This window comes from Diplotaxodon limnothrissa, linkage group LG22 (assembly GCF_057381915.1).
Source record: "Diplotaxodon limnothrissa isolate DT_005_m linkage group LG22, D_limnothrissa_male_GT1.1, whole genome shotgun sequence".
NCBI classification, from domain to species: domain Eukaryota; kingdom Metazoa; phylum Chordata; class Actinopteri; order Cichliformes; family Cichlidae; genus Diplotaxodon; species Diplotaxodon limnothrissa.
The window spans coordinates 8,000,583-8,061,530 of record NC_140616.1 but is presented as its reverse complement, the minus strand read 5'-3'; the positions used below and the strand labels follow the sequence as shown (position 1 = coordinate 8,061,530).

The window sequence follows — 60,948 nt, the reverse complement described above, 5'->3', positions numbered from 1 at the left end:
AGATGGGGTGAGTTTACACCATAAGCTTAGTTTTTTATGTTCATTTTTTTTTTGTGGAAAACAAACTAATACTTTTATAGTAAGTTCACTTTATTGTGTTTATTTTGCTTTCAGATTGTTTTTAAATCATTAAGGGGTAAAAAATAAATAAATAATTCTACATCTTAAATGAATGTACGTGTTGAATTACGTTTGACTTATGTTTTGTTTTTGTTTTGTTTTTTTCTTCCTGGCACTGGGCTTTTATTTTTTAAACTCCGTCGTCCCAGGTACCGGAAGTCGCCTCGTTTCTTCCCTTTCTCTGATCGGTCTGGATCAAACCGTTTCCGGGCGACAGGGTACCAGCAGTAAACATGGCGGAGGAACTGCTGGAAACAGTGGAGAGACTTCAGTCCCGGCTCCAGGAGAACCAGGAGCCCCGAAAGGTAACGGCCCAGCAGGTCGACACGGACACATTTGGTGGTCAGCACCGATCGTTCCGCGAAACGTGACCGACAGACGTGAGGAAGCCGCGGTCACGGCGACGGCTCCCAGAAAGTCGTAACGTTTTTTAAATGCTGCGTTCACGGCTCGCTCTCCGACTCTGTCTTCTCACATTTCTCGGTTCAGACTGTGATGATGAAGCATCAGCAGTTTCCTGAAGTGGCAGCTTTATTTGCAACACAATGCTAATCTAATTCATTTGCAGAGTATTAAATTAGCATTGGGATAACTGTATGATAAAGAAAGTATTTAAAAAAGACATTAGGAGAATAAGATCAACAGTTCACATTTCTAATACTTCTCATCATTTCTACATGTTGAAATCATAATATAAACCATAGTTGTACTGTAAATATCTCCACTGTCTGTTGCTGTGTACAACAGATGTTTGGGATTATGATTTGGGTGTAATTTATTATAGGGATAATGAAAGTATACACCAGGGAAATCATACCTGCCACTAATCTGACACTGATTCTGGGCATTGATGTGTTTGGTATATAAACAGTTACTCTTGCCTCCTTAAACCAATATAGCTAATAGGATTTCCATTTCTCACTCATGTGTGAGGCTGCAGCTTCAGCTGTTAACTAGGCCACTGAGGAAGACTCACTCTATAGGTCCCTATAATGACAGTCCTCTGTAGATATTGGGGCAGGTGTCTGTCAGTCAGGAAATTCAACATGTTTTAACACTACAATGCTTATGACAGTTCGTCACTCATTCAAGTGAGTTCTTCAGTCACTCAGTGAAGCAGAGACTGAAAAAGTCACTTGAATGACAAAACATTTCTCCCACTGAAAACGCCACATCCAGATTAACAGAGTCAACTTTCAGGGATTTTATTACCTGGAAGATTGAGCATGCATCAGGTCATTTACTTGTTAACAGAAGCTGCATCTGTGCCAGTCGTACACATTTTCACATTTCTAAAATGCAACTTATTGAGTAATAGATTAACAAAAGCTTTTGGCATGGTGTCGTTCATATTTGTGATTTTTTTTTTTTTACTGTGTCATGCAGAAAACACCAAATTCCCTAAACAGCTCTGCATTTTTAAATCTTACCTCATCACAGTAAGAACAATTCACACAGCCTGTCGTCTCCCTGGATGTTTTAAAATCTGAATCTTTTTTTTTTTCAACCATTTATTTTCAGTTATAGCAAGTAATTGTAATATATTTATATATTGTAATATATATTGTAATATAATTAAACTTATTTAAATTAGTCATACACATTGATTATATAAACTGAAAATGTCATGACCCTCTGTAGCCCACAGAATTGTGGGATTTATTTCAGAGATAGGATACATTCAATTTAAAGTGTGAGTGATACCAATATCTGATTAGATAAAAATACAATATTCTTTTATATATCTAGATATTTCTAATCTTTAAAACACACAAAACATAAAGAAATTTCCCTGACATCAGCCACGTTTGATTATTTATTTACTTGTTTGTTGTATTTGTCTCCTGTTGCCAGCAGGGAAGCTGCAGAGCGCCCTCTGGTGGACAAACTATGGAACATCACAACTAATAATATGGTTGAATGGTGTTTCTCCCATCTCTTTACTTTCTTAACTTTCATTTATTGACCATTGTAAATTCAGACACCGATTCAAACACTGCAAATAGCTGATATTGGCTAAGGGATCGGCCAGGCTCTAGTTAAAATATATTAAAAATAAAAAGCTGATCATTTAGTAAATCATAATTATGTAGCAGTGTTTAAATTGATATTTCAGGGACCTTTAGGGACTTTAATTGAAATGCAAATGATTGAATAAAATGTAAATGCATGTTATTTGGCTGTTTAGCTGAATCGTTTGGCCAGTTTGGACAAGACAATATCTGGGTATTTCTTGCTAAATGACCATTATCTGTTATTGCATCAATTCAAATTGTAGAGAGGCATTTACCGTATTTATGTGATTTATTATTGTGTCTAACGTAATCTTCTTTTTTTTAAATTTATCTTAACAACAGTATTTCAGAAGGGCGTCACCACAAACACAGTCGTTTCTTAGTATCTCAGTGTGTTCCGACAGCCTGTGAAGGCACCGTGTGGGACGTCACAGTAATTAAGGGGTTTTAACTTGTTATAACGTAGTTGTTTAACCCTACATTTTCAGCTCAATGTAACGATTGTCAGCTCGTTGTTAGTACATATGGATTTATTATCTGCCTTTTATCGGAGCAGCTGCACCAAACACGACATATTTTACCCGAAAACCAAACTCGAAGCTAGAGCATTCGTTAGCCGTTCAGCTAGCTAACGTTAGAAAGTAGTGACAGCTCAGCGGCGACAGGCCTCTGAGATTTACCCGATTCTGGTTAACTGGAGCTGGGCTCCTACTCATGTCCAAACCCGGAGTCTATTGTTAAAGAAAACTGGAGATAAAAGCGTGTAAATGGTGACACACGGCCTCTTGGCTTCGCCTTTGTTTACTGCTGGTGTGTAACAAAGCAGCGTGGATGCGTGTGATGCGTTTGCTGAGCACAAACAAGCTGCACAAGTGAAGCTTTAACTGCAAAAGAAGACGCAAAAATCAGGAGGGAAAAGGTTTTCTAACAGCTCTGCCACGTTAGGCCACCTCATCCTTTAGCAGTGATGGCGCAGAGCTGAGCGCAGATAGTGTGAGTCAGGCAGCAGCTGCAAGTTTCATATGAAGCAGGTCCACGGAGCAGATGGAGCCTCTCTACCGAGAAAATCTCAGAGAGGAAATGCATGAAAATCTGCTTTAACGCCCTGTTTACTTTTCCAGTTTTAATATATAATGAATTGTGATGTACCAGTTGTTTAAGTGACTCGGACTTTGCAGGACAAACAAAAACACAAAGCCTTGCCACTGGGTCCCAAATAATGCAAACCTAATAATGCAATCATGTAATCAAGGCGCACTGAATCTTATCCCTGCCTTTATCTCATCATGCCTGACTGTAACAGACCGATTGCCTTTAAGACCCTCTGTAGTCGCCTTCAGCTACATCTCAGACTTTTTTTTGAACCATTTGCAGCAGTACCTTGAAATCCTCGGGCAGAGGACTTATGTCTTCTCCAGAGGCTCGGTTGAAACCTCAGAATCTGTTACTGAACATGGAAAAGGTTGAAAATGGAGAGTTAGTTTATTTCAGACATGGAAAAGTAATATTTTAAGAGGTTACCGATCCAAATACAAAGACTCAAAAGCAGTCAGCTCGTTACAGTCTGACTGGTCAGGAACCAGGCAAACTAAAGACAACAGAAGAATAAATATTGATGGGCGACAAAATGTTTTAAAAATTGATACATTAGAAAAATTGAGAATAATTATTTGAAAATAGCTTAGAGTCTCATTGCATTTCATTTTAGATTCTTTTGAACTGATTCCTGTGTTTTCCTTTACATAAAGGAAAAATCCTTTATGTAAAAAAAAAAAGGATTTTTCCTTTTTATTTTTCCTTCTAAACTGATCTTGGAAAAAGTGCAAATTGAGGCATGAAATGTAGGAAATTAATTGTTGAATGCTCAAAATTTCCTTGAGTTTACCCTAGCTTCCCCGGTTTATTGTTTTTTAATGTAATGTGTTTAATTTAAATGAAATGTTTTTGAGATGTTTTAGTTGGTTTTGCAGTCGTTGAATGGTTGTGTTCAGTGTTCAGACTGTTATTACAGCTGCCGTTCTATGGGATAACATCTTTGGGTTTCAGTAGGGATCCATCTGTAAATGTGTCGACCTTTATTTAAACTAGAAATAGTGCGGGACATTTTTAAGGCAAGCACAAAAGGGTAAATCATCTCGTGTTACTTGTGAAGACTCTGCAGACGTTAAAGAGAAAAGTTAAGAATAAATATTTCAAATTGGCACAGGAAATATACCCTGCTTCTTCATTTTATGTTTTTCTTATTCACTATGACAAAATAACAGGAAACCGCACAAATGTATGAATAAAAATTCATCACCCATGATTCTTTACTCATTATCCAGATGCACTCATTCCAGTGTATGTTATATTAAGGGTGACCGCATGTCCTACTTTTTACCTGGGCCTGTACAGCATATCAGCCCTCCACCCATCTAAGGTATTCAGACAGTGTCCCACATTTTAATTGGCTCTGCTGAGTCTCAAAAGGAGGTGTTGTGTGGATGCATCCCTGCTGAAACCTAAAGATGATTAGCATCTGAATCCTCTGTTTTTACTGGGAAATAAAATGAAAAGACAAAAGTGTACAAAGACAAAACCCCCACAAACTTTAGCTCTTGTATATGCTCATAAGAAATTCCTCACATGGTCAATGCCAAACCAGTGCCAAAGAATTTTAGACTGCTAGTAAATACATTATACATTAAAAAGCGACACAAGACGAGCAAATCTCTTCCAGTGTGGATGCAAATTTAGGCCTCTGAAGGTTCTTATCTGTATCATGCTACGATTACATTATGTTGCCTAGCAGTCACCTGTTAACAGGCCACAACAGTCCCAGCAAATTTACTGCTGTTGTTACAATTCCTTATAAGGATTGTTTTTATGAAACACTTGTGTATATGTTTAAACCACAGGTGTCAGGCGGGCCACACTACAGCTCAATTTAATATCACGTGGGTCAGACCACTTATACAGCTATATAAAAATCCGCCTTTATTTTAACGTAAAGAAGTTCTAAATACATTTAATTAGCTGTCTTATGTGTATTTTAGTACAAAATAATAAAGTTTGTGGTCTTTCCATTTTTAGTCCTCACACCTCACAGTGTTCACTGTCCAAAGCCATTCACTGGGCTAGTTGGGACCAGGTTAGTTGAGGATGAGCTCTCAAAGTTTTTGAAAATTTTAAAGCAGGTTTTATGTGTGAAAACAGTAACAGTGGGCTAATTAGAAGCTTTAGTAAAGTTAACAGTTGTAGCTGATAAACAGGCGCAGCGTGAGCTGGTGGAAATCCAGCCTGGGCTGCTGCTGTGTGTCATAGAAGCACCTCAGGTTCAAATGGATCTGCTGGACTTTTCCACTGCAAAGCATGAAGCACAGCAGCAGCCAAAGTCACAGCGATAATCATCATATCTTCACGTGTTCAGTATCAGGCTGAGCTCACGACCAGCAGAGCCCAACCCTCATGTAACGAGCACTAAATGCAGCATCAGGTTATTCCTTTAACTGTACAACACCAACACGCCAACTCTTCATGTGGATTAAAACAAAGGCAGGAATAATCTCCTCTGTCACCTTTCGGGGGCTCAACAGTAATATTTACCAAAACAGCAGCTTCAGTAACTGTTTTAGGAAAATAAATTTAAACAAACTCATTCTGCTTAATTTCAGCTCTATATTTTTATTGTTGGACTCAACCAGAGTAGCTTTTACACGGTTCTTGATTCAAAATAATTTATCTTACACTCTGTCTCCCTTAAGTCCAACTTTCTTGTGATTGACTGTATCTCACAAACAAAAGGTTTGAAGAACAGGTGGTCACGTCTGCAGTATTTGAGTCTTTGGCTTCGTCTAATATGAACAACCATCACTGTAACATAAAATAAGGAAAGGCTCTGTGGTGGAATCGGGACTCTTTCTCCAAATGATACATTTTTGTTTTTCCTTTCTTTTTATTTCAGCTGCTGAAGACTCTGAAAAGACTCGGGGAGCTTCCTATGACTGTGGACATATTGGTGGTAAGGATGTGTTGCTTCATCACCTCCAAACTGTCGATGCAAAAATCAGAGGGAAAATATTCTAGATAAATGAGTGGGACAGCAAGTTGACAGCTTCCCTCCTGAACTTGTTTCTGACCAGTTAAATCGCTTGCCTGGAGCTGCCAAAGCATGACTGTTAAATCTGGGAATTTCTCTCGTAGGAAACTGGAGTGGGAAAGGCTGTGAACTCCTTCAGGAAACACGAATTAGCTGGAGAGGTGGCAAAAAATCTCGTAGCCAAATGGAAGAAACTGGTTCCTCAGTCTGGAGACAGGTATCGGCTGCACACCTCTGCCTCGACATGCATGACTTTAGCTCTCATGTGTCTGTACGCTGTGTGCTCTCTTTCTGCAATGGTCGTATGTAACGATGACTTTTCAGGACAGAAGATCCAAACCTTCAAAATAAAACCCCAAAATTAAATGGCGTCATCTGCAAAAACTGAGTTCTGTCTCCATCTTTCTTCCTCAGACCCAACAGCCACGGCTCCAGATCTCACACACAGGCTCGAGGCCATGACGCGAGCGGCAGAGGAGACCATAAACGTCCCCGAGAGCCCTCGCCTGAGGAAGACCGCTCCTACGTAGAGGAGGAAGAGGAGGAAAGAGGTTACCACACCAACTATTCGCCCTCACCTCCTCAGCACGACCAGTACAGTCCCCCACAGCGAGGAGGGTATCACTCAGACGAATACGAAAGCCCTGAGCCCGAACCTGAACCCAGCCCGCCACCACCTCCTCCCCCTGTTTCCCGCAAAGACGTCCGCCACACCAAACCAAACAAGGAGCCGAGCAAGAACCACCACAGCGACCGAAACCGAGACGAGGAGCGGCGGCAACGCCACGCACAGACGAATAGCGATAGAGAAGGCGGAGGAAGTCAGGGGAAGAAGCGAAGCGGAGACCGAGAGAGACATCAGAGTCCGGTACAGAAGGCTGCCAAACACAGCAAGAAGTCAACCACGCATGACAGCAGGAAGGAGGAGAAGAAGAAAGGAGGAGATGAAGGTGAGTTCGATACTTGTTATTAATCTCGATCTCTCTTCCACAGCATGTCTTTTGTCCTGTCTTCCTACCGGTCGCAGCAGATGGCCGCCCCTCCCTGAGCTCGGTTCTCCTGGAGGGTTCTCTTCTGTTAAAAGGGAGTTTTTCCTTCCCCCTGTCATTAAAGTGTTTGCTCATAGGGGGTCATATGATTGTTGGCTTTTTCTCTGTATGTATTGTTGTAGGGTCCACCTTACAATATAAAGCGCCTTGAGGCGACTGTTTTTGTTATTTGGCGCTTTATTAATAAAATTCACAAGAGCTACAGCCCCTGCCTATGTAGGCAGCTGCCCCCAACCACTACAGGTAACAATAACCAGCTGCTCGAGTAACTGATAGCAGTGGTTAATCTAAAGATAACAGAAGAAAAAAACATCTGCAGAATTATGAGGACTTTAAAACAGTTTAAAATCAAAACATCTGCAGCTCGCTGAGACAACTTCCTGTTGCCTTGCTTGTGGGCGCATACAGGTGACTGCATCACTCGAGTCTCATTTGAATAACAAATTAACCTTTTAAAAGCAGTTGACCAGTCTTTTTAATCTTTAAAAGACTGCAGTCAAATATCAGGTTCACAGAAAAAAATTTTCATGTTCCACTCAAGATCCCAGTTTATCTAAAGATACCAAACATGTCAGAATTAATTTGTTACATGTAGCCTGAATAACAATTTAAACTATAACTACACCATCTTCTCCTCACTAAAAGCCCATAAATGTCTTACTGAAAGATAATCATCTTCTTGTTGTACTGTGTAATATTTTACTTTGCTATGAAGGAAATAAGCCGTGAGATTTAGGGGCACTTAAATAATCTTCTTTCTGTCATTTAACTCTTGATTTCTGGTACTTATACCACAGCCAAAACAATTACTATAGAAGGTTAAAGGCAATCATTGTGTGGTCATTTGTGCAGCTCTGTGCAACAGGAAGGTTGTGTGTGTTTTATCAGCTTGGATCAAGAAATATGGCCACAACACAGAGTGACTTCCTGTTCTGAGGAACTGAGCGATCGTAGAAACAGCACGAGAAACTCCTCTGACAGGAAGTGACAAAGTGAAATTTTCAAACTGTTTTCTTGTTTGGTTCATTAACCACAGCATGCATGTGTGAATCAGAAGAGGAGTGTGTGTTGTTTGGTGATTGAGTAATTAGTTAGTCACTAGTAATTAGGAGTTAACAATTTTTATAATGTAATAATAATTAAAACTTCACTTATGAGGAGGCTGTAACGGTCCGTTGTGCTGGAGGGAACGGAGTGTGTCGATTTATTGGTCAGTCTGCGTCCTCACCCTCACCTATAGTGATGATCGTTGATGCAATCAGCAGAAATGAGTTTCATCTAAAGGATGCCTGGGCTCTACGTTAGAGATCGGACAAGGAGACGCTGTTCCTCCACATCGACAGGAGCAAGATGAGGTGGTTTAGGCATCTGACTGGGACGCTTCCTGGACGCCTCTTAGGTGAGGTATTCAGGCGTGTCGGTGTTGGTGATGTCACTGTTGGTGCTCTTGCAAATGGCAGTGCGTACAAAAAATTATGGTTATGTCAGTTTGTCATGCACCTCTCGGTTTTTAGCTCATCTGGCCAATAAAATAGAAACGCTTATGCTGTGGCGAGGCACCCGTCTGTCTGTCCGTTCACAAGAATCACTCCTCCTCCTCAGGTTTGAATCTAGTTTACACAGAGTGGTCACCTAATGGGTCTTCACAGACATTGTGCTCAAAGGTCCAGGTCATATTTGTTGTTTTGTGAGCAGTAACATGTGAATTGTGCTGCACCGTTAGCCAGATAGGCTACTACGTCGTTCCGATTGTGGCTTGAACCTCCAGACAAGATTTCTGATTTCTTTGCTTCCTGCCTTAAATTCTACTCTTATAAAAGTGCTGATGTCCATAAATCCAAAATAAAATCCTGGATTAAAGTCTTTGTTTTATATTTGTCATTTGTTGAATATTTTAAGAGAAATTAATGCAGTATAATAAATTATGATCTTCATCTTTTAGGGCGACCACGAGTGCCGAAGGACTCTCCACCTAAGGAGGAAGAAGAGGACTTCGAGGTGCCCACCATGTCCTTCGAGTCCTTCCTCACATACGACGCCCCGACGTCTGTGAAGAAGAAAAAGAAGACACCGTCAGCTTCATCTTCATCGCACAGTCGGCCGTCTCACTCCTCCTCGTCAACGTCGTCTTCCCATCGCACACGAACACCTCCACCTGCATCCTCCTCTTCGTCCTCTTCTTCTTCCAAAGCGCGCAAGGCAAACGGCGCTCAGAGTACCAAGAGGACGCATTCGGGGACAGCGGTGACGACGCCATCGAGAAGCAAGGAGGTACCGACTGTTTTTAAACATGTTATTTATCTTTTTATTTAACCAACATAGAAAATAAGCAAAATGGGGAAATCTGTCAGGTCTGTGCGATGCCATGATCTGTTCAGCTATTGTAAAGAAACTCCTGCTTAACACTGTGAAAAGGTAAAACTAGACCTCTAACAGGTGTTAAATCGTCCTTAAGGATTCAATTCAATTCAATTTTATTTATATAGCGCCAAATCACAACAAAAGTCGCCTCAAGGCGGATGACTTGGAGAGTAGAAGAAAATGACCCAGAGCAGATTTCTGATAGCATCGATGAGCATTTTTTTAATTTCAAGCATGAGTCAGTGTTTAAACCGATGACTCAGCTTTAGTTTTCAGGGTGTAAACGTACTTTTCTAACCTTGGAGTGAGCCGTAACTCAAGCTCCCTCTGTGAGCGTCTTCTGCAGCTGTCAGAGTTTTTTCAGTGAGGAAAACTGCAGCTGACATTTGTGTAGGGTTCCTTCTCTTTATTGATAAAGACCGACAGTGCAGAGGGTTCATCCACTCATTGTGACATTAAAGGCTCTGCAGTGATTGTAGAACTTGCTGCTTGCTGCCGTCGGTTTTGCAGTTAGAACTCTGATGGTGTCATGTTGGTGAAAACATCAGATCCGTGAGATGCCTTTAGCCTTTAGTTTTGCTTTTATCTTGTGGGATTTTGTTTCCTAGCAACAGTTGATAACTCCGGTGTCAAGGTGATGCAGAGAGAAGCAGAAAGTAGAAACACCAACCACAGATTGCAGATACAACATAGGTGTGGCCTCCGGGTCTGAAACGTGAGGCCTGCACAGGAGTGCTTTAAACCTGCATTGTTCATTATAACAGCCAGCAGGGTGCGACTCCTCTGGTTGCAAGAACATGTTTAACTTTGTAAAATTCTGTGGGAAAATTACCTATAAGCCCACATGGTTTATGACTTCAGTAAACACTTTAATGATTCATTTATGGCCTAAACCGCTAGTTTAAGGTCTTATTTAATAAAAAATGTTCCTCATTTTGTAAATTATGATGCAACTGTGAGAAATACAGATGATAAAGCAGAGAAATGCAAACAAAGGTCAGTCCATGTTTATGCTATGCTGAACTAACCGTGTACTGGAAGAGCTTCATATTCAACATAAACAAATAAGAGTGTCAAAAGCATCTTGTGCAAGTGTCAAATGTTGGACAATATTAATACGATTCATTTCAAACTTATTTATATAGCATCAATTCTCAATAAGTCACCTCAGGGTGCTTTTATATTATAACGACCCTATGTTATTAGAATGAAAACTCGATAAATAAGTCAATCTTCGAAAAACAGACACTTGGTGAAAGTGGGGAGGAAGAACTCCATTTTTAATTAAAGGAAGGAACCTTCAGCAGGGACAGTGAGAGGAAGGTATCGGCTGCAACAGTTGAAAGCTGGGTCTCCAGCTGGAATAAAGCAGTTTCCAATGAAAGCGTTCAGTTTAAAAGCTTGACGTCAGAGCATCAGGTCAGCAGCACAACCAGGGGGATGCTGTTGTGTTTTACTGACATTCACAAGGTTCTGCAACATGAGTTTGTCAGACTGAAATGTTCTTGATTGTTTGAGAGAGAAGGTTTAGCAGAAATGACCTTAACTGTGGAAACTCTTGGCCACACAAACACAATCTTTACCTCCTACCTCCCTATGAGTTCATCTATTTCCCCAAAATAAAAACAAAGTGGATGTTTTACAAAAGCAAAAGGATAAAGAGCAGCTCGTGAAACCATCTGAATGTGAACAAGAAGACGACCTTAAACGGGGGATTGGCCAAATCTTGAACTTGTTGAACTCTTCTCTTTCTGAGTAAATCCCTCACTTTGATGAGCTGTTTCCACATCACTGCATCCAGTTACTGTGCAGGTTTAGTATCCATCTCATACCCCAGGACCAGCATTCATTTTAGAGTTGTGCTTCTTCTTCTGTCATATTTAGATTTTCTTTTATTGAGGTCTTGACTTTTGTTTTTATTTTTTGTTTAATTGATACCCTACTTTACCTTTCTGAGCTGTTGTTACCTTTATGATAGTTTCAGACAAATAATGAGTTGTTTCTGATTATTTGGCTGCTATAAGTCATTTCCCATCTTTTGGGATAAATAAAGTGTTTCTTATCTTGTTGTAGGTTTACGAAGCTGTGCCGACTGTTCCTGAAATCCAGCTGCCAGCGATTCAGCCCAATTACAGACCTCTGCCCTCCATTGACATCACACCGCTGTCCCCTCAGAGACGCAAAGGTAAGGCCCTCGCCCCCAATATCAAAACTTTTTCATTATGTTATTTCTCGTTTAACTGCTATGAGAACACCAAACTCTGGCATCAAAAAGGTGAACCCTTCCATGAGTCTTTCTGTGCCTGTATTTGTGCATAAATTAAGCGCCTTAAAATGTTTTCTTTCTTTTTTTAAGTGGTTGTTGTTATAACTTAGAAACAAATACTTTTAGTTAACTTTGTGACATAACGTCTCACTTCATGCAGAAACTTGAGTGCAGTTGTGGCTGAGGAGCAGGTGAAGAGAGGAACCGCTTCTGACTGAATGACAGATGCTTTCTAGACTTTTTTTCCTCATTCTGTATCTTTGCACTTCTGAATCAGGTCACACATGTACCTGCGAGCGATTTCTCACATTCGTGCACATTGCGATCTGATCTGGATTTTCTTGCCAGCATCAGCATATCTGCAAACATTCTTCCTCATCCTCTACATTCAGGCTCACTCTGACGTTCGCTCGCTTCACTTTCAGTTCCTGTGTGCAATGAAGAGGATGATGCAGGCTTCACGGGGAAGCGGTTTAACTCCAAGATGGTGGTCTACTCAGGATCGAAGACCGCCTACCTGCCCAAGATGATGACGCTGTACGAGCAATGCATCCGTGTCCTGCAGAACAACATCGACTGTGAGTGGATATGCAGTATTTCTCTCTCAGTCTCTGAGCCTCCCTGCAGGGGGCAACAAGGGCCTGATGATGCCACGGAGTTTGACCATGAATATTAAAGCTGATGAGAGGAGTTTAATTTTATCTAAAGTGTAGTATAGCATGTCGTTTTTGAAGTTTAATTTCTGTGTTTTACTTTTATTTCTCTGCCTGCTGCTTTTAAACAACTGCAGGATTTTACGTTTTAGTTTTTAGTTTCATCACAGACGCATGTGATTGGTTTGATCTGTTTCCCTGATTGTTAGCAGGATTACTCAGATAGTGATGGACTGATTTGCAGGATAATTTTAGCAATGTAGGTCTGGGCCCACCTTGAACAGAATAGATTTTGGAGTCGGTACAGTTTCAGATCAGGGTTAGCTTTTGTGTATTGAGAAGTTTAGTTTCTCTTTCTCTTTACGATAACTCTAATAACCTTGCCGGAGACTAAGTTCATGAATAGCGTGGGGGCAATTTCATAGCCTTGAAGGTGCTATTGTTTTGCTCTTCACTCACTGTGATGGTCTGTGTAAGTACCAGGTGATCAGAGTTCACAACAAAGGATAAAAGTACAGCAGAAAGTCTCCACAGTCTTTCAAAGTCAGTATCTACTCAAATGTGGTCCTCGCCTGAACTCCACCCAACTGCTTTTTGTGTTGTCGAATAGGAACGTGTCTACGGTCTGCAACTGTGCATGCACATGAACAAAGTGTAATCCCACCCTGACGATGCCTCTCTGCTCTTTCAGCGATCGCTGAGGTGGGAGGAGTGCCGTTCGATATCCTGGAGCCGGTTCTGGAGAGATGTACCCCAGAGCAGCTGTACCGCATCGAGCAGAGCAACCAGGTAACATGTCAGACTTCAGTGAAACTTTTAATCTTAAAGCTTAATCTGAGGAAGGAGCGTGGAATCGAAAAATGTAGCCACAAAAATAGCTAAAACGTCCACATTGACCTCTTTGATTTTTATCCTTCAGCCATAAAAGACTGATGGGATATTTTTGTCACCCCGTTGTACCGGTAGGTGAGCGGCGTGGACACCCAGGTTTGTGAATGCGATAACTCGAGAACGAGGCGATGTAAGAGTTTCAGATTGATATCATAGGTGTATCTACTAGGAGGCTGAGTGCTAGCATTGGTGGCCACCGGTGTTTTTATAAGAAGTGAAAAATCTAGAGAATTTTCACTTCTTATTTTATTCCACTGAAATAGAATTAATTTGCACAAACTGCAAAAGTTTTGTTTTCACAATAGAAATATAAGGTGGATAAATCTTTTAGCATCATTTGCTTTCTTTTTCCAAACTTTGTTAAAAACTATCAAGCTGTATTTTATGAAACTTAGGAGGATGAACTCTGAATGGCTGCTACACATGTAACACTTTTACAAGCAGAGCAGTTATTCATCATTAAAGTTCATATTCGTCATTAAAGTCGGTCGCCTTCCTCTTTGTCTCCATCTTTTCTGTCTGGCGCAAGTTTACAGCTTTCCAGAAAATATTATAAAATATAAAGTTTGGATGTTGAGAAAGTTGTATTAATGTCACTTTTTGTCATGAGAAATATGGGCATACATCCCTTTTTGAAGATTCTTCTCGCCTCCTTTTAGTGGTTCACGGAGGAATCGGACGAGCTGTGGATGCGTCACTGTCGGCGCGACTTCAAGCGGGAGTCTCCGCAGGAGTACGAGTCATGGAGGGAGTTGTACCTGAGGCTGCACGACGAGCGCGAGGAGCGACTAAGGATGCTCACACAGAATATCACGTCTGCGCATGCCAACAAACCCAAAGGTGGGACGAGCTTTTGCAGTTTTGTATAAATCGACACATAAAGCACAAAGAAAAAGCATTTTGGGATTTTCTGTTTGTTTCTGTAGTTATGATTCATGATGGTTTTTTAAATATTTTTAAGGCTGTTGAGTGTTTGACCGAGAGTGTTGTTTCCTCTAACAGGACGTCAGGTTAAGATGGCGTACGTAAACTCTGCCGCCAAGCCGCCCCGTGATGTTCGCCGCCGACAGGAGAAGTTTGGAACCACCAGTGGTTCGACAGCCAGCTCCACAGCAGCTGCAGCTCCTATCAAGTGAGTACAGAATAAGATCAGGGAGAAACTGAGAGGATGTTTAGAGATTTCCTGATAAATATCACAGACTGAGTTTCAAATCACGAGGAGGAAGATCTTCTCTATCGATGCACACGGCTGCAGACAGAGCTGTGTAGGGTTTTTTTTTAATATTCACCACAGTGGCTTTCTTCCTGTGTCCTTCAGAATAAGACCGGCTACCACTGACTACTCCGGAGAATCAAGCCAGTCGTCTTCCTCCCAAAACAACCCTCCTCCCGCTGGTTCATCCCGCTTCTCTGCACCGAGTGGAGTAGGACACGCCGCCCGGGAAAAACCTCAAGTCAAAAGTAAGTCTTGCTGAAGGCACCATTGAGGATTTCTTTTTTTCTGTGTGTGTCTTTTAATCTAACAAATCACTTCTTCCTGTTTCCTTCTTCCCCACAGAAATCGCCCCCATGATGGCCAAAACTATCAAAGCATTCAAGAACAGATTCTCCCGCCGGTAGTGTGAAAGAGACTGAATGTATTTTATGTGATTTTAATTACAGTGTAGCGGAATTGGACTGGAGACCCTCCAACCCTGCGCGCACACTTTCAGCCCCGCAAACATCACATGAACTTTGCAGTATTTGTGGAAAAATGGTTAACTTCCTTTTTTTTCTTTGTTTTTTTTTTTTGTGGGGGTGGGTTGATGTTTTTTTTTTCTGTGGTGACGTCTGTTTTGCGGGTCTTAAATTAAGTATTTAAATCCTAAACGATGGTACACATGGTAGAAGGACACACACAAACACAGTCAGTCTGTTACTGAATCATGTTTTCCAGGAGACGGTTTTTAAAGAAAGAGTTTTTGGGGGAATTCTTGCTGCGAGGTTAGATTAGAGGATTTTTCTATCGCTTTCTCCGGCAGCACAAAGACTGGAAAGAGGGGAGCAGCTCGTTTTCAGCTGTAACAAAATCAGCCCCAGCAGAACCTTTAATTGTCATTAATTAACATGTACATTTGTACACAGCCAAAACGTGCACAAAAAATTTGTGACTTTTTAAAAAATTTGCCTCAAACCTGCATTCTTTCTAATGGCCAGTAGGGGGCGTCTCTGAAATTATATTGTATAGAAGTCCATGAGTAAATTCTTCTAATGTGATCCGTAAACTCAGTTAACATTTTCCTGAAGAGTTTATGGACTCAGCTGCTAATTTTAAGTCTTAATCAATGAAAAATAAAGTTAATGCTGTAAATTATTTTTGCTAAATAATTTAAATTATTTGTGGGTGGCCAAGTCACTATGTTAGCCACCCGAGTTTTAAAACTCTCAACTCAGTGCTGCACTAACCAGTGGGTGATGTCGTGATGGCCACATCCAGCTTTTATATACAGTCTGTGACTAATTGCACTAATCAATTTGTTTCAAATTTTCATTTTTTTTAACCCCTCGCCTGTAAAAGGCTGACAGTGTACTGTCATCACTTGGGTGGCAGGGAGGGCAGCGTAGGATTTTGAAATTGATAGCATCGGTGCATCTACTAAAAATCTCAGTGACCTCGACCTCAAGGTCAGGGCTAGAGGTCAAGTGTATGAATGTGATAACTCAAGAAGAAACTCACCTAGGATTTTCACATTTATAGCATAAGTGCAGTATTTTTACTGCTGTGACCAGACATTGAGCATCAAGGGCTCAACCTTAATGCAGTCAATAACTGAATCAAGTTTTCCTTTCATAAATAATAATAATAATAATAATAATAATAATAATAATAATAATAATAATAATAATAATAATGGGGGGGGACATTTGAACAAAGTAGCATTTCCGCAAAAGCTCCCCATCTGGTCAGAAACGATAGACTTGACATGCAAAATGTTAATATTTATGCTTGATTTTCTCTTTTCATAACAATTAAAGAGATTACATTTGTTAAACAATGAACTTAAACGTTTGTTTTTCTCCCTTGTTTCCTGTCTTTGTGCCAAGCCAAGCGGTTCATATTTATCATATGAAAGATGATAGTTTTATCTGTCTTCTAATCAAACTAGTAATGAGCATATTTCCCAAAGTGCGAATCTTTTCCTTGTAAGGGACAGAAAAAGGACTCTTATTTTAAAAACAGTCAGCTGTTGTTTCCCCTATGACCAAATGATACACTACAGTGGGAAACTTTTACACTTTTACTCTTGTTTTGTCTCTTAATCGCATGCACCGTGGACGTCCCGACACCCGAGACATCAGCTGGATGGTGGGGGACTTTAATCATGTTTTGCCTGGTGCATTTAAAAAAAAATGTGTTTGGCTAAGATGAAAGCACAGCAGAGCGTGCGGCGTCGTAGACTTACTTTAACCCTCCTGTGGCTTCAATTCATGTTTCCCTGCTGTCGAATGTGTGCTTCCCTGTTTTTATCTGCTTCACTGTGACAAACTGAGTGAGGGGAGATTTGGAAAGAGAACCATAAGTTGTCTGCAGCTGCAGTCCATGATGATGATGATGAAATGTATTTATTTTCAACACTGGGACCTGGCACCCCACAACATGGGCCTGAATGGAAGTAGATTACAAATTGTAATTTTATTAGATTTTAATAAATGTTATATGGTCATTTTTATTAAAATTGACTTTTTTCCCTGAAGCTGTTTGTGTGGGTCTCTTTGTCACTCAGAAAGTCTGCAGTGCAGGAGGTTTATAGAAGTGATCCATCTTACCAAAACTACCTTATATTATTAACATAATAATATCTGTATATTTTTTTCTACGGTTATTATTCTTAACGGCCAGCATCACTTTTAGTAGTTCAGCAATCGCTGAGCGTTTTACAGGGCTCAACGTGATTAAATAAATGAGAGACAGAAACGTTTTTTTTAACAGCTATTAAAAAAACTGAAGCAGGAGCCTCCTTTATTTTTGTTTTTAACCTGTATAATAGTCACTTTCTTTTACACATAACTTTTCCAGATTCCTTGTAATGAACGTGTTTTTGATATGAGGACATCATTAAATCCAGGTTTTTGTACATTTTGCTTTATGCTCATGTCGCTTTTATTTTTATGTGACACTTGTAAACAGTTTGCGACACTGCCGGCGTTTGGTGGTAAGACTCGTGAGCCAATCTGATAGCACATCGCTTGTGTTTTCCTCTTCGCGTCGTAAAGTGGCTACGTTGTAGCAGATGACAATTTCCTGTGGGGATCTTTTTCTTTTCAAAATAAAGTGTCTTGAAAACTCATAAGTTCCATTGAAAAAGCTCTGTTTGCGTTGGAAAGCTGAACTAACTGAATATACCAACCATTTCTTTTCTTCAAACTAAGACTAACCCTTTCTTTTATAACAGTCAAAATCAAAGGCTCCAGATTCACATCACCATGCTGATAATCTACAAGTTCAATTAAATAATCATTTACATAATCATACAAGGCGGGTGTCGGAGTGGAGGATGCCATCCTGTACCTCCTACACAGAGCCCACTCACACCTGGATGGGGGAAAAGGCACGGTCAGGATCCTGTTTCTTGACTTTTCCAGTGCCTTTAATACCATCCGGCCCTGTATGCTTCAGGAAAAACTGAACAGGATGGAGGTGGACCCCTGCCTGGTCGCTTGGATCTCCGACTACCTCACCGACAGACCACAGTACGTCAGGCTGAAGGACATCACGTCTGACACAGTGGTCAGCAGCACAGGAGCACCACAGGGAACTGTGCTGTCCCCTCTTCTCTTCACCCTGTACACCTCTGACTTCTGCTACAACTCTGAATTATGCCATATTCAGAAGTTTGCAGACGACACAGCCATCATGGGGTGTATCTGGGATGATCAGGAAGAGGAGTACAGAAGTCTGGTGAGGAACTTTGTCGCATGGAGTCACACAAACCACCTTCAACTCAACACCTCAAAGACTAAGGAACTGGTTGTGGACTTCGGGAGGTCTAGAGCAGGTCCACTGCCGGTTCAGATAGAGGGGGAGGAGGTGGAGGTGGTCAACAAGTACAAGTACCTCGGGCTGTGGGTGGACAATAAACTGGACTGGTCATGCAACACAGAGCACCTGTATAAAAAAGCCCAAAGCCGACTGTACTTCCTCAGGAGGCTGAGGTCTTTTAACATCTGCAGGAAGCTCCTGAGGATGTTTTACCAGTCGGTGGTTGCTGGAGTACTTTTCTATGCTGTGGTGTGCTGGGGGAGCAGCACAGCAAAGAGGGACTCATCCAGGCTGGAGAAACTGATCAGGATGGCTAGCTCTGTGGTCGGCATGAAGCTGGACACTCTGGTGACAGTGGCAGAGAAAAGGACATTAAAGAAACTGATGGACATTATGGACAATGCTGGGCATCCTCTGCACACGGCCATAAACAACCAGAAGAGTCTGTTCAGTGACAGGTTGCTTCTCCCAAAGACAAGAACTAACAGACTTTAAAACTCCTTTGTCCCACACGCCATCAGACTGTTTAACTCCTCTCTGGAGGGGAGAGGGAGGGGAAACAGGAGGACAAAGGAGGGGGGAACAACTAAGCTGTAGTGCCTCTTCACCTCACTGTGCAATACCTTTTGTGCAATACTTTTGTAAATAGTCAACAGTGCAATAGACCTCAATACTTGAAATGTGCAATTCACTTGTATTTTTATTTTTTATTCCTATTTATTCTATTTATCCCCTTCGTATATTTTTTATTTATATTGTCTCTGTATTTATATATATGTGTGTGTGTGTGTGTGTGTGTGTGTGTGTGTGTGTGTGTGTGTGTGTGTGTGTGTGTGTGTGTATATATATATATATAATATTCTGTAACTCTGTAACTTCTGTCGGTGCTGTGCTTTTTTGGAAATCGAATTTCCCAGAGGAACCCACCCGAGGGATTAATAAAGTTCTATCTTATCTTATCTTATTTTACTTTTAAGGATCTTTATTACTGGGCCACAATACATGCAACACATTAGATATCTTCTCACCTACAAAATGTACAATGCACAGTATCTGAAGCACAAATGAAGCATTTGAATTAAATTCCAAAGGCTATTATTCTGTTCACCGCATTTTAATTTTAAAATTAGCCATTTTTAAAACTTCTCAGTCTTTTAAGTATCAGCTGCTTAATTTGATGTGTTTCCACATGATTATTAGTAATTTAACAGTTCAGAAAGGGAATTTGGTCTGAATGCACGAAAGGAATCTGAAATAATTCAGTGCAAAAAGTTTTTTTTTAGTTTTTTGGATGTTGGAATCACTGCAGTAATGATAATGAACTGTGGAAAAGACACGTACAGACAGCTCGTTCTGGAAAGAAAAAAAGGTTAGACCTTATTTCAAATTTACAGAAAGACAAAGTTACTGCTTAGAATGAGAAGGATCAGTCAAAAAAAAAAAAAAAACGAATAAAAAAACAATTTTTAATGGTAATCAATGTGAGACAGGTGATTTCAATCACACGACCAAGGTGCACATGAGCTAATCAGTGAGTTTGAAAAAAATTAAAGGAGATGTAGAGGTGTAAAAAAAAAAAAGTACTTAAGAGATTTTTTCAGGTTTTAAGGGGTTTTTTTCACTGAGTGATAAATAATACTAAACCACGTTTCGAATTGACGCAAACCTTTGAAGTTTTATTTTGAAATTCTTGCACCGGAACTTACCTCGTGACTTCACGTAACTTGACGCAGACGTCACTACACGCTTCCAAGTGAAACTTGCTGAGCTCATTTCACTTTATAAAAACGCTCCAGCGCGAACGCTACGTTTTATTTCTACCTGGAGTGATTAACGAAACCGGCCACGATGTCCGGACACGGTCATGGTCACGGGCACGGGTGTGAGGGTGAGCATGAGCCCGCGGAGAGGGGCCTGGAGTATGGACTGTATCAGAAGATCGACCTGGAGAAGCTGCAGTGTCTCAACGAGAGCCGGGACGGAGACGGCAAGCTGGTGTTCAAACCGTGGGACCAGCGGAACGACCGGAACAAGGTAACGCCTCTCCCCCGGGCAGGTGTCCAGGTAGAGCGCACGCTGCGGAGCTGCGCAATATCCAAACTAAACTTTACCGAGCTTTGAGGTGCAGGTTCAGCCTGGTCATGGAGTCAGCAGCTTGACTTCAAGTCCTATAACTTTACCAGATATTGATCTATGAAGGTAAAGTATTGATTTTAGATTGGTTTGTAAATGGGTGCACCAGGAGCAGGGCAGCAAACACGCGCAAAAGACACTGATAGAAACAAAATGGTTATAAAGAGAGAAAAAACATTACCACAAAGTGATCACAATAAGAGAAAACGACCACAGAATTGCCTTAAAGAGAGAGAGCGCCTCAAAAATGGTTAGAATTAAACAACAAAGACATAAAATGACCAAAGAGGTACACAAATTATCCACAAATAAAGCATAAAATTGGCACATAAAACCATTATATGATCACAGAAGACTCGCATAAACTCAAAAAAACCCCACAGAAGAATGTCAAATGACCACAGAGACATATAATGTGACCCCCGAGCAAAAAAATTGAAATGCAAAGAACAACCACAAAAAGAAGCTCCAAGTTGCCTTAAAGTAGGACAGAATAACATTATGACCATTATAAGCAAAATCTGATGCATAGTGACTTCAAAATATCCAAAGTAAAAACAAAAGAACTGAATAGAGGTTCAAAGCAATCACAGGTATTTATAAAATGACCAAAGAGTGAAACTTGACCACAGAAATACCTTTAAAAACAGAGAGAAAATGGTTACCACAAAATGACCACAGTCAGGTGCATAAAGTGTCCAAAAATAATCAAAGTAATGGGTAAAGCAACCAAACTGAGACGTAAAACAATCAGTGATCGGTAAAGTGAGCACAAAAGTCAGAAACAAGACTCAAAGCACCTGCACAGAGACACAAGAAATTACCAAAAAGACACTCGAAATAACCACGAATTTACTTAAATGGCCTCAAACAATCAAAGCAAGATACAATATGACCACAGAGATGCGTGACAGGATCACAAAAGTGCAAAATAACCATAAATGACCAAAGTCAGGCATGAAATTACTGCAGAGAGCAGCAGAAAAAAAAAAAAAAATCACCAAAACTGGACCCAAATTGACCTGTCAAGTCAACAGTCAAGGACCCAAATCTGGAGCTGAGAGATTTCAATGTTTTCAGTCTTTTAAGAAGTCGAGAATAAATGTGGGGGAAAAATGTATATTTTCCACCACAGTTAACTGATCGTATTTGGAGGGTTTTTTTGTTTTTTTTTAAAAAGGACATTTTAAAAATCATGAAAGGTGATTTTAAAAAAAAAATTGTTTTCTGAAACAATCACAAAATGAGTCACATTTAAATGGAAAACACCTTGAAGTCTTAGAATTTCTCAACAGGGACTTTAATGAAACCTCCCACACAGTCTTACAGATCCAAAAACACTGTTGTTGACTTCAGATATGTAATATTTTCATATGTCATTTATAAAATATTTTTAAAATAAGCCACATTTGACTCTGTGAGCTTCACAAGAAGCCTCGGGACAGCTGAGGAGGGATCAGCTTTGTGAATATTGTTGTTTATGATTTCCCACGCAGCTGTCTGCTTTTTTTTTTTTTTTTTTCACCTGAGCACAGTTTCAGTATGAGACATTGTTGTGTCCGCTTTAATTTTAGTGAAGCTCTTAATTAGAACTGGTGACGTCATATCAAACGCAAACATCTGCGGCTGCCTCTGTTTTCTGTAACCATAACGCCTTGTTTTTCTGCTTGTAGTTTGTGGACAGCGACGCAGATGAAGAGCTGCTGTTCAACATACCGTAAGTCCCAAAATGATAATCATCATCATCATCATCATCATGCCTGCATGTTCTTCTATTTCTGTATGACACAAAAAACACTGTATGCGTCTCAAAGTGATTTAGTGTATAAAATCTGTGGGCAGATACTTTTTATACTACGGAGCCCCGTAAGGGACATGGGAAAAAAAAAAATTAAGACTGACTTTTGCTAGATCCCGAGTTAGTTTTGCGAGATCTCGCAAAAGTTCATCGTAATTTTTTTTCTCCCATGTCCCTTGCCGGGCTCCGTATTATACTTTTAAAAAGAAAAGTAAAAAGAAAATATTTGGAAATTACTATTATAGTGCTGTCAGCGTGACGTTAACGCCATAACTGCATCAACGGGGCAAATCTCTGTTAACGAGTTACCGCTGATCGTCCAGTGCGTGGGGCTGGACGGTGTTAACGAGCTAACCGCGCTAACGAGCTAACCACGCTAACGCCATGCAATGATTTTCATTTTCTCGAAAGTTGATAGCGCGCCTTATGTATAAATTCCGGCTGTGCTTACTGACCGCGAACCGATTTTATGTGGTACACGGCGCTCAGCAATCTGTCAAAAAATGTTTTAGTACGACTTTGGTAAGCTACGGAGCTGCACCGCTTAATGGATTGTCGGAGCATTACGGCTACCGTAGTCTGGAGCCTCGCGGAGTAATACGTACTGTGCCTTAACGTAATATTACCGTATTGTGTGTGTGTGTATAAGGACCACAAATGGCACCTGCTCAGCGACATGTTTACGAAGCGGATTTCAAACTCCAGGCTGTGAGTCACGCAGTAGAACTTGGGAACAGAGCAGCTGTGAAATCTGTCTTTGTTATGCTCATCGTCTTTTAGTTTACATTTTGACTGCACAATTGTGAGCTTTTTGTTATGCACAAAAACAACATTGTTTTCTTTTATTTATGGAGCATTATTTTTAATAAATGCTCATAATTTATTTTTGAGTAATTTTTTTCATGTACATCTATGCTGTATGTTAATAAAAGTGCCTGTGTGACATCTGGGACACAGCTTTGATTAAGAACTCTGTTTGTTCTTACTTTATGGCTTTAAAAAATATAGAGATATATATCCTATATCGCCATCCAGCTAAATAAATATCGAGATATGAATTTTGGGTCATATCGCCCAGCCGTATGTCAGAGTTTCTGTTTGCACATCAGAAGTCTGTAGCATACTAACGCACGTGTTGCAGATGTGAGACATGACAAATGGTTCAAAGGACATGAGGCCCGTGGGCCAGAATCAGCCCTCTAAAGACCCCACTATCCCACTGGATAAGGACCAAAGTAATTAAGTAATGGATAAACAGTTAAATGTTTTGACATCCTTGATTCTTAAAGGGATTCACTTTTAGTCATGGGGCGAGCAGAAGCTCGGAGTTTCATTAATGTGTTCATCTTCAGGCAGCACGGTTCTCAGGTGCCCCTCAGCAGGCTTCCTGAAAGTGGTCAGTTAGATAAAGATGGGCTGTATCAGTCATTTAGTCAGTGCCTGTATTCACAAACATAAGAATCTTCTAACTTGGGCTGAAAATATCAGCAATTGAAATCAGTCAACAATCAGCCATTCAGAATCCTCTAATAATGAATTATTGTAATTATGTGAACTACAAATTCTGCCTTCTCACTTGGAGTGGCTTTTCAGCAGCACTACACATTTTCTCTTTGCTTAAGAGCCTCTTCGAGTCCTCTTCAACACTTCTGTCAGTATTTATCTTGGGAGTTCATGTAAGAGGTAAAACAATTTGTGGTTATCTTTTATCTTTGCCAGATTTAATGCCCAACTATTAGAGGGATTCTTAGAAAACTTCTCAGTATTAACTTCACCAGGATCTACTTTGTGAATACAGGTCCAGCTCCAGTGGATCCCCTGAATTAAAAATATGGAGCAGCAAAGGTCCCCTTTCATCAGTTATATATAAATTTTAGCCCTGACTCTTGTAATTTTAAACCAAAGCTGGTTCTAATTTCATTTCTTTGTTTTCCCAGCTCTGCATTTGTTTATCATGACAGCTCCTGCCTCAGCGTCTCAGCGTGCGTCTGCACCAAAGTAACCGTGTGTCATCTCTTTCAGTTTTACCGGCAGTGTGAAGCTAAAAGGCATCATCATCTCCGGAGAAAATGATAGCTCTCATCCAGCTGAGATACGACTGTGAGTGCCTGTCTCTGTGAGTTATTGCAGGAAAATGTAGATGGAAACTGGAGGCGGTGCATCTACATGGTTTGGTCATCGTTTTCCAACTTAGACATGATACTTTTTCTATTTAAGAAAGGAAAACATTAACATTTTAGTTGATTTGTTGTAAGTTGGCTTGATGGTGATGTCTTATGGCTAAATTGTTGGACTTTTGGGGTTTTTGGGGGTTTTTTTGGGGCTTTTCAGCTACAAGAACATCCCTCAGATGTCCTTTGACGACACCGGCAGAGAACCCGAACAAGCTTTCAGACTCAACAGAGATCCTGCCGCTGAGCTGGAGTACCCAACAAAGTGAGAGCATGAACGCCAGTAAATGACAGAGTAATACCCAGTAAAACAAAAGAAACAAAAACACATAAAAATGCTCCTGCACTCCAGAAAGATGGATGTTAATCTTTCTGTGGAAGAGCTATAAAACTCATCACACTCACTGCTACATTAAGCATCCAGTTTAATAGCTGCAGGAAGAAAACGCCCACGCAGAAGATGCTTGATGTGTAAATCGCTCACTGCAGTGCACGTGTTAAACAGACATTTTCGTCCAAGTTGACAAATCATCATCACATTATTCTCACTTTTCTGTGGATTCATGAAAAGCAAGTTTTCCGGTGTGTTCTCACGCCACGCGTAACAGACTGCCTGCGTCTCTACATAATGTAGAAATTGTGTGTGTTGGTGTGTTTTCAGCCGAGGTTCAGGGAACTACAGTATGCAGATGAACCTCCTACGTTGTTGGGCCGAATTCGCAGTACTGAGTTGGTCTGTTTGAGGTGGCTATGCAGAGTGACGGTTTAGCGTGTAGGACATCCTTAATTAATGATCCTCACACGCCCGGCTGGGGTGTTGAGGTTGAATGCTGATTGGTTGTTTATCATGGCAAGAATGGATGGGGAGGAAAAAAAAACCAGTAAAGATTTTAAGAAAGCAGCAGTAGAGAGACAGATGGTGGCTGCAGTGGACACGTTTCCTTTTTAACACTGTTTTACTTCATTTCAAAGACAGTGGCTGTGTCCAAATTCAGGGGCTGCATCCTTGAACGGAGGCCGGGTCCTTCGAAGGATGCAGCCCCTGAATTTGGACACCACTGTTATTTATATATTTGTATATTCTGACTTAAGTTGGCTGAACGATCAACAACAGCACAAGCGAGAGTAACCCACAGGCTCATTTGTTCATGACACTGCCCCCTAGTGACAGTAAACAGCTCCAACATGCTGGAAAAGTCTGGAAAGCTCTCTGAAGGCTCTGCTTGGGTTCAACACACAATCATTGCCGGTCATGTATGAAAACTTGTTTCAGCTGTTGAAAAAAGCCTTTTCTGCCTTCAGTAAGTCAAAATTTTGAGATAATATCTCAAAATTTCAACTTACTGACTCAAACAACTGAGAAAATAACTTGAGAATTTGAGATAATAATCCAAAATATTGATGAACGGATGGCAGAACATGTTTGTTTAAGTGGAAGAAACAAGCTCGCGTGCTAATACACTTTCTATTCTTTTTCTTTTACCCACTCACAGATTTCTTTCATTTTCACTCTGGTTAGGTGTGGGCACGAAAACATTCACCCCAGCCTCTTAAAACTACTTAATTAAGAGTAGAAATAGAAGGTGAAGTTCAGTTAAAAAAACACCAGTTGGGAGGTGGCCTGTTTAATTGAAATTTAAATAAAAGTAGTTACATTTTTCAAAGACTACGAAAGTTGTGGTTGTTTTATTTTGGTTTGGTCTTTCCTTCCTCTCTGAAACTCCAAGTTATAGCTCTGACAGTCTAACGGCTTTCGTTATGTTCGAGCCAAAATGACTGATGCTTGTTGTGAAACTTAATCTGGTCAAAGAAGTGTTTAAAAGATGAGAGGAGACATTTCTTTCGCTTGTCTGTGTTCTTTTGCAGCATTAACGCGCTCATTATAAATGTCATGAACACGCTTACTTCATCCCATCATCCTTTAAGTTTCCACCACTCTGCCAGTTTCTTTTCATAGACTTGTATAATATTACATATAGTTCTCACACTGAGACCACATGATGGCTTTCCTGGAGTACATTTGCATTTCTGCTGTCTTTGTCTTTAACTAAAGGCTCTCTCGTTCTCTCTGCGTGTCTAGAATCGCTCGTTTTTCCAACGTTCAGCACCTCTCCATCCACATCTCGAAGAACTTTGGAGCAGAGAGCACCCGGGTGTACTACATCGGCCTCAGAGGAGAGTATTCAGAGGTTAGTCTCAACTCCAACAACAATAAAGAAAAGCAGTGTTGATGAGCTGCTTCCTGTGTTTCTCTTTTCTAATCAACTGATGTGCTATAAGGGATCATTTCAGCATGTTTATTTGTCACGACTGTGCTTTAGTTTTGTTTTTGTTTTTTGTTTTTTTTGCCCATGTTTCACTGGTTCAGTCATAATTTTGAACCACTGTTATCAGTGACTATAAGAAGATTCTGATGTAGGGGAACCATTCTGTTGGTTTTTTTTTGTTTGTTTTTGGGGGGGATTTCCCCACCTGTGTTAAAAAACCCAAACTTCCACTACATGATGTTTATTTCTCGAACTGTCTCAGTGAGGCTGGTTCTCTAAAATCCACTGAGGCAGAATCTTCCTTCAGGGTGTTGTCTGCATTTCAACCTTTTCCCTGAAGGTCCTCTGAGAGCTTCGCAGTTCCAGCTTTAATGAGGACTAAATGTTGGTAACCTCTGTGTGACTAATCTACAGCAACCACAACCTGCAGGATAATCATGTTTACACTTTCCTAAGGAGGAACCTTTGCAGGACAATTACATTAGATTACATTAAATTAAGGTGGGTGCACCTAATAAACAGACGGGTACAGCTAGGTTGTAACCTATGCGTCTTGGAAACAGGATACAAGCATCAGTTTTATTCTGGCATTTCCATGATTGATTTGGCCGTTTGCTTCACATCATTAGTACACTCAAACAAGATTTGTTTTTTTTTTTTGTCACTTATCCTCAGGGCAGCAGATTCATTCCCGAGTACTTTGCCATCTTTCTGACGTTACAGAGTCTCTGTGTGTCAGTCACTTCGCGTGGTCCTGTGATAGCACTTTAAACACATTTCATATTATCAAAACAAAACAGTCATTTCTGTCCTTTGTATTATTCCTAAATATTTGTTGCCTCGATGCATTATTTGGTAGACAGCATTATGTGTGCATCAAAGGAGTTACAAAGCACGCTTAAAGTTAAAGATCAGTTCGGCTGTGGCACCATCAGGTTTTTTGTTTGTTTGTTTTTTCTTCTTCTTTTTTTAATTTATTTATTTATTTTTTTAGATGATTTTGATTAAGATTAAAGGTGTCTTTAGCTTCCTGATCATCACTGAAGATCTAAACATTTAACTATCGAATGGAAATCACTGAAAATTAGTTAAAGATTAATTTATCAGCATGTTTTGCAGACGTTACTCCAGCTGAAAGCATTTACATGTGACTGGAGAGATGATGGCAGAGAAACATTTGCAGGCACTTCATGAAGTATTTAAAGCTCTTTGCTTTTTGGCCACTTTATTGTGTTGTTCCTTAAAATGCATGGGTAATGGTTATTATTTTTTCTTTTTATGTACTGTTTTGTTGTCACCCTCTACAAATCCCAGCATTTGTATCTGTGACAGTCTTGTTCAAGTCACTGCTAAAAGCAAAATAAAGACTTTGAAGAAGTCTTTTTTCTTTTTAACACAAAATCTACAGTTTTAACACAGTGTGTGAATTGTTTCTTCCTGTTTGCCCCTCTTAAGGCTCACAGACATGAAGTGACCATCTGTAACTACGAGGCCACAGCAAATCCTGCAGATCACAAAGTGGAGAGCATCATCCCGCAAACCAACTTCATTTCCTGAGAGCTCAGAGAGACGGGGAGAAGAGGAGGAGGCTGTTAAGGGTTGTAGTGACATCATTCTGACCGTCACAAAGTCAAAGATGAGTTTAACGCTGCGTACTGGCAGGGTGGTCGAGATCGACCGGGACTGAGCACCGATGTCTGAAGACCAGTGGAGCTTATGTGCATCTGGAAGTGCTAAGATGTATGTCTGATTTCTATGGCAATAAAGGCTTAATGTTGACAAGCACCTGAATAATAAATGCATGAAACATTTCAAACTCAAAGTCTGCTCTTCTCAGTTCAATTGAAAGATAATCACCTCTATAATAACATTACAGGAACTCAGAAATAAAACATTAAAACCTGAAAATTAAACCAAACAAAGTTGTTTTTTGTATTTTATTAAAGTCCTGATTGCCAAGTTTACACCTTGGTTGAAAAACTAGCCTCACACAAAAAGGCTTTCAGGTTTAAAACCTATTAACTAACATGCATAATAAACATACAAATACCAATTTAGTATTTTTAGTAGTTCAATTTAGTTATTGGAGTTGCTTAAATAATTTTAAAGACTTTTGTGAAGCCAGCAAATTGTTCTTTATCAAGTGGAAGATATTTTGTGCCATCTAGTGGATCCTTTTGTCACCGCAGGCATGTTTCACCAGTGTTTCAGAGCCTTTTCTTACCTAGTACATTTCTTTCTCTTCCGTTTGTCTCTACAATAATATCACAGTGCTTGTTTGAGTGAAAGGAAGTTTATGAAATCAGGAAGGAAATAAAGCTGCAGTCAGTATTCAAGTTTCTCTTTTTCTTTCACAGCTCTATAATAAATGTGTCACATCCATTTTGCAATTTCCCAGAGCTGTTCAGTGAATACTTATTCCTATTATACCATTAACAATGACCTATACACTCTTCCCCTCCTGCAAATACATCATGGCACTCTTAGTAATAGTCTGCTAGTAAAAATAAATTGAGTCTTCAGTCACTCTGTGGGAGTCATTTACAGGAATGTGTGAGCTCGGTATGAATGGCCTTTTTGTAAAAAAAAAACCCCACCTTATTTTTAAAATGCTCCGATGAGCTCATTTTAGGTCAACAAGGAAAAAAGTGGCACATAAACAGTTCTTGCGATATGATATAAACTAACCTCTACATGTGTAAACTATAATAGAAGCAAATTAAATATATACATTTTTTAAAAAGCAATTTACATACAGGATTTTTTTTAAATTCTGAGAAGGAAATTCTTCCAGAAGGAAAATGCTCCATGTCACAAAGCTCAAATCATCTCAAACTGGTCGTTGAAGCATCACAATGAGTTCACTGTACTCAAACAGCCTACATAGTCACCAGATCTCAATCAAATAAAGCACCTTTGGGATGTGGTGAAACAGAGATTCATATCATTGATATGCAGCCAATAAATCTCATGGGAATGCTTTCCATGAAGAATTAAGGCAACTCTGAAGATAAAAGGGAGATTCAGCCTGGTACTAGCTATTCAAACACATCTAGAGCTTTAATGTTTTATTCTAGTGACTAGTGATTTTTGTTTTTTATAAAAATGATCGAAAACCATAGTTAATGAAATTGGAACATTTTAGAATATCTTTTATGGATACAGAAAAAAGTATATGTGTTAAATATAAGCATAGTCATTCAAAAAAGACGTTTGTGCAATAACGGTGTTAACAGTGGGCAGTTAGTAAAGCTATATATGCAGTTAATGGGATTATTTGTGAAGATTTTTTAACTCGAAGTAAAAATATAGAATCGCTCACATTTACTCCCTAATTTGGATATAATGTAAAACTGAAAAAAATTACATTAACATAAGAATAATAAAAGCAAGAGTATGCGGACCACAGCGGGCGTGGTTACACGATGACGTCTCCACGCACTGTACCGCCCCTTGCTTGTGAGCGGCCAGTAGCGGAAGTTCCGCTCCGTCGTGAACTGGGACAGCAAAGCGGTGAGTGTATGAGTCTGTGTTAGCTAGCGGGCCGTGGGTGTAATTTTAAATCATTTATCCTTACTCGAATGGGACCTTAACGGGGTCCTTTTAGTGCTTAAAGGGTCTCCTAAAAACGGGCGGGGTTTGGGGTCTGAATTTGATTCGTAACGTTTGTCCGAAGTAACCAAAAACAGAGACACACCGGTTGGAGACAATACAGTTAATGTGTGTGTGTGTGTGTGTGCGCGCGTGCGCGACGTTAGCTAGTAGCAGCTGTACTCCCACTGTTCCCGGTTATTTTGTGTGTGTGTGTGTGTGTGTGTGTGTGTGTGTGTGTGTGTGTGTGTGGCTAAACCTGGATTAAACCCGAGCGCATGGTCGGGAGTCAGGCAGTGTGTGTTTTTGGGGCAGCAGAGGCTTTGCGCTGCTGAATGCCATCACTACCGAGGATAAGGATGAGGCGCATATCAGTGCTAAGCTTCAGCCATTCATTGTCTCTTTCCTGTTCGACACCACCCGCTTCCTCTGCTTCACACACCCATATCAACTCATTTTATCCGATGCCGTGAGGCGTTCTACAAATTTCGCTTTGTCTTCTTTGACATCAGCTAGCCAGCCGAGCTGTAACCCTCCATCAGCAGGCGGGGAGCGGGGTTAGCTGCTGCTACTGCTGGTGGTGGAGGGGGAGTAGGATGGTGGTGTGTTTGGTGGTGGTGGGGGGGTGCCTGTCACTCACTGCCGCATATTATTCTGTTGTTTGCCAGCCATCCGTAGCCACTGAGCTGAGTGCAGCAGCCTGCTGCTGCTGCTCTGTGTGTGTGTGTGTGTGTGTGTGTGTGTGTGTGTGTGTGTGTGTGTGTGTCTTTGACGTGCACACGCGCACACACTGCAGCACGCCTCTGGTTTTTGTGTTTGATTTAAATGTAATTGGAGTCACGCAGGATGGAGACTCGTGATGTCCAAACAGGCTACATTTTCTTTCTTTTTTTGGCCTGTTTTACCTAAAAGTAGTGGTGGGAGCTGCTGCTTTTCATTGAATATAGTTAATCATTCGGTCAGTCAACACTGGAGTAGTGCTTTTTCTAAGTGTCACTTCATCACATTACACCTTTTAAAATCAGGGAAAGATGAACTATAAATCGAGATACTATGATGTGATAATGCAGTGTGGTGTTACAGCATTAGTGGTTACATTTCCTGCCTGATTCAGTAACTTTTGAGTGTTCTGTATAGGCAAAAATAGCAAAATTACGGCACGAAGTTACAATGATTTTGATCAATAGTGAGGTCAAATTTCTTTAATATGATATCCAACGCGATTGATGGAAAATGTGTATTTATTATACTTTAAGAAGAACAAACAAGTCTTGTTAGCTCTTGAGACAAAGCTATTTTACAGACTAAAAAGACAGTTTTTATATTTTATGTAGATGTACCTTTTATATAGAAATACTTTTTTGCTACGAAAGATGTCTAAAAAATGTTTCTAATTTAACTGATTATGGTTTTTAATCATTTTTATTGAAAAATACATTTTAAAAATTATCAGAAGCAACTTTATTTATGCAATCTCTGCTGCTCCTTATTACAAACCTGTGGTTAGTGTTTGTTTCAATAAAAGTGGTAAAGAAAAATACTTTATTTATTTTAAAACGGAAAATATGTTTGAGAGTTTTATGTATTGCAATGTACTTGTGTTATTTTTAATTCCAAAAAAAAGAACAGATGGAGTGGTTATTAAAGGAAGAGTTTGATCAATAACACATTACTAGCAGTTTTACTTTTATCCTTCACTACCAGGTGTCTGCATCACACCAAATCTTAACAAACATGTTGTTTGTAGATGTGTTGTGTTTAAAATACTAATTCATCATCTCTTTGGACATCTGCCTCAAGGCTTCCACTGCAGCACGTGTTGTTATTGTATGTCTGTTATTCATGGTTCACTGTCGTGATTAGAAATGAAAAATTACAATCATAGCATTCAGTATAGAAAAACATGCATATATTATATGTGTGTGTGTTACAAAAAGTACCTTTATGCTATCCTCTCCATGTCGTTTATCAATTATTATAAAATACTCCGAAGTTATTGTGAAAAATTGCAGAAGTAGACTGATAACATTCATGGTACGAATTAAACGCATCACAATAGCACATATAAATTTACAGCGGGATCATAAATGACCGCGCTTGGTCACTTGAAGTGTTCTTAATAGCATTTTCTCACCTCTAATTTGTTTACTTGGGATGGGAGCAGGAAAAGTGCAGTTTTCTTGGACTACAGTACGAGGTGGGGAAGTTACTTCACTTGGTTCATTTTATGGCTAGTTGTTTCAGTTTGTGTACTCTATATATCTATGGTACTCAACAGGAAGGTATTTAGCTCAAAATTGCAGCATTGACCTCTTCACTATAACAAACCTGTCTGGAGTTCTTTCGAAACTGACTCAGACTACCCCCTCCAAGCTCCCTTCAGTGCGGTTACTGCACCTGAGTGTGATTACCGTGTTCACATCTGCTCACACGCACCACACCATGTGTGAAATAACAGTTTGATTTAAACAGATTGAACAGTGACACAAAATAAACGTGCTTTGAATTAAAGCATCTACTTCCTGGTGGGGAGTTAACGTTTAACGAGAGACAACATCAGAGGGAATTATTTCAAATTGTAATGGGGCACGGCAAATAATAAGAATTGTTCTTACGCGGTTGAAGTATCTAAGTAAGTAAATAAAGTATCCTTTATTTCTCTGACTGCAGTCCACTGTAGAATGGAGGGAAGCAGTTGTTTATGATGTTTAGCTTAGCTTAAACTAACAGGTTAGAAACACTGCCACCAGTTTTTGAAAATACAATGAAAACCTGTTTGAAATTAAAAAGAAAAAACTGTTCAGAACCGGGAATGCTAGAATTTGCAGTCAAACAAAACTGTGAAAAAAGCAGCAGATCCTCATTATTTTGGAGATAGAACCAGAAAGACTTGAACTGATGTAAATCTGAAATGCAATTTGGGATAATTTTTAATTGAACATCAGGAAACAGATCTTCATTTCTGATGCTGAGGTGTTGGTCCTGGCTGTAAATCTTTGAGTACTGGAATGTTATCAGTGGTTTCAGTTTTAGTGTTTGTGAGCTTTAAACATATAATCAAGCTAAACATTTAGTGTAAAGGCAAAAGATTGGCCCCTGGAGCACATGATTTGTAAAATTTCCGGCATATTTTAGATGCCGTTCTTCTCGTCATTCCATAACTGGTTACCATTTGTGGCATGATGCATAAATATGAACGTTTTGGCTGCTTTGTTTTACATAATTATTGAGTAAAGTGAGAGATTTTTGATGATGGAAACTGCAGAGTTAAATAAAACGAGGCTTGTTTCATTTTTTTTAAGACGCAGCTTGAATTGGACTTGATGGTGGTACACTATTTTTAACCAGCAGCCTCCTCCAGAAGCACATAGAGAGTGAGTGAGCCGTTGTTTCTTGGAGCCTACTTTGAAAGCCCACACAATGCTTTGTGCTGGGTCTCTGGGTTATGGGTCATTGTAAATCTGCTGAACAATAACAGGTAGAAAAAACTGTATAACGGAGATTAATTGTTTCTTTGCTTATGCTACCATGTTTCCTGAGCTCGTCCTACTTGTTTGAACAGATTGTCCGATTGTACCTGCACTCCTCCGTTTATCTTCTTATCATCTTTCTTTCTTTCACTTCTGCATTCATGCTGCCCACTCTATGTCTCTGCCTGTTCCCTGTCAGCGTCTGGAGTGCAGCTAAATTCAATTTGTTAATGCTGGATTAGTATTTATTTAAAGCAAGCTCTTTAATTGGATTCTTGTGTGTTTCTTAAAAAAAAAGAGCAATTCCTACTCAGTTTAAAATCTTTTGCAGAAAAAACTCAGAAATGAGGTCTGTTTTCCATTTTTACTTAACCAGGAGAACAAGTTTATAAGACAAGGTGAACAATTTTGTATTTGTATTTATAGGTTGCGACATTTTCATGTTTGAGCAGCCAAAATATTATGTAAAATAGCACAATAAAATTAAATACAGTAAGCTCATTTTAAATTGTACAGAAGAGATAATGATAAATAATATATATATATATATCCAGAGGAATGATGTATATAATAGAATTGAAACAAAATGTAAAAAATTGCTCAGGTATTTTTAGATGTTCTTCTAGTATCATGATTTTAAAGTTAACTACTGAAGAGAGGTCCTTCAAATTTTTAGGGTAAATATCTGGTCTGTGAAATTGGACTACAGGAGTGGAGCTCATGTTAAGATGGAATGATGGATGCTTGAAGTTCCTGAAATATTTGAACACCCGATCACTGATAGCAGATTTTGTGGTCTGTAAAAACCTCACTTTGGCTTTTAGAGAATATTTTATTCAGTTTCTTACATACAAGTCACATACTATTATTTAAAATGGTCAGGTGAATGGTTTCACACATATGAAGGCATGAATATGAGGGGGAAAAAAATCATTTTTATTTATCTTCAGTGTAGGGACTTTGTGGGAATTTATGCTTCAGATGAATGTCTACATCATAGCTACGTCATAACTGCAAACCCATCTGAAACCCCTCTGCCGTAACCTGACCTGCAACTCTCTAGAAATGTAAAGTAAATGTCACATTGACGCAGACCAAAACTATTGTGAGTGGCCTGTTCAGTACTGTCAATTCCCCCAATAATAATAATAATAATGACTCCAAAATGATGGCAATTCCTTGAGCGGGATTGCTGAAGCTACCAGAAATGGTGTGATGGAAATGTACAAGGAATCTGAAAAACTTGAGGGATAAATATGAAACATAGAAGGGGAATGAAGTCCCAGCATTTTGTTTCTATTGACTGTCGCTGCATAAAAACACAACCACAAGGTAGCTGACACATAATGTGCTACCACATGCGTTGGCCGCTTACAAATACTTCATTACTACACTGCACTTTTTAGAGTCCATATTCGTGAAGCAGTTAAATTAGTTTTACATAGAATTTCATAAAAATATTGAATAAAATGGCTGCTCAAAAATAATGTTAGTGGTATTTTTAGATATTTTTCTCTCTTTATCCCTTGAGAAAACTGATGATAGATACCTGAATATTTTTTTTTTGAAATTCCCATCAAGAAGTTTATTTTTACCCTGGATTTTTTTCAGATAGTTTGATGAAGCAGCATGGAATGACCTAGAAGAAAGGAGCTTAATTACACTGAAAAATTCAGAAATAAAATTTGGGATTTTAGTCAAATGGCTTCCAACCTCGAGATCAAGACGATTTTAACCTGTCCATCAAAATCTATCAGTTATCTAACTTGTGCCTTTTTTAATGAAATATTAAATACTTATATTCCTTAGAGTTCCAAATATTTATTTAAGTTAAATGTGTTTAGATAGAAAAATGTAATTCTTTGATGTTTATAAGTTGTAAGGAATCAGTTATTAATCTGGTGGTCTTTTAGCATAAATAGCTCACTGAACATATTATTTTGTATATTCAGATTTTGAGAGCTGAGCAGCAATATTCTTTTAGTTTTTAACAAGTTGTTTGGATGTAGAAGTACCTTTTTTTCATGCATATTCACTCTGTGCAGAAAAAGCAGCACAATTTGTTGGAAAACACAAAATGTTAACTTTACAACAAATTTTCACTCTTTGCCCTGCTAATCCTGTTTACCATAAAAAAAAAAAAGGCTATTTCCTGCAGCTTGCCCATTCATTATTAATCTAGTACTCATTTATCAGTTGATGCAAAAACGAACAGACTTCTATTGTCCACACTTCGGATTTCACATATTTCGGCTGCAGATATGACCTTCAGCTAATGATTTGTCACCTGGTACTGACAGCACGTGCAGCATTTAGCTGCTTGATCTCAACATCTGTGAAATTTTAACAGCCGAGGCGCTGAAGGTTTATACATTAACCTTTGTGCTTCCATATTTCTTTGTCTCCTTGTTGCCCGTTTACCAATTGGACAGTTTGCTGTCTGACCCACCCGTCCCGTCTCCCATATCCTGTCCAACAACATCAGGATGTTAGAGGCTTTTACTGCTGGACTTTACTGTAAAACAACAACCTGATCTCCTGCCTGTTATTGACGGCTGAATCGCGCCAGTCAGCGGTCCATTTTACAGTCAAGAGAGGGCATTTAGTTTATTTGATGAGTCTATTCAGTTGCTGACTACAGAAACCTGCATGGCACAAATGCTTTTTTTTTTTTACTGACTGCTTTACCTTCACCAGCAGCTCCATTATGTGTTTGCATGTGTGAGCGATATGTTGACCTTTGTTGTTCCCGTGTGACAAATGAATGGCTGCACTGATAATGAGGTTTTTATAACTGACACAGAGAGCTGTTGAATGTCACCGCTGATGTCCAAATAACATCCAGTCCTTCTGAGCTACACGCAAGTAACTCTCGACATGCATCTGCACAGCCCCTGGTTTGAATAGGCTGTGCTCTATTTAAATATTTGAATACATCCTGGGGAGGTGAACATTTGGTATTGAATGAGCAGTGAGGCTTAGAGAAGGAGAAATGTAATGAACTTCATAATCCAGTGTAAATATAGCTCTACCAGCATGATTTCCATATATTGGCCCGTGTTCTTTATAATACAGTACACCCAACTCGGTGTTTTTAGTGATGTTCCTGGCTACTGATTTACTGGTCAGTTAAACAGGAGAAGAAAATAAGAGTAATAGATGAGTCTGAAAATAAGAAAGCATTCCAAAAGGAGGCTAAATTAACCCCAGTGTGGCAGGCCAAGTTCAGATATGTCTGTACAGATAATGTGTGTTTATTTAAGCGCCTTTTCAAATCATTAAATATGTTTTTCAGTTATCAGATCATATTTGAAAGTCTCATAAATTGCTTGATGTCAGATTAGTTAAACTGGTTAACCTTAGCAATGCTACCTTACATGCTGCTAGTAGCAGCATGTGCTACTAGCAGCATGTCTGTACATCTGTTTACTCTGTCACAGCTGATGTAAAGAAAACTTACAGAAAAACCAATGTTACTTAAAAAACATTGAAACAGTCGGCGGCTGCCAGATGATTTCATTGAATTTTGTTTACAATCTGCAACCGGCTGGAACTTGCGGTGACTAAATGGTTGCTCGCAGGTTTGAGGGCATTGCACACTCACGACCATTGCACAGGTCACCTGATAGGAGTCAACCTTTGTGCAGTGGTTACAGTCACAGTCTGACTTGGTTTGCAAATCATTACTAATTTATAACCGTTGTAAATTAAGAAAATATGAAAAAGTAGTTTAACCATGTGAGATCTAAGAGATTTATGCTTCTGCGCTATGTCTGTTGTAGGTTGGTCATAGCTGCAAACAGCTTTTTGTTGCTGAGTAGCGGGCAGAACTGTTCTGGTCGTGCGCATCTCTAATTTTATTGCCAAATAAATTTACAGTTGCACGTTATATTAATGGAACTATTTTAAGTTCACAGGACTCATGCAGCACAGTTTGCTCTTAAAATAAGTTTGTGATCATTGCATTTATTGTTGGCTTCTCCACCTGTGACGATATCACAGCCTAGTAACCATTAATGCTGACACTCATGAATGCATGTATGAATGGCAACACTCATAAAAAAACACACATCAACAAACAGAAAGCTGTCTCTCCCTCTCTGTAATCTGAAAACATCTGAGCTTCAATAGTGATTTATCATTGAAATCGTAGCAAAGACTGACAGTATCATACGCTCGCACCTTTCATCTCAGCCGAGCCTCCCAGGGTACAAAATCTGAGAGCCGCGCAACAAGTATAAACTGAGCTCTGAGTGGACATTGTAAGAAATAACTGAATACAATAAATAACTGAATAAATAAATTCAATAAATAACTGAATCTTCATCTGGTTCCTCTTAGTTTTTCCACATTCAGCCAGGTAAAATAAATCCTGCTGCAGTAAATCAAAGAATGTAAATCAATCAGATTTACAATCAATCAGCATGGTTTAAACACCTCGCTTTGGTGGAGTGTGGTATACCGTGGGTAATGTCAGTATGAAGGCTGCGTGTATTAAAGCTGACAGTGATTCAGACCTCTGCCTCTGATTAAATTAACTATTAAGTTAACCTGGTTCATCTTGATAAATTTTTGTCAACTTGGTTCTAGAGAACATGTCAGAGTCCAAAGTTTAAGCCCTCCTCCTTTGTAATTTTTGTCTTCTGCAAAGCCATCCAATATGCCAGATCATGAGTAGTTTCAAGCCCCTGGGGCACATTCAAGATCCACAAGGAGGCTGTTGGATGACAATGACAAAGATAGAAAGAGAAAGTAAAAGCAAGAACTGTTCCAAATATAAATGAAACAGAAAAACTAGAATATGAGTGAAGAAGCTACTTTCTGGTGCTCCCTTATTCGTGAGAGGTCACCATAACACCATCAAACTGATGATCTTTTGCTTGTTAGGCGAATATGAAAATGTTATATTATTAAACCAGTTTGATTTGAGATTAGAGCTGATTCTGTTGGAGTAAAGGAGCTGTGTGATATCCAGTGATTTCTAGTATTAAAAACATGTATCCTCCAGAAAAAGCTCCGGAAGATTAGTGTCATGACTCAACTTCCTTCTCTGCTACAGGAATAAAAGAAGCTGCCATGAACTTTGAGCGGATTTTACAGTTTTGATCTGCTGTGTAAAAAGTCTTAGAGTTAACGCGAAGGACTGAAAACTGTGAAAATGCTTAAATTATCTCAAAATGTGTGAATGTTAAATGAAGCATTTTGTTTAGCTTGAAGTCGCTTCTCACTGTGCAATCTGCAGGCAGCTGAAATCTTTTTTTTTTTCTTTTTTCTGTTCTCGTTTTTGTCTCCAGCACCTCTTACAGTGTATGTGTGGCAACAACATGTCTGTGCCGCTGCTCGCCGAGGCTGTGACGGTGTCTGGGGTGGAGAAGGAGACCGCGGCGGTGAGTGAAAGCACAAAACCTAATATAACTTTATTTACCTCAAACGCTGCTGGAGTGTTTTTTGTGGCCTTAATCAAACAGTGCTTTTAATTTTTGACTTTGGCTGCTTGGGCAACTCTGCCCAACTAGAAACAGAAAAACAGGTGAGACAAAGACTATGAGGTACTCAAAGCTGTCACTTGTGACACGAAGTTTGGCGTAAGACCGAATGGAAATTGTTTCCGAGCGGCACTTCACACTTCTGTGAAGTATGGTGAACCTTGGTGTCACATCTGTGCTGTGGAAACATTCAGGCTAACAAGACAGGTGTAATTTAAATTAAAAAAATAAATAAATAAATAAAAACCCATAACAGTCGCAGAAAAAATGGTGTTTATATACTTACCTAAAAGCAGAACAAGCTCCCGATTAAGTGTGGTTTTGTCATTTAATTTTTTTTTGTTTTTAGGATCACATTAAAATGTTATTTTTAAAACTTTCATTTATTTTACACACCTGACTAAATAATAAGCCACCTACACAAAGACCCACAAATCAATACTAGCCCTCAGAGGGTCCTGGGGACATGTCCTTGGGATCACGAATGTCAGTTTGCTTTATATCTGACAGCACGAAAAAAACTAAAATGCATGCAAATCTGTGTTGCTGCCAATTATTGACCCATCTGAGGGCCTAATAAAAACAATAATCAAACATTTCTTGAAATGTAGTTAGAACAAATATAGAACTGGCGGGTGCTGGCGCCTATCCCAGCTACCATAGGGCGAGAGGCAGGGTACACACTGGATGGGTCACCAGTCTGTTGCAGGGCTAACACATAGAGACACAGATAGAGATACAAATTTCCACCCAGCACTGTGATCAATATCAAGAAATTGGACTTTTTGTACTTCTGTAGCCGTGCCAGTCCTGTTTTATGGCTCACCTGTAGCTTCACCTGCAGCAGCACATGTAACGAGTGTTACAGCAGAGTAATCAGGCCCATTGTGTCAACACTCAGCTGGATCTCAGAGTGAAAATTAAACAAGTCTCTTATCAGGCTGTTACTGGATACTGTGCAGGGTTTTGTTAAACATCAGGATCAAAGCTGACTGTTCCAGCTCTGAACCCTACATGGAAGAAAAGTGTTTTGATCTGCGCAAAGAGCCAATTCTCTGACTTCTAGCAAACAAACATCGAGTTGCCAGTCTTCTGAACTGTCATTAGTCCCTTTCATGGTTTCTCTGCAGGAAGTATCATGTGTGGAAACTCGCAGTGAGAGTAGATCTTGGCAGGAATGTAAGACTGGCACCTGGTTTTCTTCTGCAAACTTGTAGCTGTAGCACTCTGTGTCCAGAAGGCTGGTAAATTGTATTGAAGATCAAAGAGGTTTTTTTTTTTTTTTTTTTTCTCATCTGTGAAGTGCAAGATGGACTTGAACATACTGTCCAGATCACAGGAAGAAAAGTTTCTGTTACCAATCAGTACTGGGAACAGATAAGGCCTCTGTGTCTGCATTTAGAAGGAAGTGTTTCCCATTTATTTGTGAAGCCTGTGTAAGAGAAAATAATTCTGCTGTCTCCATCTGTGCTGCAGGTGATCTTCCTTCATGGTTTGGGAGACTCAGGGTGAGTAACTTTATTTCTGTTTTCTGTGAGGTGCAGTTAAAAAGTTCAGTTCCAGTTTGCAGTTAAAAAGTTTCTGATCATACCTTGAAGGATATCTTCTTGTGCACCTTTGGGCCGCTTTTTTTTTTTTTTGTAGATCGCCCTGTTGGAGTTTTGTCTGACCACTCGTATTTTTACCTCTTTTGTCAAAACAGTCATTTACCAAGATTTGTATTTTGAGCCAAATCTGAGGGAGCTGCTTTTGGTGAATAGAACAGGTGATGAGCAGAGCCTCAAATGCCATCACCTACAGACCACATCATTTCTGGTTAAAGGTTTCCCTCGCACAGCTCAAAATGTTACAGGGACAAATTCAGAGTGTATGGTGGAGGAAAAACCCAAAAGCATTCATGTAGCAACATAAAGGCATAAAGTATGCTAGGGTGCGCTTGGGTCAGAGAGATGCAGTTTTCATTATCGAATGGTGAGTGTTAGGCTCTCTTAGTGCGGATTCATCTCTGGAGACAATACACAACAGTGCAGCAATTGTGAATACAACCTACAGGCATACATCAAGCAAGCTGCAATTATAATGCCTGCTTTAACCCCACAACACTAACGTCCAGTTTTGTAACACTATCACTAATGCTGGGTATATTTTTATCCGATATAATATACCCAATAAAACAAAGAAATGACGAAACTGTCCACTCACTCCTGGGACACATTAGCCTTGTCAAGTAAAGGTGCATTCTCACTGAATCTCTGACATCTGTGGGAAAAGTTTTAAAAACAAAAGACCAGCTGACTATAAATGTTTTACCATATGAATTTCCCTTGGAAATTACCACTAAGTAATTTTTATTCAACACTTGATGAAAATCACGCGACATTAGTGTTCTAGGGTTAAGAGGCGTCCACACAGGAAACAGCTAGCAGTAACATGGCAACAATGTAGAAAGTCTGCGATATTCAGCGATTTCATGTGATGCCAGGCAAACACAAAGCGAGTCTGCAGTTTCTCAACTTCAAGGCGAGTGATTGAAGTGACTACCACTGAGAGCAAAGATTACCACTGATTGACATACCGTATTATAGGGTAGTAAATATATTAGAGGGTTGCCTAGGTAACCAGAGCCTGAACTATCTGCTAGCAACCACCTGTCAGCTGCAAAGCAATTTGCAAGTGAATTGCTTTCTCTGTGGACGCCTGTTCAGGCACGGACACTGTGAGCTCTGTAGGATTTACTGGTCACCCTGCATTCCTGCTCTCACCTGTGGACACAAACTGAGTCAAGCAAAAAGAATCGAATTGCAGATACAAGTACTTTTCTCCAAAAGGCTGTCTGGATTCTCTCTTAGAGGTAGGATGAAGAGCTCCACTATTCAAGAAGGGCTCACAGTAAGAGCCAGTTGAGGTGGTTTGGGTATCTGACCAGGATTCCTTCTGGGCGACTGGGCACTGCATGCTCTTCGCTGAAACCTGCTGTGTTGTGGTTCAGCTCATCACCAAGACTCTTGATATGTGGATAATAGTTAAAACGTTTTGCATTTCCATTTATGGAGTATAACTGGAACAGTTTTCCAGTGGACTTGCAACAAGGTTCAAGCATTATTCAGTTCAAAGAATTTCCAAAACCTGCTTTTGGAGAAATTTGAAAACGATGCCTGATAGTATATATATATTTATGTTAATCATTATGTCTGTACATAGACATAGACAGGGAAGTGGGTGTGCCGATGATCATGGTAAACCAGCAGAGTGTTGAGCATGGTGTAGGGATTAATATTTATGTACCTGCTCCTTCCTACTCCAAGTCGGACATTATGATTGAGTTGGTATTTCATGTCACATAGATTTTGTTGATTTTGTATGCACACATATATCTGTGTATATGTATATGCAGATATGTGTGTTTAATATAGGTTATCATCATTATCACACACAAACCATGTCACTTTGAAAGAGAAGCTGAGGTCTGTGATGAAGTGGTCAAAACAGGATTTCCAGGGAGCGATCTAAAAATGGGAGCCAGGCTGAAAGCAGGCCAGAGATGGAAGAGAAGATGAACTGATTCTTAAAAGCTGCCCAAACCTTTTGGATCACACTTTAAGCGGCACCTAATTGATTTTTTTCCCTTGTAATTATAGTTCACATAATTTGAGTTATTTCCATTTTTTTGTTTAAATGTTTGTTTCATTGGGCTGAATGTGAGCAGAAAATTCACAGGAGAAACATTCCTACATGTACAAATCATTACATAAACAGCACAGTAGCAGAGGGTGGTGATGCAGAGTTAATGACAATAATTAATTTTAAAATCCTGCATTTGGCTCTTGCTGCTTTTGCACTTGACTTTAATAACATGCATTTAGTGGCCTTTAGTCATGTGTAATTGGTGCCAACATTCATGTGGTTGAATTTCATAAAGCAGCACTTACAACATTATGAATGTCTAATTTAAAAAACGACTTAAATCAGTACATGATGACAGCTTGTCCTCAGTACAGTTTTAGTGCTCCTCTGTAATGGAGATGAAAAATCATTTCACACATGCTGATCGTTGTACATCAAGAGAAATAATTTTCTACACGCGTTACTTCAGCGTAGAAGTGACTTTCATGGACTTGGTTGTAATGCTTTTGGGGTGGATGTGCTACATATTAGTGGTTTTACTGTTGCTTGATTAGGAACAAAGAGCTGCTCTCTCTGTTTTCTGTCAGGCATGGGTGGGCGGATACTTTGACTGGGATCCGGCTGCCTCACGTCAAGTTTATCTGCCCCCACGCGTAAGTCTTTTTTTCTCATGTCACGATTTGATTTATGCCTCTAAGAATTTTGTTTGTCGGGACTTATGTGGATTGATTTAAAAAAAAAAAAAAAAAAAAGACTTGTAGGCAAATAAATGCTCTGTAATGTTTATTTGGTGCGTTTTAAGCCAAATTTTTGCCAGTCATTCAAGTCGTTTGGAGTTAATAATGTGTTACTGTAACGTAGCTCCTGGCTGCTGTTTTCCCATCATGTTTTCATTGCCTCTCCTCCGCTGCAGGCCCCCCATTCCCGTTACACTCAACATGAAGTCGATGATGCCCGCGTGGTGAGTTGGCGTGATGAAAGAGGCGGCCTTTTAGCTCAACACTGGATGCCATTGTTTCCCTGGAAACCACAATAGCCTCCCATATTGCCATTGACAATACTGCAATTGTATCCATTCATTTTCCTTATGCTGGGCTTTACTTGTGTGCAGGTTTGACCTCATGGGTCTCAGCCCCGACTCTCCAGAGGACGAATCTGGAATCAAGAAGGCAGCAGAAAACAGTGAGTTTAATGTGTTTAAATATCGAACAAGGGCCACGTGTGTGGGTTGATAATAGCAGGGAAGCACTAATACGCTGTCATTAAACGGTGATTGGAAAGCTTCCAGACTGCTGCAGCTTCAGTCTGGTTTTACATCCCTCTATTTAGTGGTTAGTATCTTCTCTTGTATGCACCTTAACTCCTTGAAGCTTAAGCTAAAGAGGGTGCTTACACCATTAAATATATAAATGTGAAATACTTAAAGTGCACCTATTATACTGCTTTCCAGCTCTACTGCAATACATTTCTGTCACTAATAGCTCAATATAATCCCTTTTTTATGTGATATTGGGCCTTGGTGGAGCCTTTTAGATCACTCTGAAATGAGCTGTTTTTAGCTCCTCCACATTTAAGACAAATTTCTTCTGATTGGCTGCCACTCACAAGCAGAATGTTTGAGCACCAGGAAGGCAGCGGCTCTGTAGGCACAGCTAGAGCTGCATGCCTGAGATGACCCTATAAATTATCCCCTCTTTATGACATTATTAACAGCCAAGCTTCCAAAATAAGTCTGTGAATCTGAAAATTTTTAGTGCAACTTCAGGGCAAAATGTTTGATGGATGGATTGTTCTTGTTCATAGGCACAAATTGTCCCACCAGAGATTTGGGTCTCCTCCCAGCCTCCAGATTTGAGACTGGAGAATCTTTAGAAATGCTTTAAATTCTTATATCATAAATCCCTCTGCTGTTAAATAGATCAAAAACTCTGCTAAAAATTTAAGGTTTAAACCCCCCCACCACCACCACCACCACCACCTGCAATTTTTCTAATCATTTAATGAACATTTAAGAATACAGCACTTTGAGTCAACTGTAGTTGTGATTTGGTGCTGTGTAAATAAAATTTAATTCAATTGTAAGACTATGAGAGGCTTGATTATACTTGATTGTAAGATTAATGTTATGTAGGCGATTTAAAACGGATGTTCTTGACACTGATTAGTTAGTTTGTGAAAAATGTTCAGTCTTTGCGTATGTACTTGTCTGTAAAAAACAAACAAACAAAAAATAAACTTCAAAGAGAAAATCTCTAAAAGTGTGTGCTGTTATCCTCTTATTTAGACTGTTATAAAATGTCACTGCTGTGTATGAAGACTGTCTTCACCCTCTTCAGAGCAGCTATAAAAACTTTTTTCTTTGAATATCCACATGCCAAGTATGGATTACATTTTTTAAGCCAGCTGCAAAGTTGACAGGAAGTCAAGTGGAACATTTTTGTTGGAAATTTGCCACATAAGACTTATTTCTTCCTTCTTCTACGCTACCCACCCCTTTGTTTGGCTTCACTAACGGGTTATTCTTGCTTCTCACAGTCAAGGCCATAATCGAGCACGAGGCCAGAAATGGGATCCCTCCAAACCGTATAATACTTGGCGGTTTCTCTCAGGTGGTTTTTTTTTTTTGTCTTGGTGCTACATGTTGTGAATTGCATTTACATTATTATATATACAAGATCAATATCGTAAATGCATCTATTAAAGGTTGTCTGCTTCCTGTGTTGCTCCTCAGGGTGGGGCCTTGTCCTTGTATACCGCCTTGACCTGCCAGCACCAGTTGGCTGGTGTTGTGGCCCTCAGCTGCTGGCTTCCACTTCACAGGAGTTTCCCATCGGTACAGTCACAGTTTCACTGCAGAGGAGAAACATCCTTCCCTGCCTGCTCCTCTTTTCAACACAATGCTGATACCTTCATATGATTTTTAACATGTCACCCTGCCAGAAGGTTTTAGTGAGAAAGCTACGCTCAAAGCTAAATTCTACTTCTATGTCTGTCCCACAGGCGTCAAGCGGCAATAAGAACCTCCCAATCCTGCAGTGCCACGGTGAGATGGACGCCATGATTCCCGTGCAGTTTGGTGCCATGACGGCAGAAAAACTGAAATCCATAGTCAACCCTCAAATGATTACCTTTAAAACCTTCCCAGGGCTCCCTCACAGCTCCTGTCCTCAGGTACTGTTGTTCACAAATCATACTGATAACTTCTTCTAAAAAGCTTGTTTTACTTCTTTCAAGGTTGAATCAAATATTTAGCTAATTTACATTTTTGTGACATCCTGATTACATTCACCAAAACAAAAGCATTGCATCATCCACCTGGGTGAATTAGGCAATGTTAATTAAACCTTTAAATGAAGGTTTTTCTCTTGAAATAAAGATAAGGAAATTTTTATTTCAAGAGAAAAATCTTGAAGACAATTACCAGGCCTCTGGAGAACTTCAAGATAGTTTGAGGATGTAATTTAGCCATTTAAATCAGCTGTATTAGATCAAGGATGCATCTAAAACCTGCAGGACACCAGCCCTTGAGACCTCGAGTTCCCCCACCCCTGATTTAGAGGATAAACTCTAAACAAGGGTTGTTGTTTTTTGTTTTTTTTTTCCATGATGCACTCTTCCAGCTCAAACTTTGCAGGTAGATCAAAACAGAACCGCTTGGGTCTCTGGTACAATTTTTATTACCCGTGATTTTTAATGTTTCAGATTTGCTTCTAAAGCTGTTCTTTCAAATGTAGATGTCTCTAAAACGCTGTGATTTTAACAGCTTGACACTTGAATCAAAAGAAAAGTCTTAAAGAAGGTTTGCAAGTCAAACATTTATACACATATATATGCAGAAAAACAGGGTTGTAGGAGTTTACAGAACGTCCTTCTCTCAATAATGAAGTCTGTGGGCTATATACGAGTCTCCAGCACAGCTTGTTAAGCTTCCTAGTGTCACGGGCTTTGATGTTGTTAGCCCAGCAGATGGCTAGAAAGAAAACTGCACTAGCAACAGAAAAAGTGCAACATTTTGCTGCACACATTTTTCTTGAAAAACCCTAAGTTTCCTGATGAAGTAGAGTCTGCTCTCTCCATTTGTGTGAACAGCCTCAGCGTTACATTTCCAGTCCAGCCTGTTTTTCAGCTGAGATGAGTCCTGAATCATCTGTTCAGCTTCTCCACTGTACCAACATTTGGTCTGCTCTCTTGCAGGAGATGGCAGCTGTAAAGGAATTTATCGAGAAGCTTTTGCCCCGGATCTGACCTCACCTCATCCCCACTGTGACCCCCTTTGAGACACTGACCTTTCACCCCTTTTCTGCCATTCTCCCACAGGAAACAGCCATGAGCACCCCCTCCCACACACATCCACGAGACAGCAAACATACACGAACACGCACATATTTAGTAACGATGATAACGATGATTTGACCCACACTGCTAAACCAACCAAATCTTCTCCTGCGGTCCAGCAACACTCATACTGTTAACAGATTTGTCAAACACACTGATTTGAAGTGCTTGCATTCACACGTCTTAGCCTTCGGAGGGAGAAACACTGAAAACTCAAACATTAAATTCCTGTTTGGCTTCTGTTTTACAACTTCTGTCTGTTGCCTCATTCTCATTTCCCCTCATTTTTACATCATTTAGCTTCTCACTCATTGCTACACTTATCCTTCTGGCATTGCTGTGTGACTTTGTAAATCAAGAAAATCAAGATTAACACAGAGCAAATAAGCAGGTTGGTACTCGCCTGCAAACACACCGCTGTTTAAAGGTGCAGTCAGACCAGATTATGCATCCTAATTCTTTTTCCTGCAGTTTGACGTGCCTTCTTAGCTTCACAGGTGGAGTCACGTGAAACTTTAATATGTGATTGCTCTCAAGGTGCATGAGTTTGAGGGGAAAAAAGGTGGATTTGGCTTCTTATTCATTCTTGCTTTATGACTACAGCCTAAAAGTTGGGTGCATGAACATAAGCAGTAGAAACACAAATAAAATGCAGCATAATCTACAAGCTTGTAGAGGCCTGCCATGTAATTGCCCCATTTGTTTATGCTTGCAATCCTACCCGCCCTGTCTCCTGAACCCTTCTGTTATCTGGTCTGACTGCAGCTTCACTCCAGTGTTGGGTACCCAACAGAGTTTGACTCGGGGATAGTGAGCGCCAACCCATCCTTTCCAATCATGACTGCGGCCTGTCCAGGTCTTGCATCGTTAACAGCAATGGCTCTTTTTACTAAATCTTGCACACAAGGCTGCCATGCTGCTTCTTTCCTCTTTTTTTTAAATAAATGTGATCAAACATCATGGAAGTATATGATCAGAGTCCAACAGAAATAAAGCTAATCAGTGGATACTCGTGCTACCCTGTGCTGTTTCTTTCAAAGCGTGCACACCTGCAGGTTGATCTGCTTTCTATGTATCTGTATGTGAAAGTACCTCAGTTTGTTCCTTTAGGCCTAAAGGCGAATGACTGATGATGGCTGCAGACCTGCACAGACTGCACACCATGACTGGTTTCAGCAGCGGTTCACCCCCACTAACAGCCTCCTCCTCTTCATGAATTCCTGTTGATTTCCACTATTTATTTTCTTTAAACCTCTGGTAAAACACACTTCCTCTACGTTTTCTTCCATAACACCAACACAGTCTCGCTCCCTCCTTTGGGTCCCCACTAATAAAATATGGAAAGGTCAGCAACACTATTATATTCCACTTTAGAAAATAATGGCTATACAAAGGGAGCACTTTGGCAAGAAAATGGTCCAACATAATTGAAGGGTGAAAAAAAATCAAAGTTAATCTTTGAACAACTTGTGATCTTTGGACATAGGAGTGTAACTCTGAGGAGTGTGTGCTTAAACATATATATATCAGGTGTTTTACAGTTTTTCCTTTGTGAATATTGATTTTGCTCTCTTCTTAATTTCCTGTTCTGCTGTATCACTGTTCCCAACCTGGTTTTAAAAACAAAAAACCAGTAGAGAAGGATGAAAGGCATCTGTTTTGATTGTTGTTCACAACTCGATGAATGTGTCTCCTCTCCTCGACTCCTTGTGTATTTTTCTTATTTTTTTGCTCTAATTAGGTCCGTTATTTTCTCTTTGATGTGTTTGCCATTTTTTCTTTCATCATTCCACTTGTTCCTCTCGTCTCGTGTCTTTTCTCCTAGGTTGTGTTGTTGTGGTTTGTTTTATTTTTTACTTTTTTTTTTTTTTTTATTAATGTTGTTTTGTCACTGTTGTCATCTCATCCTTTTTTGTGTTGGTTTATAATGATGAGCATTAAGGAAACGTGTTCAGGTGAGGCTGAGGTGGTCTCTCCTCTTTTTTTTTTTTTCTCCAAAACACCTGTATGCGTAATAATAAAAAAAGAAAAAAGTCCGTCTGAGTTGAGCGTCACTCATTTTTCTAATGTGTATCTGCAGATTCATACACACTCATTCATGGGGTTTCCATATTTTTACTCTCTAATAATAATCTAATCTAATATCTAATAATACTTTAATGGTCGTGGGCAGCGTTTCAAACACTTGATTATTTTGAATGTTTCTATGATATGACGTAGACAACATCAAAGACTTTTATTGATAAATAAGTCACATCTACGCCGAGTCAGCATTAACCTTTGCTGACATGCAGCACATCAGCTTCTGGGTCGAATATTGATTGATGGTGATCCATTCCTGCCCTATCGGTGCTTGAACTTGATCATAGTTTGTGGGCGTCTTCGTCCACTTGCTTTTTAAGGATTAACCATGGATTTGCAATCCGATTAACATGTGAGGAATGTAGCCTTGGATTCAAAATCTGAATTTGATGATTTTGCAGCCACTTAGTTACAAAGTTTGTTTTTTTACTCCATCATGGTGAAAAATGGAGAGAAATTACACCTTGATCCTTGGTAAAAGCTGGTCTTTGAGGATGTTTTAAGTCTTGTCAGTCTGTCAAAGGTGTCTCCTTTTGCTCTGAAGAAAAACTTTGCCCACTGAAGCCAGTTTTGAAGGAGTTCTCACATACTTGGAGCACGTGTCAGTGGCTTTTCCTTCACATGCCTTGCAGTTAGGTTAAGGGTGGCTGTGCCTCAGGAGGTAGCCATGTGTGATGGAAAGAAGCTTAAAGACACTAAATTAAGTGCTTTATGACTCAGACTGGGTGACTGTAGCTTATAGTAAACACTGGATTCACACGTGAGTTTGTATAGATTCAGATCACTTTATTGATCCCAGGAAAAAAATCATTTGCAGCTAACCTGCATAACCTACAAACCTGAAACATTCATTACAAACACTGTTACATGTCAAGTTACAGATCAACAAACATTGAGGTGAATAGACAAATGGCAATAAAATAAATTGTCTAAATGACATCTGCCAGAGATGTGTGATCTAATAGCCAAGGGACTGAAGTGGTGCAGTACTTCTATGGCACTTTTCTTTTTAATTTGAGCACTCTCTAACTACAAGCCTCACTCACCCACATTATTCAAGTGCTTTTTTCATGCCTAAACACTTTTAATCAACAGGCACATTGGATACATCAGGGGAAACATGAGGTTTAGTGTCTTGCCCACAGACATTTCAACATTCAGGTGATCGAATAACTAAGCAGAGGTCTTTTTAGTTTTTTAGTAAGGTTTTAACATGTGTTTTTTCTTCCTGGACATTCTACTTCTACCACCATGTTTGCTGTTGCACAACTCTCCCATAAAATTCAGTTCAGGGTTTGTTAACTGGCATGTCTCTCTCTTGTGATAGTTTTTATTACGTGGGCTGGAGAAATGCTAAAAGCAAAATAATTTCCCACTAAGGCAAACCCCAGTGTCAATGCAGTGTGATATAAACGCCCAGTTAAGAGTTACCTTCAATTCTCTTTAAATCTTTATGCCATATGTTTACTAATAAATCTAAAAATCAACCTACTGAATTCTAAACAAGTCCTTCAGGATTTTTTTCTCAATAGTTTTCTCACTAATGTTTTTTAAGCTAGGACTGATTAACACAAACCCCTGCAAACAGCTGTTGTTCAAATGGGTCTGAAAGCTTAGTCTGAGGTGCTGGTAACTGTATGAGCTTCTTCTCTGTAGAGGAAAAACGTATTCTTACTTTCATTGGACAGTGCTCACTGTTAACCCGTTTAATCCGTGTTTGATTGTTTCCGTGACTTTATTTGGAGCAGGAGTGCGTCAGTTCCACTAGCAGCCACACATTGAAGTGAAAATTACATCAAGGGCCAGATATATAAAGTGTATTCACGTGCTTTAATTTAAAGTGAAATGCATATAAAAAGGATACCCTTCTTATGCATAATCTGGGTCATAAAGTCAGCAATAGTCACTGTGGGGCTGTTCCACTGTGCAGGCTACAGTACCAAACAGATAGCTATGTGACAACGAATTGTTTCAGATTTCTTTGAGCAATGATTAACAGCTCTTTCATTCGAGCAATGGCCGCCTCTTTACATACATATGAGAGCAGAGTTGGTGATTTCAGGACTGGCTCCTTCGAAAAACTCTTACTCCGCCTCCTGTACAACGGACCAATCAATGGGACTGGGCGGAGCCAGACGTCTGCGTACTGGAGAAAGAAAGAAAATACGTTAACTATTGGTCGCCATTTTGAGAACCTGCGAACAGCCTTTGGAGGTGGTTGTTGAGCAGTAGACCTTTAATTCTTTTGGTATTTTAAAAATAATTTTTGCCTATATATTAGGACCAATGTCTCGATTCAACAATAATCGTGGCGGCTTTGGAATGAATCATTTCCAGCCGCGCAGAGGAAGTGGGCCCGGCGGCCCCATGCGAGGTGGGCTTATGGGAAACCCAAATTTTCGGCATAATCCTTTCCAGAATCAAAATCAAAACCGGAGGGGACACAACTTCAACAGACCACCACACCAAGGATCGCAGAACACTCCCCAGAAGCCGCAACAGAACCAGTCGCTACCCATCATCCCTCCGCCGACTCCAGGCCCGGCTCTTACGATGGAAGGCCCGATTAAGCAGCAACAGCATCAGAAACCGGCACAAGAGCAGCAGAAATCCACAACCCCTGCGCCCCAGCCGAAGGTTCAGTCACCACCACCCACACCTAACGTGACCTCCCCTCAGCCAAACCAGGCAAACAAGAACCTGAACCAGCAGCTGAAGTCACCCGTGGCAAATGCTAACGGTCAGCAGCAGAAGCCGACTCCACACCCAAGCCCGAAAGCAGCTGGGCCGCAGCAAGGTCAGAAACCAAGCCCTCAGCAAAGCCAGAAGCCGGGACCCCAGCAGGGCCAGAAGCCGGGACCCCAGCAGGGCCAGAAGCCGGGACCCCAGCAGGGCCAGAAGCCGGGACCTCAACAAGGCCAGAGACCAGGACTTCAACAAGGCCAAAATACAGGGCCACCGGCCATGAAAGTCAGTCAACAGTCACGAGAGACCATGAACACTGACGCAAGTCAGTCAGAAGAGAGCCAATCTAAGGTTTGCTTTATTTAGTTTTAGCTTAATTTTTATAAACGCCCAAGTGGCGTCGGCAGTCGCGATCTGCTAACACTAGCCAAACCAGCCGCGTGGTGCTCGATATGACACTTTAAACAGCCCTGTCGGGCGGAGTTGTTTGTGTTATCCTTACAGTTATTAGGGAAGCAGTCGGGCGCTCGCTCCGGCGGGCAGTCGCGGTGCATAAAAGAATACATCCTGCAACGTTATTGCTTTTAGCTAGCGGCCATCTTGTTCAAGTATAGAAATTAGTTCTATTTTAACGCTTTTAAAAGGAAAAATATATTTTCAGTGATGGGTTTCATCTGTTAACCTGAACAATTTTGGGTGAACTAGTTTGTCGACAGTGGTATTTCATATTATTTTCCGTGTTGGATTTTTTTCTTTTACTTCACAAAGCGAGTGAGGGGGATGGGCGAACGGAGATCGAAATACGGACGCGAGCACAAATCATAACATAAAGTTAATCTGAAAATGATGATCTATTGGGCGTCAAATAATTTGTATATTTTTCTGTTTTCTATATATGTATACGAATTTTAAAAAAAATTCGGTCTTGTTTTTCTTAGGCTGAGTTCAAGGCGACGCTGTCCATGTTGCTGAAGCCAGGTGAGAAGTCCTACACACAGCGGTGCCGCTTGTTTGTTGGTAACCTGCCCAACGACATCACAGAGGACGATTTCAGGAAGATGTTTGCAAAATATGGGGAGCCCACTGAGGTCTTTATCAACAAGGGGAAAGGCTTTGGTTTCATCCGACTGGTAAGGGGTCACACGCTTGAATTGAAACAGGTTTTTGTTACTGTAATAAGTAAAGGGACTCTTTTAAATAACATTTTTCTTTTATCTAGGAATCTCGGGCACTTGCAGAGATAGCAAAAGCTGAGCTGGATGACACACCGATGAAGGGCAGACCCTTGCGTGTCCGATTTGCTACACACTCTGCAGCGCTGTCTATAAAGAATCTGTCACCATTTGTTTCCAATGAACTCCTAGAGGAAGCTTTCTCACAGTTCGGAATGGTAGAGAGGGCCATCGTGGTTGTAGATGATCGTGGACGCTCTACGGGCAGAGGAATTGTTGAATTTGCCTCCAGACCTGCTGCCAGAAAGGCTTTAGAGAGGTGCAACGAGGGGGTCTTTCTGCTCACTACGTAAGTCTAATTATATTAGTTGAGTAGAAGGGGGGTATTTGAGTTGGAAGATATTTGTAAAAGGTTCTTGAAGCCCTTGCTCTTTTTCTTTCTTTTTTTTAAAAAAAAAAATTGTATTTCACCTTCTGCAGTTCTCCTCGGCCTGTTGTTGTCGAGCCTCTGGAGCAGTACGATAGTGAAGATGGTCTTCCAGAGAAGTTGGCACAGAAGAACCCCAAATATAAAACGTGAGTACTGGTTTGTTCTTGGTGCAACATCATGCAGATGGCAGGGAAATCTTACTTTTTCCTTAAGTTGCACTAATCATACTAACACCACCATAAAATAGCCAGTGGAATGAACTATGAGTAGGTCTTGAAGCAAGTGCATTTTGGTCTCTTGACGCAATCGTCTTTATTATGCAAATTACTTTCTTCGGGTCATTAGGTCATTTATTTGTGAGTAGCAGATGGTGGGATGGGGAAGGTGGGGGTGGTGGATTCAGCTGTTAAAGGTCAACCTTCTCTGAGGCTCTGCAGATGTTAATCTGAGTAAAATCCCACATTGGCAAACAACAGAAAACTAAACCATTGCATATAGTATAAAATTGGCGACTATTGAATCATTGAAATGAGGAAGTATGGTGTAGTAAAACTAAAGTTTCACTTTGCATTCATTTTATCTTAGAAGATCTTTCAATGCAATTTTTAGTAACTCAGGTGAATGCTGACATGTTCCTGTCAATCTAATGTACTCTACGTTATGGTTTTTGTGTCTTTAGAGAGCGTGAGGAGCCTCCTCGCTTTGCCCGTCCAGGCACTTTTGAATTTGAGTATGCAAAGCGCTGGAAATCCCTTGATGAAATGGAAAAGCAGCAAAGACAACAGGTGGAGAAGAACATGCGTGAGGCCCGTGAGAAACTCGAGAGCGAGATGGAGGATGCTTACCATGAGCACCAGGCCAATCTGCTCCGTCAAGGCAAGTTTAGATATGGAAGACCTGCAATTCTCATAATTTGTTATATATGTCACTCATTAGATGTGGGTTATCCTACTGCTGTAAATGTAATGCGTTGTGTTTTCATTCAGATCTGTTGAGGCGACAGGAAGAACTGAGGCGTATGGAGGAGATGCACAATCAGGAGATGCAAAAGAGGAAGGAAATGCAGCTCAGGTATTTTATGTCATTAAATTGCAGCTGGTTGTTGTTTGGAACAGGTGTTGAGTTCTCTTAAAACATGGACTACATTTGACTAATTATCTGGCATTTTTAAACAGACAAGAGGAAGAGCGACGCAGACAGGAGGAGGAGATGCTTCGGAAGAGAGAGTTGGAAGAACAGATGCGCCGTCAGCGTGAGGAGAACTACAGGATGGGCAGCTTTATGGATGTTAGTTAAACTTAACTTGGGCGTCAAAAACATCAGTTCAACAACCAGTTACTGCCTACATTAATCTTAATTTCTTTGTTTTACAGAGGGACAGAGAAATGAGAATGCATCCTGGTGGAGCTTTGGGCATGGGTGGTAAGTGTCTTTTGTTTAAATTAAGAAATCATGACAGAAATCCAGACACCACAGTGGCTATAAAGGTGACCAAAACATTTTAGGCATTAGATGATGAAATGCACAGTGTTGCAAAAAGACAATTCCAGCCTATTCCTTTACAGTAACTGAAGTATTAAACATTCTGTAATAAAGTAGCTTCTTTTTTAAGTAGACGTAGAGTTTAGTGAAATAAAATGGACAAAATAGTCCAGTATGATTTTAAAATGACACAAAGGTAGAACAATTCCATAAGAAGAAAAAGTAAAATAAAAAAAGAGCTAAAACAATAAAATCTAAATGTAAAGTATGAAGGAAGCTCATAAAGTAGGTCTGTGTAAAAATAATGCACATGTGGAGATATCAGGAAGGGAAGACTTGATTTTGTTAGACCAGATTTGGTAGGAAATGTACAAACAACGTCAGTGCTCTATGTGTAGGCTTGTCAGTAGTGTATTTAAAAAAAAAAACAACAAAAAAAAAACAACAACTTCTGCAAGCATGCAAATAGAAGCTGTTGGGGGTAGCAGGTGTTAAACGTTTCTAAACTGGTACTTGCTTTGGTGTCAACTTCATTCGTGTTACATTACATTTCCCCCCTAGCAACTAAATGACAGCTGGCTATGTTAGCTTGTAAAGCTTGTAGCTTGTAAAGCTGCTGATAGCTGAGTCAAATATTAGATCAGTATCAGTATTCAGACCAGTATCTATGCGAGTGTTATAGCTCTTGAAATTCTGTTGAGGCAGCTTTACCATCAGCAGGATGTGTCTGAGTTTTTACTCCTCAGCCGTAAAAGACTGGTGGGGTATTGTCGTCACGCAGATGGGCAGGCAGCATGGAGTCCAATCCTAAGTTGGAGACCTACAATTTTTGAAATGGATAAATAGGGGTGTGTAGTAGGAGGCTGAGGGGGGTAGCATTGGTATTTTTAATTCATGTGCTGTATGAATACCTAACATGTTTTCCTGTTTGCTCTTTAGATATGTCCTTTGGTGGATCCTCACAGAAATTCTCTATGAGCGGGCTTGGGTTTGAGAGTCAGCAGGGAATGGGAGGACCAGGAGGCCTGATGGGCAACGAAATGGTAATGTATCCCACTTGTGGGAATTTCAGTAGTTAATATAGTTTTGTTTGGCTTTCCCTTTGGTTGGAGACTCCCAGCCATGTTTTTATTTTTTTGTTTTTTGTTTTTTCTCTTCCTTTCTTCGTGTTAACACGATGTCCAGTTGTCTAAGCAGGATGGCAGAATGAGTGATTTGTGTTCTCAGCTATCACTGGATGGCTTTCTGGTTGTTGAATGTGACACATGCTCACTGCTTTTATAGGGTTTGTTTGTTTTCCTTTTTTTCAGTAGCAAGCCGAGCCCCCTCAGTTAATAGTCCCACAAGCCATTACTGCTTTTAAGCTATAAAACCGTCAGCTTGCACTAAATGATCATCTCAGTGTGTTTCAAACAGCTGTAGAAAAACTTTGCTGGCTCTGCTCACTCCTATCATGCTGTTTGTGTAGTGGACTGCTATTGCAAGCCCTGTCTTATGTGAGCTGGACAGGCACGTTTTCTTGACTGAGGAGAGCATTGGTATCCAGTATTATTATTATTATTTTTATTTTTTTAAATTTTTCCATTTTTTTTCTATTACCAATTTCATGCCTCATTTGTCTATCAGGAGAACTGAAGTTGTGTGTGAACAGGCTTCCTTTTTCCACCCTTAAATGTATTTAATTATATTTTTTGAGGGGGGGGCGTTGAAGTGTGGTGGAAAACTTCTGGACCAGCAACCTTTACCTTCTCATCAGTATCTCTTTTTGTAATTGAGCTTTGAAACCTTGTAACACTTTTAGTGCCTGATGACGGTGTAAAGCTTTGAGTTTGACGAAGATTACAGCATGATTAACTGATGGGGGCTGGCGTAGCCTTGTGACTTTGTTCAGATGATGTCGCTGAAAACTGGACCGAGCCTGGGATTTTTGTTTCTGGCAGAATTTAGACCTGAAGTCATTCGTTTCTGTATTACAGTTGACGGATGAAAAGGTTCTATAGTCCTGAATAAAAAGTAATGCTTGAACTTTAAAATAGGGTTTCTGTATTATTAAGACTTGTTACCAAAAAAAGTCTTAATAACAGTCCATTAATTTAGATCTTAATGCAGGGGTGTCAAACATGAGGCCTATTGACATTTGTTTTTTATAATGGGTAGTTCATGTGTAATTAAGCTAACTTAGACTGACGGAATTAAGAGTAAGTGGGTTATGTGGCCCAAATTTTATGTGCTATAAAATGAGTTTGACATACCTGCTTTAAGGCATTTTAAATACACTTTAGGAATTGCTTGCTTCATGGAGTTCATTTTACTTTTATAAAGTTATGCACTTTTGTTTGCAGCAAACCCACCTAACTTGGGTAGGTACACGGTGCAAAGCTGCCATTTAAAAATGACATGACCCACCCTGCACTAAATAGTTGAAATGGTCATATCAAATGAAGACTGTCAGTACTAGAGCATGTGAAGTTGGGAATCTAATGGCTTTTACCTAAACAGAAATTGGTTAGCCACTTTTTAAGAACAAGTCAGCACACCTGGAAAGTGGGCTCTGCTTAAGCTGTAATATTAGAATATGTTTGGTTTATTTCCCCCCCAAAAAACATCTGAAGCTCACAGTAGTAGGAATTAAAGGGGGGACAGTTCACCCCAAAGTCAAACGTATGCATTTTTTCCCTGGCCTGTAGTGTGCTCTGGCCATCTCAACTTTCTTACATTTGTGAGTTGCCTAGTTTTGGAGATGAACAACTGGCTTCTCTTCTGCAATAGAACTAAACACTTGGCTTGTGCTCAGAGAGCCAAATTTTTTATTTTATTTTATTTTTGCTGTATTGCTGTCTGATTCTGGTTAACAGCAAAAGACGGTTTCTTTTTTGGGAGGTGGGAAAGATACTGTTCCTTTAAATTTCCTTAATTTGTGTTATTAACGACAAAAAGCACAGAAATTAAAACTCTATCAGACTTTATTCTTTGATCAAAAATTTTTTTGCTCATAACCTTGATACTTTTTTGCTCGTAGTTGTAAAATGAGTTCTAAAAGAAATTCTTCGTGCTTAAAGACATCTTAATTTTGACTTGAAAACAAGAACCTGTATTTCATTTATTACTCGTCTAGAAAAGTATTTACCTCTTTAAAATTTAGAGCACAATTTGCTTTTGAATAGTTCAAATGAATGGTCTTTTAAAAACCATAAGTTTGAGTTTTAAGCCTGTTGGAAGTGATCCTGACAGTCTGAATTTCAGTTTAGTAAAATGAGCAGAAGGTTCATTCACTTCAAGATAATATTTATATTCTGCAATCTGACTACCTCACGTTATTCTCCTTACCTTAGTTGTTCTTTGTTAGCCTCATTTTGCAAATGACAATTTCAGCTATTCTGCTGAATTTCTAGAATGACACTTTTAGTTTCACAGAAGTTGTCTGAATTAGCATTGATGTAAATATTAATGAACTGCTTACTTATTGGAAAAATGTCTTGCACTACGAATATACTCTTTCTGTCTGAGAGACCACACATTTCTGGTAGATCCTATACGTTGTAGTCACATTTGGGACCGTTTAAAAGTTACCATACCCTTTTGTGATACCTGAGCAACAGATTTATAGATATGTTTAAGATCACTCTAAGTCATACAGTTTACAATATTAGTCATGATGCCACCAAATTGTGTGTATATGCAACATTTTCTAAGGAAATCTGAATTCTGGCTGTAACAAATGACTAGAAATATGAGGTTAAACCTCATGTTAGAAATATATTTTTAGCGTCCTATTTTCATGCCGCCTCTCAGAAGTTTAGGCATGTATCTGTTGCCATTAACTAGTAGATACGGCCAGCTGTCATTAATGCCCAGCCTAATCTTGGCATGCACTGGAGAAGAGACCACACTAGGTAGGCACTGACTAACGAAAGCATTACCCTCTCTTCCTTTTCCGTATGTTACCTGTGGCACCTGTGGACCTTCATATTGGAACGAACGGTTTCTCCGGATGTGTCTCCTGCTGGTTCTTTTGTAAACCACTCGCAATATAAAACAAATCACACCTGTGCCATACCTTTTTTACACATCTCCATATGGACATGAACTGTATGCTTATGCACTGACCCTTCCCATACCTTATTACCACCCTCCTGTCTGCCTCCTTGGCACATTGACACCCAACAGCGCAATGAGCGCTTCACTCCGGGTGGTGCGAGGGGAATGGGTCCTGGTAACCCCGGGTATGGCAGGGTCCGCGAGGAGTTTGATGGTCCTGCTAAGAAACCCCGTTTTTAAACGCTGCTCTTTTGATGCTTCCGGCAGCACCATTTGTACAGTTTTTCTCTAAAAACAAAAATGTTGATTCGAATTTCTTGTATTTAAGTTTAAATTGTTACAACATTTTAGCCAATTTACTCAGTTATTGAAAGTCAATATTTTCATTTTTTACTTTGTCTCTAGTCTGAAAAGAGAAGTTACTCTTAGCTGATCCAGTTGTTCTTTTTTGACCATGTATAATTTTTTTTTTTTTTTTTTTTTTTTTTTTAAAGATGTGTTATGCTCTGTGAGTCGTCGTGAAGTGATAACTGTAACATTTTTTCTGAACTTCCTATGGCTGTGTTTTGTGCCATGCATTTGGAGTCAACGCATGTACTATAATAAAGAGACATTGGTTCAATCAGGAAAAACCTTTAACCTTTTATTCTTAAAAATGAAACGTGTAGTCCGTTCAGAAAGCAGCAATGGGCTGTTTGCGGAAGTTGAATAATGTGGTTACCTTTGCCACGTTAGCTCTTAAAGATTCTATGTGTTATTTTCTCAAGTCCTGTCCACTTTAGTTCAGTGATTCGTACACAGTCTGAAAAGAATTAACTCGTGGTATGACAGAAATTAGCTGCAAGTACGACATAGCTTTAATCAGCAAATTCCCACATTGAAATATATTGTAAAAATACTTATTCATCAAAGGAATAATCATATATTTACCACCTACTTAAAAAGACTCTAGACTGGGAAGCAATGTTGAACAGGGTTCTCCAGATCATTGAAAACTTAATTAAAATAAGATTTAACACATTTTAATATTTTTACGTTTCCTGTAAATTAGCGATAGCATTTGCAGGAAAATTTTTTATTTTATTTTATTTTTTTTAAGAAAATTGTTAAGATTCATTTTTATAAATTGGTTATTAAAATGGTCACAGTCGCGTTTTAAAGAACTTCATTTATTTTTAATAATGCAGGGTGGCTCTGATATTATAACCCTGTTTTCAAACAAGTATGTTTCCTTTTATTTTTTGAAAAAGGGGAACTTTTAGGCTTTTTCTTGGTTTTTAGGAGAGGCTTTTTCTGAGTTATGTTGCATTCAATGAGTAACTCTGCTTTTACAGTCTTGCCTCAGGACAGAAGAAATATCACACATGGAACCTTTAAGAAAACCTGTGTAATACTGTGTGACTAACAGTGGTCTTACAGAAACATAGTGCTGAAACCGCACAGTCTGTCGTAGACAGGCAAAATCCACTCAAGTGTGTGTCCTTGTGTGCATGTTTGGAAGCTGGAGTTATTTGACTACATTTACATGCAGGTCATTCTGTTATTGCTAGCATTTCAAGCATTTGTGAGGCATTCTTTCAGAAGGATAACTGTCATAAAAAATGCACAAAGCAAATGCCACCATCTTTAAAAATGGATGATGTTGTTAAATTGGGATGAAATTGTAGCAGTTTCTGTATTGTTATGTAAAGGATTAATTTTGATAATTATGAAGGTTTCCATAAGGGTGCA

General features: G+C 39.7%; 4 protein-coding genes across 5 annotated transcripts in view; all 4 read left to right on the top strand.

Moving 5' to 3' along the window:
- Positions 1-332: 332 nt before the first annotated feature.
- On the top strand, positions 333-17,158 carry eloa (elongin A). Its single transcript, XM_085346645.1, has 12 exons — positions 333-425; positions 6,079-6,135; positions 6,318-6,430; positions 6,628-7,163; positions 9,205-9,533; positions 11,697-11,808; positions 12,315-12,467; positions 13,234-13,331; positions 14,093-14,273; positions 14,436-14,565; positions 14,752-14,894; positions 14,992-17,158. The coding sequence occupies exons 1-12, from the start codon at positions 354-356 to the stop codon at positions 15,051-15,053; spliced, it is 1,986 nt and encodes a 661-aa protein (XP_085202771.1). The 5' UTR covers positions 333-353; the 3' UTR covers positions 15,054-17,158.
- A 3,035-nt stretch (positions 17,159-20,193) lies between these two features.
- pithd1 (PITH (C-terminal proteasome-interacting domain of thioredoxin-like) domain containing 1) lies at positions 20,194-28,720 on the top strand. Its single transcript, XM_085346526.1, has 6 exons — positions 20,194-20,487; positions 22,260-22,303; positions 24,407-24,484; positions 24,716-24,820; positions 26,636-26,744; positions 28,278-28,720. The coding sequence occupies exons 1-6, from the start codon at positions 20,302-20,304 to the stop codon at positions 28,377-28,379; spliced, it is 624 nt and encodes a 207-aa protein (XP_085202652.1). The 5' UTR covers positions 20,194-20,301; the 3' UTR covers positions 28,380-28,720.
- A 1,583-nt stretch (positions 28,721-30,303) lies between these two features.
- lypla2 (lysophospholipase 2) lies at positions 30,304-49,145 on the top strand. Its single transcript, XM_085345948.1, has 10 exons — positions 30,304-30,335; positions 39,178-39,270; positions 40,846-40,877; positions 43,581-43,646; positions 43,907-43,954; positions 44,105-44,175; positions 45,529-45,602; positions 45,725-45,826; positions 45,994-46,164; positions 47,188-49,145. The coding sequence occupies exons 2-10, from the start codon at positions 39,193-39,195 to the stop codon at positions 47,236-47,238; spliced, it is 693 nt and encodes a 230-aa protein (XP_085202074.1). The 5' UTR covers positions 30,304-30,335; positions 39,178-39,192; the 3' UTR covers positions 47,239-49,145.
- A 2,433-nt stretch (positions 49,146-51,578) lies between these two features.
- Positions 51,579-60,948, top strand: part of sfpq (splicing factor proline/glutamine-rich) — an 18,593-nt gene continuing 9,223 nt past the window's right edge. Inside the window, exons 1-10 of one of the 2 annotated variants that reach the window (XM_085347037.1) lie at positions 51,579-52,446; positions 53,034-53,225; positions 53,315-53,616; positions 53,748-53,843; positions 54,377-54,573; positions 54,684-54,768; positions 54,873-54,984; positions 55,071-55,119; positions 56,119-56,222; positions 59,347-59,668. In XM_085347037.1, coding sequence (XP_085203163.1) covers positions 51,697-52,446; positions 53,034-53,225; positions 53,315-53,616; positions 53,748-53,843; positions 54,377-54,573; positions 54,684-54,768; positions 54,873-54,984; positions 55,071-55,119; positions 56,119-56,222; positions 59,347-59,457 — 1,998 coding nt within the window. In that variant the 5' untranslated portion in view covers positions 51,579-51,696 and the 3' untranslated portion in view covers positions 59,458-59,668. Of the gene's footprint in view, positions 52,447-53,033; positions 53,226-53,314; positions 53,617-53,747; positions 53,844-54,376; positions 54,574-54,683; positions 54,769-54,872; positions 54,985-55,070; positions 55,120-56,118; positions 56,223-59,346; positions 59,669-60,948 lie in introns of those variants that run through there. The other variant, XR_014905091.1, reaches the window with a different exon arrangement.

Bases quoted from the DNA above. Each gene is read 5' to 3' on its own strand.
- eloa (XM_085346645.1), top strand. From the start codon at position 354: ATGGCGGAGGAACTGCTGGAAACAGTGGAGAGACTTCAGTCCCGGCTC. The intron at 14,274-14,435 runs GTGGGACGAGCT...TTCCTCTAACAG, and splicing joins GCATGCCAACAAACCCAAAG to GACGTCAGGTTAAGATGGCG. The intron at 14,566-14,751 runs GTGAGTACAGAA...TGTGTCCTTCAG, and splicing joins GCAGCTGCAGCTCCTATCAA to AATAAGACCGGCTACCACTG.
- pithd1 (XM_085346526.1), top strand. From the start codon at position 20,302: ATGTCCGGACACGGTCATGGTCACGGGCACGGGTGTGAGGGTGAGCAT. The intron at 22,304-24,406 runs GTAAGTCCCAAA...CATCTCTTTCAG, and splicing joins GAGCTGCTGTTCAACATACC to TTTTACCGGCAGTGTGAAGC. The intron at 26,745-28,277 runs GTTAGTCTCAAC...GCCCCTCTTAAG, and splicing joins TCAGAGGAGAGTATTCAGAG to GCTCACAGACATGAAGTGAC.
- lypla2 (XM_085345948.1), top strand. From the start codon at position 39,193: ATGTGTGGCAACAACATGTCTGTGCCGCTGCTCGCCGAGGCTGTGACG. The intron at 43,955-44,104 runs GTGAGTTGGCGT...ACTTGTGTGCAG, and splicing joins AAGTCGATGATGCCCGCGTG to GTTTGACCTCATGGGTCTCA. The intron at 45,827-45,993 runs GTACAGTCACAG...TCTGTCCCACAG, and splicing joins TTCACAGGAGTTTCCCATCG to GCGTCAAGCGGCAATAAGAA.